At 42.3% G+C, this 72089-nt stretch overlaps 1 protein-coding gene across 1 annotated transcript; it reads left to right on the top strand.

The window, feature by feature from the left end:
- The first annotated feature begins 14628 nt into the window (after positions 1-14628).
- On the top strand, positions 14629-54265 carry LOC124619704. Its single transcript, XM_047146261.1, has 4 exons — positions 14629-14783; positions 29989-30174; positions 43028-43304; positions 54154-54265. Exons 1-3 carry the CDS (start codon positions 14709-14711, stop codon positions 43289-43291), a joined length of 525 nt encoding a protein of 174 aa, XP_047002217.1. The 5' UTR covers positions 14629-14708; the 3' UTR covers positions 43292-43304; positions 54154-54265.
- Positions 54266-72089: the final 17824 nt, after the last annotated feature.

Below are 72089 nucleotides of genomic sequence, written 5' to 3'. Positions count from 1 at the left end.
AGTAATACGATTTTACATATACACGAACAATGGAAAAATAGTTTAAGAAAGCCAAGAATTTACGTTACTTAGCAAGTACATTTCATTATCGTTTTACGTTTCTCTTACTCATGGATATTCGAATTCATGACATTTTTTAAAATTATATTTTCATTCTTGGTTCGTCTTACACTACAGTGTTAGATAATGTTTCACTTTTTGTCGTATTATTTAGTTTTTCATGAATTAATTTCTTTGTTTTTATTCAGGACGTAATAAGATTATCTTACTAATTAAATAAAGATTTGTATAAGAAACAATTTGGTACTGTGTTTAATTAAAATGTTCGCTGGCTAGTGAGTGGTATTTGTTATGTGCTGTTTCGTGTTTGGGTAAACTGGGGAAAATATTAATGTCAAATTTCGCTTGGCCGCAGTATTTAAAATAAAACTTTTTCCTCATTTTTTCGAACTTGCTTTGGGAGGCGTGCTCCGAGTAGATCTCACCGTTAGGCAGTATGCAGATTCTACATTATGCCAACTCGGAATTCTGAAGAGTATCCCCCTGATAGGACTCCCATACCCAATATGTGACTTTTAACCATTTGCCCCTGTTGAAGAATCACGCCAGGTGATGACGCACACTACTGCACATATAATCAGAATCAATTTTATAAAAACACAAAAATAATCCCCCAAAAGAATGACTGTGTTGTGGGAATTGGTGAGTAATTTTAACTGAAAGTCATAAATAGTGAGTAGAATGAAACAAAATTTTATTACTACTCTGTTTTTACATTAACATCTTGCAATGCATGATGAGGTGATGTCTCCTGATTAATTATGGCACAATTTGCATAATAACAACGACAACTAACTTAAAAGTACAACTTTTATCACTGTTCAAAACGGAATGCTACCTCTCGTACCACTGACAGAGCGCACAAGTTTCTAGTTGATTTACGTATCAGCATGAAGGTTATTGACATAAAGAAGAAAACTACACTTGAAACGTCCCCTTTGAAAAATTTATACATGACTGTGTTTAAACTGACACACAATGTTTTTAGCGCAACGCAATCTGACTTTCAATAATCCCTACAAAAGAATGGCCCTGATTAACATTAACCTATACCTTTCACAAATCACTTACCTCACAAAAATCTTCGTTACTCGAACTACTGCAATATAGCGAGCGTCACTACTGCCAGCTAAATAAAAGGTTCAAACTACTGAAGGCACTAACTACTGATAGGCATAGTTAGCAAATGAAAGATTTTGATAGAGAACAAATGATGTATTTACCTTAATAGTCATAATATACGAGGGGCGTTCAGAAAGTAAGCTCCGATCGGTCGCGAAATGGAAACGACTATGAAAATCCGATAAAGCTTTGCACAGATGTGTTGGGTAGTGTCTCTAGTATAACCCCAGTTAGCATCACGTCGCTCTTCTCATTTCTGAGTTCGCAGTGAGTGCGTAAAGATGTCTAGAAAATAGTGTCTGCCGCCAAGTACGAGGGCCTGGTGAGAAATTTCGCCTGAAGCTATGCAGCTAACAGTACATAACTGTCGTACTGTTTCTTCTTCAAGACAATTCTCAACCGCATTCTGCAGGGGCAATGAAGATGCTCCTGCATCGTTTTCAAATGGAAATGTGAGATTACCCACAATACAGTCCGCAGTTGTCTCCCCCTGAGTTTCATCTCTGGTCACATGAACCGCTGTCTTTGAAGACAACATTTTGACACAGACAACGAGGTGTAGGCCAGCGTGGAGAATTGGCGGAAAGCACTGGCGGCTGCCTTCTATGATGAGGCTATTGAAAAGTTGGTACAACGCTATGACAAAAGTCTAAGTCAGAACGGCGACTACGTAGAGAAGTAGCTGAAAGGTGTAGCTAATTGTTACAAGTAAAACATTTCTGATGTTCACTTTGGTTTCAATTTGGCAATCAATCGGAGCTTACTTTCTGAACAGGCCTCGTATATAGCAGTTCATGACATCCAGTCTTACAAATTTCAAAACTCCGCCATTTCTCTCCCCACATTCACCACTGCTGGCGGTTCACCTCCAACTGCGCAACGCTACGTGCTGTTCACATCCAGCTGCCCAACACTACAATGGCAGACAACAATGCAAACTAGCCACAGACTGCACACAGCACAGCCAGTGATTTTCATACAGAGCGCTACGTAACGTTGCCTATAAGAAAACATAAACAGCCTACCTACACACTTCGAGCACACATTGCATTGCATATATGGCCCACAACTAGCCCTTCTCTAGCTATCTCGGCAAAAGCGATTTGAATATGGCTGGAGCTGCGGATTTTACCCTGTGAAGTCCTCTGCAACATCGAAACCGAAACCACAGCAGGTCCCCTCCCCCCGTGGTGCCGAGATGAGAATCGTAAAATCGTAAATCAGCATCTTCTTGCAACTGTGACTGCCCCAAGCGACCTCATATGCAAAAGCTAACGTCCAGGCAGCCAGGCGCAAATATAAAATTCGCTATCACTCCATCGCACGGACCAAAGCAAAAGCGCCTGCTTCTCTTCGAAGCCAAAATGCGAGTATCTAATTTCTGTAGCTATCAAATGAACTTCCAATAGTAACAATTTTCTTATGAACTACGAAATCACCGTCACTCCCGCTCGTTGTCTGGACGCCCAGCAGCTGTACAATCAGCGTTGCTTTTGGGAGGCGCCCTTTGTCTGAGGTCACTGACCCGAACACCACACCGGCGCCGTTTTCAGAATTCGCTGAAGGTTCCTCTGCCGCCTGGCAAGGGCACCGCTATTGTCTGGTACTGGTACCCGGTCTAGGGTAAGATCGAAGGGACGCTTCCGCACAAGATTCCGACTTGAGCGGCCCTCTCCGTGAGTGTTATAAAATCTCCCCCCGACTGCTCAGCATCTAGCCTACTTGCATTGGTTTCTGGCACAGAACTGTATCACGGAAAAGTTCTTCATAACAAGTGATTTTTACTGCAATGCAACTTGTGCTCATTGTGCGCGTAACCAACCTTTGATAGTTATAATTGTGGCTTCAGTACCCTTAACATAATCTCCGCACTTTGCTGGTTGGCATGGAAACCTTCATTTCCGCAATAAAAATGCAAATTGGCGGATAATGTGGGCCTTGCACTTGCAGCGTGGCCCGGAAAGGACAACACCACCTTGCAATTTCACTTTTGTACTCGAGTGGGCGACATCTATTAGTGGATATAAATATGGGGAGGGTCCACCCTTCGCCTTTATGACTACTTGAACACTCGGGACACTTTCAGTGAGATGTCTTAACTTCTGAAGAGAAATGTCAGCCCATTTTTTCTTCAAGAGCCAAGAACAGAGAAAGTAATGATGTTGGGGACTCAAGTCTGGAGCGAAACCGACGTTCTAACTGACCCCAAAAGTGCTCCATTGGGGACTCCGGGAAGCCAGCAGGCTTCCCATATGCTATTCTCCACAAAACCTAACCACGCAGATGCTCCTTTATGAGAAGGTGCATTGCCATTGCGATACAAACAACCATCGTCTCTAAACTGTTCACAGTAGATAAAGCTGTAAACTGTGTTTCAGATCCTTCTCATTTAGTGTTTTCTTAAGAGCAATGAGAGGACCACATCCCAGCCACAAAAAACACTCCCAGACGGTAATAGCACTTCCTCCATATTTCGCCGTTGGTACTGCACGTTATGGCAAGTAACATTCTGCAGGCATTCGCCATACCTAAAACCTTTTATCCAAATGTCAGAGGCTATAGCGTGAGTCCGCACTCAAAAAATCACTCGTTCCCTGTCGTCCACTGTGCAGAGGCGTCGTTCTTTACACCACCTCAGGCATCGCTCAGCGTTGACTACAGAAATGTGTGGATGAGGAGCTGCTCGAACATTGCACCCCATTCTTTTTTAACTCCCTAGGGACAGACATTACGTTAGCTAGACTATTGGTAGGATTTTGTGATTTATGAATCATTCTTTCCGCCGGTTTCATTCGGTTTTTCAGAACCACCTTCGACAATGCTCGCGGTCTCTGTCAGTCAACACTTGAGGTCTACCTACTCTTGGTTTACCTGAGGTTCTCCCTTCGCGTTTCCACTTCACAGTGACTTCACAAACAGTGGCCTTGGGCAGCTTTAGAGAGGCTGGAATGTCGCTGATTGATCTGTTACTCAGATGACATCGAGCGACTGGTTGACGTTCAAAAAGACGTTGAGTTCTGCTGGCCGATCCGTTCTGTTGTTAGTGTTTCTTTACTGACAACACAATACTCCCCACCTCGTGATATGATGGTGGGTCCGCCTCCTAGTTCTCAATTCCACATTACGTAGGGGTGTTCAGATACTTTCGAGCAACTAGCGCGTTTACCTGCCCCAACATGGCTGTATTTGCGCTCCTAACAACTACATGTATATCTTTATACACTGAAGAGCCATATAAACTGGTACACCTGCCTAATATCGTGTAGGGAACTCGCGGGCACGCCGAAGTGCCGCAACACGACGTGGCATGGACTCGACTAATGTCTTCAGTAGTGCTGGAGGTAACTGACATCATGAATCCTGCACGGCTGTCCATAAATCGGTAAGAGTACGAGAGGTTGGAGATCTCTTCTGAACAGCATCTTGCAAAGCATCCCACATCAATAATGTTCATCTCTGAGGTGTTTGGTGGCCAGCGGGAGTGTTTAAACACAGAATAGTGTTCCTGGAGCCGCTCTGTAGCAATTCTGGACGTGTGGGATGTCGCATTTTCCTGTTGAAATTCCTCAAGTCCGTCGGAATGTACAATTGACATGAATGGATGCAGGTGATCAGACAGGATGCTTACATACGTGTCGCCTGTCAGAGTCATGTCTAGACGTATCATGTGTCACGTATCACTCCAACTGCACACGCTCCACAGCATTACAGAGCCTCCGTCAGCCTTAACAGTCCCCTGATGCCATGCAGGGTCCATAGATTCAGGAGGTACACGTCCTTCCGCTCAATACAATTTGAAACGAGACTCGTCCGGTCAGGCAACATGTCTCCAGTCATCAACAGTCCATTGTCGGTGTTGACGGATCGAGGTGAGGCGTAAAGCTTTGTGTCGTGCAGTCATCAACGGTACTCGAGTGGGCCTTCGGCTCCGAAAACCCATATCGATGATGTTCCGTTGATTGGTTCACACGCTGACAGTTGTTGATGGCCCAGCATTGAAATCTGCAGCAGTTTGAGGAAGGGTTGCACGTCTATCACGCTGAAAGATTCTCTTCAGTCGTCGTTGTTCCCGTTCTTGCAGCATCTTTTTCCGACCGCAGCGATGTCGGCGATTTTATGTTTTACGGATTCCTGATACTCAGGGTACACTCGTGAAATGGTCGTGCGGGAAAATCCGCACTTCACCATCGCTAACTCGCGGATGTTGTGTTCCATCGTTCGTGTGCCGACTATAATGCCATGTTCAGACTCACTTAAATATTGATAAACTGACAGTGTAAAAGCAGTGACTGATCTAACAACTGCTCCAGACATTTGTTGTCTTATACAGGCGTTGCCGACCGCAGCGCCGTATTTTGCCTGTTTACATATCTCTGTATTTGAATACGAATGCCTATACCAGTTTCTTTGGCCCTTCGGTGTACATAAAAGGAAATGTCCTGACTGACTGACTGACTAAATGACTGACTCATCAGCGCCCAGCAAAAACCGCTGAGGACAGAAACTTGAAATTTGTTGGTCTTATACTGCAGACATCGTTTAAGAATGGATGTTTCAAAATTAGGGTATGAATAGTGTTTTGAAAATGTGTCGCTATTAAAGTAATTTTGAAGCTAGAATTACAACAATCAGTACTTGGTTTCAGTGTCAGAAATAAAGAAAAATACATTTTCGCTATTTTTGGAAATTTAAGCTCGTAGAGGGTCAAAAACTGGTTTACAGTATTTTTAAAAGTAAATTATTATTAAAAAACAACTGAAGCATTTTTAAAGTTAAATATATGAAAATTGGTATTTGATCCACTTGAGGGGGTGAAATAGGGTCTGACCGATTCACCGACTCGTCTTGACCCAGCCCAAAACGCTAAGGATAGAAACTTGATATTTGGAGAAGGTGTTGATCTTATAATACTGTATGAAACAAGGAATGAAAGGCTATTTAGAAATATGTTGCTATTAAAGCAATTTTGAATGTAGAACCATGAAAATTGATATTTGATTTCTCAATCAGATAAAAAAATACGGTTTCGGTGTTCTTGGAAATTCAACCACTATAGGGGTTTATTTTTAAAATAAATCATTATGAAAGAACTACTAATGCATTTTTAAAGCTATATCTGTGAAAACTAGTATTTGACCTGTCAGTCAGAAACAAAAACACACGTGTTCCAGTGTTTCTGGAAATTCAAGTCCTAAGGGAGTGAAACAGGGGATGAAAATATTTAAGAAAATATTTCGATCTATTGAAAGATTATTAAAGCTAAATGTATGGAAATTGGTATTTCACATCTTGGTTCGAAATAAATAAATGTGTTTGAGGTTGAAATTTCGATATAAATATCAGCACAAGAACTCAGAAGCACATTCGGAAAAGACCGTACTTCTACGACCTCATTTATCAAGAGTAGTTTATAAGGCCTTGCAATTTGTGAACAACATAAAAATTCCATTAAAGAAAAACAAAAAATCTGTTTTGACCATACAATCTACGCGAGCGAAGCAGCAGCCGCTGAGCTGGTCTAGATATACTTTCGTACCCCGCAAACCACTATGAACTGAGTGGCAACAAGATAGCACAAGACGGCATGACGTCCGTATTGTTCTGAAGTAGCTCAATACAGAATATTTTCAACTGTTGCATTTTCTGCAGATATCTCACCCACTGACAACACATGGTCACTGGTTGCCGAAAGACTGAGACACCAGCACCGATCAGTCACCACTACTGGTGAACGCTGGCGTAGAGAGGAAGCAGCACTTTTCGAATGGTGGACCATGGAATGCTCAGCTGTCGTGACACAGCTCGTGCACTGCTTGAGGATCGAAAATTCGGTCCAGCATTCTGAAACGTGGCAACAGTAACTACTTTAACAATTTGAGCCGCAGTTGTCTGTTGGCCTCTCCCAGGAGCAAAAGCCAATTCGCCAGTTAATACGAATTTGAGGAAGTCCATCGCTCTCGTGGCCATGGGACAGCCATGGGACAGCGGCTGATGATAACAATAAAGAAAACGAACTACCACATGTGTTGGCACCACGTTGCGGACTATGCATTCCTGGAGTATGCAATCCACAACTAATATTACAGCGGTTGTACGATACATGGGGTAAGGAATGAAAGTACTTTTTTTGTTTTAGTGGAGCTGAAGATGGCGTGAGTGTTGGACCGAAACTAATAGTTTGAAATAAATCAGTTTGATGATACGTCTCTTGAACGGAGTCTACCGGGGCACACTGTATGTGGCACCCGAACACGATAATAATATTAATGTAAACTAAAATGAAACCAGTATACTATAAACGATGTATATCTCTGATACGCTTTATAAAGCGGATCGCTGACTGTGCACGACCGCAGAGCCAAAGATAATGCTTTTGGTCTGAGACAGTAGTGTTGGGGTCGGTAACTGCCTGTCAGAGAAAGACAATGGAGCAGGCAGTTTTTGGTGGTATGCTCTGTGAAGCCACCAAGACTTAGATTCATATGGGGTTTACGAGAACATGAAAGCAGAAGTCTTCATGCAAGCAAGGTACAGATGTTAAATAATTATGATTTTTATTCTGCTAGTTAGTATAGATGAGTTAGCTGATAATTTTTAATTGTTGAGTAACCCCAGAGTGTACGTGAACTGATTTCATAAAAGGGCTAGTTAGATATTTCACTTTTGTAATGTTTCTAAGATTTGTTAACAGAGCTATGTGTAATTTGATGATTTGCATCTATGCTGGTTTAGTGAGATTAGTTGATAATCGCTGCAAAAAATTGCGTTGTTTGTGGATCAATTAGCAAATACTATATATTATTCTAACCAATGTAACTTCAATTGTCAAATGTTTTTGAAAATACAAACTTTATTTGTAATATAATTTTACTAAAAAAAATCGGTGCTAGTAATTCAACACAATCAGTACCGCCTCCCTGTACAGGTCATAAGTTTTTCAGAGAACTTGGATTTTTCTTAAAGTTTTCACTTATCAGCCAAAACAATTTCATGTACATTCCAAAGTATTGCGGTCAGCACTGCACACCTCTGAGCCTGTAGCTAGTTAATATATATATATATATATATATATATCGCGTTCCACCGTTGCTGCTTAAGAGGTAAGACAATTTAATTTCTTGTTATGTGCACAGGGACCAAGGTTATCAATTTCCAACAGGGGCGGAGGATTCAGTGCCTAAGAGACTGAATGCATTTTGCAATGACTGTATTTCTTTATTGTTATTGGGAGTTGCATTGCCCAAACAGTTCGATAATTAGAGTTATGTATCCAGTCCTCAGTCAAGCATTCATTCAATAAATTACTTAAAGAAGTTTTTTAAAGAACGTTACACTATGGTGGTTCGTATTCTTAGTTAATTCGAACTTCCTAATCATGTTCCTCAACCCCGGTGCGGAAATAGGACCTCTCCGTAATCCTCTAATTTGTCAGACTGACTGGGACACTCGTTGTACTTTAAGGCGCGTTTACACCATATTCCCAAACACTGGGAACACGCTCAAACTGCGCGATATTGCCCCTACTCGATGTATGGGGCACCTACTATCTGGTCACGGACCATATCCCAAACATCTGCATCAAATGGGATGTAATACCACACCAATCTCTGAATGTAGAGAAGAAGTGATTTCAGGCGTTCCTCAAGGTAGTGTTATAGGCCCTTTGCTGTTCCTTATCTACACTCCTGGAAATTGAAATAAGAACACCGTGAATTCATTGTCCCAGGAAGGGGAAACTTTATTGACACATTCCTGGGGTCAGATACATCACATGATCACACTGACAGAACCACAGGCACATAGACACAGGCAACGGAGCATGCACAATGTCGGCACTAGTACAGTGTATATCCACCTTTCGCAGCAATGCAGGCTGCTATTCTCCCATGGAGACGATCGTAGAGATGCTGGATGTAGTCCTGTGGAACGGCTTGCCATGCCATTTCCACCTGGCGCCTCAGTTGGACCAGCGTTCGTGCTGGACGTGCAGACCGCGTGAGACGACGCTTCATCCAGTCCCAAACATGCTCAATGGGGGACAGATCCGGAGATCTTGCTGGCCAGGGTAGTTGACTTACACCTTCTAGAGCACGTTGGGTGGCACGGGATACATGCGGACGTGCATTGTCCTGTTGGAACAGCAAGTTCCCTTGCCGGTCTAGGAATGGTAGAACGATGGGTTCGATGACGGTTTGGATGTACCGTGCATTATTCAGTGTCCCCTCGACGATCACCAGTGGTGTACGGCCAGTGTAGGAGATCGCTCCCCACACCATGATGCCGGGTGTTGGCCCTGTGTGCCTCGGTCGTATGCAGTCCTGATTGTGGCGCTCACCTGCACGGCGCCAAACACGCATACAACCATCATTGGCACCAAGGCAGAAGCGACTCTCATCGCTGAAGACGACACGTCTCCATTCGTCCCTCCATTCACGCCTGTCGCGACACCACTGGAGGCGGGCTGCACGATGTTGGGGCGTGAGCGGAAGACGGCCCAACGGTGTGCGGGACCGTAGCCCAGCTTCATGGAGACGGTTGCGAATGGTCCTTGCCGATACCCCAGGAGCAACAGTGTCCCTAATTTGCTGGGAAGTGGCGGTGCGGTCCCCTACGGCACTGCGTAGGATCCTACGGTCTTGGCGTGCATCCGTGCGTCGCTGCGGTCCGGTCCCAGGTCGACGGGCACGTGCACCTTCCGCCGACCACTGGCGACAAGATCGATGTACTGTGGAGACCTCACGCCCCACGTGTTGAGCAATTCAGCGGTACGTCCACCCGGCCTCCCGCATGCCCACTATACGCCCTCGCTCAAAGTCCGTCAACTGCACATACGGTTCACGTCCACGCTGTCGCGGCATGCTACCAGTGTTAAAGACTGCGATGGAGCTCCGTATGCCACGGCAAACTGGCTGACACTGACGGCGGCGGTGCACGAATGCTGCGCAGCTAGCGCCATTCGACGGCCAACACCGCGGTTCCTGGTGTGTCCGCTGTGCCGTGCGTGTGATCATTGCTTGTACAGCCCTCTCGCAGTGTCCGGAGCAAGTATGGTGGGTCTGACACACCGGTGTCAATGTGTTCTTTTTTCCATTTCCAGGAGTGTATATAAATGATTTGGGAGACAATCTGATCAGCCGTCCTCGGTTGTTTGCAGATGACGCTGTCGTTCATCGGCTAATAAAGTCATCAGAAGATCAAAACAAGCTGTAAAACGATTTAGAATAAATATCTGAATGGTGCGAAAAGTGGCAGTTGATCCTAAATAACGAAAAGTGTGAGGTCTTCCACATGACTGCTTAAAGGTACTCGTTAAACTTCGGTTATGCGATAAATCAGTCTAATCTAAAAGCCGTAAATTCAACTGAATACCTAGGTATTACAATTACAAACAACTTAAATTGGAGAGAACACACAGAAAATTTTGTGGGGAAGGCTAACCAAAGGCTGCGTTTTATTGGCAGGACACTTAGAAAATGTAACAGATCTACTAAGGAGACTGCCTACACTACGCTTGTCCGTCCTCTTTTAGAATACTGCTGCGCGGTGTGGGATCCTTACCAGGTAGGAGTGACGGAGTACGTCGAAAAAGTTCAAAGAAAGTCAGCACGTTTTGTATTATCGCGAAATATGGGAGAGAGTGTCACAGAAATGATACAGGATTTGGGCTGGAAGTCATTAAAAGAAAGGCGTTTTTCGTTGCGACGGAATCTTCTTACGAAATTCCAATCACTAACTTTCTCATTCGAATGCGAAAATATTTTGTTGACACAGACCTACATAGGGCGGAAGGATCACCACGATAAAATAAGGGAAATCAGAACTCGTACGGAAAGATATAGGTGTTCGTTCTTTCCGCGCGCTATACGAGATTGGAATAATAGAGAATTGTGAAGGTGGTTCGATGAACCCTCTTCCAGGTACTTAAATGTGATTTGCAGAGTATCCATGTGGATGTAGAAGGTTCGGCTGACCCTGTAGTTCTCAGATGCGCCGTTTTTCAGGCAGAGACTGCAGACTTTTAGACTGCGATCTGCAAACAACTGTAAGTGACCAAATCTTGTGAACTACAGTCAAATTTGATAACACACCGGACATCTAAAATGCAACTGCCTCTCTCTATAAGATCAAGTGGATCTTTTAACATCAGAATAATGTCAACAGCTAACAAGAAGCGTTTCCTCAATTATAGATAGTGATAGGCACGTATAAATATAACTAAGAGAAATTCCTAGAAAAACTGAATAAAAAGAAAAGAAAGACTGCTATGGCCACCACACAGGTACGCGTTGACTCGAGGACTGCCGAGGCACGCACAACCAGTGTGGATAATGTAGAATAGTGTAGCAACAATAGGTTTATAAGTAGGTATGGTTGTAGTTAGTCGGTAAACCTCGAATTCTTCCGAGGCTGCCAGCACCGTGTCTAGTAATGTAACATGGAAGTTATTTACTTGCAACTTCGTCTAATTTGATTCTTATTTTTCAAATGTTCTGCTTTATTTCTACATTAATATTACCAGTGGTTGCTGTTCTACATCTATCTACATCTACGTGATTACTCTGCTATTCACAATAAAGTGCCTGGCAGAGGATTCAATGAACCACCTTCAAGCTGTCTCTCTACCGTTCCACTCTCGAACGGCACGGGGGGAAAACGGGCACTTAAATTTTTCTGTGCGAGCCCTGATTTCTCTTATTTTATCCTGACGATAATTTCTCGCTACGTCGGTGGGTGCCAATAGAATGTTTTGCAATGGGAGGAGAAAACTGAAATTTCATGAGAAGATCCCGTCGCAGCGAGAAACGCCTTTGTTTTAATGATTGCCACTCCAATTCACGTATCATCACTATCTCCCCTATTTCGCGATAATACAAAACGAGCTGCCCTTCTTTGTGCTTTTTCGATGTCATCCGTCAGTCCCACCTGATGCGGATCCCACACCGCACAGCAATACTCCAGAATAGGGCGGACAAGCGTGGTGTAAGAAGTCTTTTTAGTAGACCTGTTGCACGTTCTAAGTGTTCCGCCAATGAATCGCAGTCTTTTGTTTGTTCTACCCACAATATTATATATGTGATCGTTCCAATTTAGGTTATTTGCAATTGTAATCCGTAAGTATTTTGTTGAATTTAGTTGTTAACACGATTTACTACTACATGTAAAATATAAAACATTGTATATCACCATGATTAACGAATGTATACAACCTGCGTAGAGTTTACAGATAACAGGTCTAAAATTCGTAGTAATAAATTTAATTTAATTTAAAATACTGTAATTCGTCAATCTCGCGAAGAGCAGCAGCACAAATTGCCGGTTCATCTTCTCCAGAACCGTGTTGACCGTTTGCATTGTAATCCACACTGATGTTTGTGTTTCACCCCTATGTCGCCGTACCAATACTGTGCCTTACAGCAAGTCATGACACTAACAATACTAAGAATGAAAGTCTTCCAGAGCATTATCTGAACATGATTCCTATAATACTGGGTAACGTACTGTCAATAGCTTTGCCTCTACAATGACTCAACTAGCGAAAGTTTAATTGTAGCTACCCTGTCGCTCAACCTTTTAGAAACTTAGTTTCCACTCATGTCCACCAGCAACGCATTTTCGAATACGCACGTTTCCTATAACGTTCTTTGTATTTTGATTGTTTGCGATGTCATACGAGCTGACAAGTACGCTACTGGCCATTAAAATTGCTACTCTGCGAATATGACTGGGCGCGCGTCCGCGCCGAGCTCTCCGGGCTGGTGGCCAGCGAGCGAGCCTCGGGCCTCTCCCTGGGCTGCCTGGCGCTGCTGTCTGCGCTGCTCTACCTCATCGACGCCTTCTTCGGCTACCGCATGGGGCTCTCCGCCTCCTCCGTCTGACAACAGGATAAAGGTGAGGCGTCCCGTCTCTAACTACGTCTCTTTTCCATTACTGGACGTAGAAATACACTACTGGCCATTAAAATTGCTGCACCACGAAGATGACGTGCTACAGACGCGAAATTTAACCGACAGGAAGAAGATGCTGTGACATGCAAATGATTAGCATTTCAGAGCATCCACACAAGGTTGGCGCCTGTGGCGACTACTACAACGTGCTGACATGAGGAAAGTTTCCAACCGATTTCTCATACACAAACAGCAGTTGATCGACATTGCGTGGTGAAACGTTGTTGCGATGCCTCGTGTAAAGAGGACAAATGCATACCATCACGTTTCCGACTTTGATAAAGGTCGGATTGTAGCCTATCGCGATTGCGGTTTATCGTATCGCGACATTGCTGCTCGCGTTGGTCGAGATCAAATGACTCTTAGCAGAATATGGAATCGGTGGGTTCAGAAGGGTAATACGGAACGCCGTGCTGGATCCCAACGGCCTCGTATCACTAGCAGTCGAGATGACAGGCATCTTATCCGCATGGCTGTAACGGATCGTGCAGCCACGTCTCGATCCCTGACTCAACAGATGGGGACGTTTGCAAGACAACAACCATTTGCACGAACAGTTCGACGACGTTTGCAGCAGCATGGACTATCAGCTCGGACACCACGGCTGCGGTTACCCTTGACGCTGCATCATAGACAGGAGTGCCTGCGATGGTGTATTCAACGACGGACCTGGGTGCACGAATGGCAAAACATCATTTTTTCTGATGAATCCAGTTTCTGTTTAGAGCATCATGATAGTCGGATCCGTGTTTGGCGACATCGCGGTGAACGCACATTGGAAGCGTGTATTCGTCATCGCCATACTGGCGTATCACCCGGCGTTATGGTATGGGGTGCCATTGGTTACACGTCTCGGTCACCTCTTGTTCGCATTGACGGCACTTTGAACAGTGGACGTTACATTTCAGAAGTGTTACGACCCGTGGCTCTACCCTTCATTCGATCCCTTCGAAAGCCTACGTTTCAGCGGGATAATGCACGACCGCATGTTGCAGGTCCTGTACGCGCCTTTCTGGTCAATGGTGGCCGAGCAACTGGCTCGTCACATTGCGCCAGTGAGTACTCTTGGTGAACTGTGGTATCGTGTTGAAGCTGCATGGGCAGCTGTACCAGTACACGCCATCCAAGCTCTGTTTGACTCAGTGCCCAGGCGTATCAAGGCCGTCATTACGGCCAGAGGTGGTTGTTCTGGGTACTGATTTCTCAGGATCTATGCACCCAAATTGCGTGAAAATGTAATCACATGTCAGTTGTAGTATAATATATTTGTTCAATGAATACCCGTTTATCATCTGCATTTCTTCTTGGTGTAGCAATTTTAATGACCAGTAGTGTAATAAAAGACAGCAGCAGAAGCAAAAGAAAGAGGTCGCATTCCGGGGTCGGCCGCCGCCGCAGTGGGAAGTCGTCCATTAGCTGTTTGCTACGGCAACGTGCCGGGCGGCGTGGGCAGTGTGCTCACTCACACACACACACACACACACACACGCACACACACACACAGCGCAGCATCGCTTGGCCGGCGGAGCTTCTGCATCCACCAGACCGCAGTCCACCGCCTCGCCTCCGTGTGCTCCAGACATGCAGGCCAAGATGTTCGCCGTCAAGGTGAAGGACCTCAAGCAGCCCGGTTTTATTCTCAAGATCCTCGAGATTGTGAGTACCCGCCAACCACATAGCAGGAGCAGGTTCCACCATCTCTTGTTATCACTCGCCTTCCTACTCCATTCTTTTCCTGTTCTTTCAGTATATCTCTGCTTAGGGTAATAAGTGCTTACGCAAAACGTATTAGGGCTTACGATAGGAGCAAACACCCACTAACGGTCTGAACCCATCACGTTAGTCTTGTCAGTAATTATAAGAAATGAACGAAGGAAGATTGGGCTTTAACGTCCCATCGACGTCGAGGTCATTAGAGATAGAACAGTAGCTTCATAGGTAGCACACCACGCTTAGTACATGTCCACTGCGGCGCTCGGGGGCCACAGCACAAAGTTAGGATACCTGAAGATAGGCTTATAACAGCCCGAAACCGGTCGTGTGATAATAAAAGAACTTTACAACTGAAGCGGTATTTTCAACTTTTGGTAATAAAATAACACCTGATCCGAACCGTCGTCCTCCAGAATGCGAGTCCTGAGTGTAACCACGCGGTATCTCGGTGAGTTTCGACGGTCAAAAATCTAATTTCTGATGTGCGTCGTCGAACTACAACGGGACCGTTGCTGTTTATATTACAGCATGTACCTGCGTTAACATTCGTAAGCGCCATGTATGTGGTGTTACGGCAAATATTTACAATTTTCTTTCTTGAATGTGCAGATAGAGTCAGCAGAAATTTTGTATAAGAGGTGGCCAAATTGTAAAATTACCATTTTTTAGGTAGATAAGTAATCCCACGAGTTTGAAAACGTGTCGTGCCCCAAGAAATTAATCTGATAGGAAGTATACAAAACTCAGTACTAAACTGTAGCCGGCCGCTGTGGCCGAGTGGTTCTAGGCACTTCAGTGCGGAACCTCGCTGTTGGTGCGGTCGCAGGTTCGAATCCTTCCTCGGGCATGGATGTGTGTTATGTCCTTAGGTTAGTTTAATTAGTTCTACGTCTAGGGGACTGATAACCTCAGATGTTAAGTCCCATAGGGCTTAGAGCCATTTGAACCATTTGAACTAAACTATAGGCTCAACCACCTTTCAAGTGCAGAGCACTACATCTGACGGCTTTCAAAGGAGCAAGTCTTCATCATCAGAACTATTCTATAAAAATGTACTGAAACTATTAAACACGTTATAGCAAGACACGATTAGAAACGATGTGAAAACAAATTATTAATACTTTTATCTCTATTTTTATCTTTAGCACTTTTGTAAGATTCTTGTAGAATAATTCTGAAGAGGAAGGTTTGCTGCTTCGAAACGCGTCATTTTGGTACTTTTCTGCTGTAGAAGGTGGTTGTAACTACATTTTAACATTGAGTTTAACAATTACTGCCCCGTAAACATCATCGAAACAATCAAAATATACAAAACTCATTGCATCTCAATCAGTTGATGGATATCTAGTTAGTAGATTAAACGTAGATTACTTTCATACCTAAACGGCAAGGTTATGCAAAAACTATATTCAAAATAGGTATTCCGAATGGGGCCTCCCGGCCAACAATGCCATACGATCATTTCATTTTTTTTATATTATTAATATGAACGTGGATGCCTACTTTTCTTGATTCATCGACCTGAAATCATACTATTAAATCGAGAGTCTCCAACTACTTACGAAACACGCACTGATGAGCCGAAACAAGACGCCTTTTAGCAAAGTGATTGTCTCCATTTGCAACAGAATACAATAACGATAGTATTTGAATGATATTTCGTGAAGACATGGTGTAGTACTTCGTGCAGTATGGGTGGAACAGCCATCATTTTGGTAGCACAGATTCCCCATAGTCTGCAGAGGAACGTCCTCTAGCATCCGTGGCGGATGGCCTTTTAGTTGGCCGCGATACTTGAGCGCGTTGAATGTTCCATCTATGAAAAACGGGCCTATGAGCTGATGGTTCACTATCCCACACCATACTTTTACGCTCCATGGACTCTGACGTCCCACCTAACGAAGCCAACGTGGACTGTCAACAGACCAGTGGGGCTGTTTCGGCGGCTTACCTAGCCTTGATTGGTAAATGTGACTTCTTCACTAAAAAAATACATGATACACCTGAAAAAGAATGGCTCTCTGGACAGACATCAAAAAGCACATGTGGAACGAATTTTTCTGCGACGCGGTTCATCTTCAGATCTTCGGTCAAAATTCGTTTACAGCCAATAGACCCTGATGTTAGTATGTAGGTATTTAATGCCTGTCGTTGAAAAACCGCCGAACAAGTAAAACAACGCTTACAAAAACTTTCACACTGGCCAAATAATGTTTCCATGCCTATGCCGCTAGGGCAGCTGATACAAAATGGTGTCTAGTGAAGGTACCTAGCGGCAGAATTCGGAGCGAGTGTTCTGCCAAGTACACCTTGTACCTTGTATACATGACGGAAAAAAATAGCTGTGGTGTCACCGCCAGACACCACACTTGCTAGGTGGTAGCCTTTAAATCGACCGCGGTCCGCTAGTATACGTCGGACCCGCGTGTCGCCACTATCAGTGATTGCAGACCGAGCGCCGCCACACGGCAGGTCTAGAGAGACTTCCTAGCACCCGGCCCAGTTGTACAGCCGACTTTGCTAGCGATGGTTCACTGACAAATTACGCTCTCATTTGCCGAGACGATAGTTAGCAAAGCCTTCAGCTACGTCATTTGCTACGACCTAGCAAGGCGCCATTATCAATTGCTATTTATCTTGTGATGCATGTACCGTCAGACCGATGTTCACTAATTGTGGATTAAAGTTAAGTATTCCAGAAGCTACGTACCTTTTTTGCTAGTCTCAAGACATTGTCCTGTTCCAGACCTCACGCCAGCCTGCGTGAGCTTAACGCGTGCCTTTCGGCTTCCTCTCATTGTGGGTTGGCGCTCTGGCCAATCCACAACAATAGCAACACCAAGAAGGAGTCGAGCGACATAAACGAAAGTTAGTTGACTTGTTTCTACATCTGAAAGATGACGCCTAAGCAAACTTCGCGGCAATCGCATAAGAATGGCGCTAATGGAGTCACTATGAGGATGCAAATCAGGTTTGCTCTGAATACACGCTGTAACGGTCGTGAGTGTTAGTTACCTTTGCATTGATGTTAGTAGGGAATGCCTTTAAAACAACAAAGATGCCATTATCAACACTTCACTTAGTTTGAACTGTACATGAATTCTGGCTGAAATGCTGTCGAGAACGGACGGTCGGAGCATCGTGTCCGGCGTGTGGGTCTGACGCATCGTACTGCATCTGCAGCAGAAATCTGAGCAGCGGTTGGCACCACAGTGACACAACCAGCTGTTAAAAATCGGTTACTTCAAGCCAATCGCCCTGTAACGTGCATTCAAAGATACAGTATCGACAGCAATCGATAGATTCATACCGCATAAGTTAATAGGAGACGGGGCTGATCAACCATGGTACACAAAACACGTCAGAACACTGTTGCAAAAGCAACGAAAAAAGCCTGCCAAATTCAGAAGAACGCAAAATTCCCAAGACTGGCTAAGTTTCACGGAAGCTCCAAATTTAGTGCGGACGTCAATGACAGATGCTTTTAATAGTTTCCACAATGAAACATTGTCTCAAAATGTGGTAGGAAACCCAAAGAGATTCTGGTCATATGTAAAGTACACCAGTGGCAAAAAACAGTCAATGTTACCGATGATGGTGCCACTAAAGTAGAGTTACTGAATACAGTTTTCCGTAATTCCTTCACGAAAGAAGACAAAGTAAATATTCCAGAATTCTAAACCAAAACAGCTGTTAGCATAAGCGACATAAAAGTAGATATCTTAGGTGTTGCAAAACAACTCAAATCACTTAAGAAATGCAAGTCTTCTGGTCCAGATCGTATACCAATCAGTTTCCTTTCAGAGTATGCAGACGAAATAGCGCCTTTCTTAGCAATCATATACAACCGCTCACTAGACGAAAGGTCTGTTCCTAAGGACTGGAAAGTACCACAGGTCACACCAATATTCGAGAAAGGAAATAGGAGTAACCCATTTAATTACAGACCCATATCACTGACCTCGATTTGCAGTACTATTCTGGAGCATATGCTGTACTCCACCAATATTCAAGAAAGGAAATAGGAGTAACCCATTTAATTACAGACCCGTATCACTGACCTCGATTTGCAGTACTATTCTGGAGCACATACTGTACTCGAACATTATGAATCACCTTGAAGAAAATGACTTATTGATGCATAACCAACAAGGATTCAGAAAATATCGTTCTTGTGCAACATAGCCATCTCTTTATTCTCATGAAGTAATGAGTGCTGTCGACAAGGGATCTCAGATCAATTCCATAATCCTAGATTTCCAGAAGTCTTTTGATACCGTTCCTCACAAGCGACTATTAATCAGATTGCCTGCATATGGTGTATCGTCTCAGTTGTGTGACTGGATTCGTGATTTCCTCTCAGAGAGGTCACAGTTCGTAGTGACAGACGGTAAATCATCAAGTAGAACGGAAGTGATATCTGGCATTCCGCAAGGTAGTGTCATAGGCCCTCTGCTGTTCCTGATTTATATAAATGATCTAGGTGATAATCTGAACAGCCCCCTTAGATTGTTTGCAGATGACGCTGTAATTTACCGTCTAGTAAAATCATCAGACGATCAATTCCAATTACAATATGGTCTACAGAGAATTTCTGTATGGTGCGAAAAGTGGGAATTAGCATTAAACAAAGAAAAGTGCGAGGTCATCCACATGAGTACTAAAAGAAATCAGATAAATTTTGGGTATACGATAAATCCCACAAATCCAAGAGCTGTCAGTTCGACCAAATACATAGAAATTACAATTACGAGCAACTTAAATTGGAAAGACCACATAGATAATTTCGTGGGGAAGGCGAAACAAAGACTGCGCTTTGTTGGCAGAACACTTAGAAGATGCGACAAACCCACTAAAGAGACAGCACACATTACACTTGTCCGTCCTCTGCTGGAATATTTCTGCGCGATGTGGGATCCTTACCAGGTAGGATTGACGGAGGACATCAAAAAAGTGCAAAGGAGGGCAGCTCGTTTCGTGCTATCGCGCAATAGGGGTGAGAGTGTCACTGATATGATACGCGAGTTAGAGTGGCAGTCACTGAAACAAAGGCAGTTTTCTTTGCGGCGAGATCCATTTACGAAATTTTAATCGCCAGCTTTCTCTTCAGAATGCGAAAATATTTTGTTGACACCCACCTACGTAGGGAGATATGATCATCATAATAAAATAAGAGAAATCAGAGCTTGAACCGGTCATCATGATTTAGGTTTTCCGTGATTACCCTAAATCGCTCCAGGCAAATGCCGGGATGGTTCCTTCGAAAGGGCACGGCCGATTTCCTTCCCCGTCCTTCCGTAATCCGATGAGAGCGATGACGTCGCTGTTTGGTCTCCTCCCCCAAAACAACCCAACCGAGGAGCTCGAACGGAAAGATTTAGGCGCTCCTTTTTCCCACGTGCCATTCGAGAGTGGAATGGCAGAGAAGTAGTATGAAAATGGGTCAATGAACCCTCTGCCAGGCATTTAAGTGTGAATTGCAGAGTAACCATGTAGATGAAGATGGAGATGTAGATTCCACTGCCCCCAAACCACCGCCATTTGCGGCTTCAGTGGTGTGAAGCGAGAGCTCATTGGAAGGCAACGTGGAAGAGTGTTGTGTTTTCTGATGAAAACTGGTTTTGCATCGGTGCCAGTGATGGCTGTGCGTTGATTAAATGGAGGCCAGTTGAGAGCTTGCAACCGACCTACTTCTGTGCCAGACACACTGGACCTACACCTGGAGTTATGATCTGGGCAGCGTTTTAGTATGACAGCAGGAGAACTCACGTGGTTATTCCTCGCAACCTGACTGCACATTTTTACATCAATCTGGTAATTCGATCTGTTGTGCTGCCATTGATGAACAGAATTCCAGGGAATGTTTTCCAAGAGGATAACGCTCGCCCATATACCGCTGTTGTAAGCCAACAGGCTGTACAGATAGTCGACATATCACCTTGGCATGCTGGATCACCAGATCTGTCTCCAATCAAGCACTTGTGGGACATCATCGGCCGGACATCTCCAGCATCATCCACAGTTTTAACCGTCCCTCTAATGACCGAGCAAGTGCAATAGGCGTGGAACTCCATCCCACAAACTGACAGCCGGCACATGTACAACACAATGCATGTACGTTTGCGTGCGTGCATTCAACAGTCTCGCTGTTAACCTGTTATTAGTATGACAGCATTTCACGTTTGCAATGGCTTATCTCTAGCTTGCATTAACAAGTCATCTTGCAGTGTTAATCATTTAAATATGTTACGTAGACAAATGTAGTCCTGAAATTTCATTACACTGCCTTAATTTTTTTGTATTGTGATTCTTTTCTGAAGAGAGAGAGAGAAAGCGAGAGAGAGAGAGAGAGAGAGCTTGTAACGCCGGAAATGCATATCCTCCTATTTCCATCTATTGTACTATAAATTTTTTTCCTTATTTTGATACCTGAAGATATGACGTTTCTGTCTCTTTGTGTATTGTAATTGTTTTACTATTTGTAGATGCATGCATTTGTGTCGATGTATAATCGGTTTGTTGTGTAAAGATTATTTGTATTTTTACGCTGGGTCTGGCCTAGGGGAAACTATGCTATCGAACGATTACATCGATAGGTCGTGTGGAGAACCAAAGTGTTTATGATCTTTGGTAGTGTTAACTCTGCCGCGTGGAGTGCGGGCAGAGCAGAGTCTGGCTGGAGTAGGTGTGTTGTGTGACGCTCCCGCGAGTTGCCGCGCTTTCGGGGATTGGCAGCATGTAATTGGGCTCGAATTGCTATGATAGTTTCTGACACGGTGTCGCGGACGGGAAGCGTTAGCTGGCACACATCAAGAGTCCGTTTCGGCTGGAGACCGTGTCGAGAAGAAGGTGCGCCAACATCCAGCTTCTGCAACAGACACGGCCGACAATGAGTGACTGTCGCCACCTCCTCGATCGCCGACTTCAAACCTTCAATCAACCAAGGAAGACTGGTAGCACGTAAAGTTTTAGAACTATATGGCAGACCTCAGCTTTTCAAACTGTTAAATTTTTCTCACCAAATTACAGCAACGTAGCATGAACCTTTGTTGCTCATTGTCCCAATTGCATTACCAAGCAGGGTCCCTTCCTTTTCCGGAATGAACCCGAGTGTCGTTGAAATTCAAACGCCAGCATTAAAGTAATATCATTCGATTTCACTGCTTTAATTTCAAAGTTCAGTTAAGGTATTCATAGCTGGCTACAATATTTAGATTACACAAGCACAAATTAAGACTGCGAGTTTTGTTACCGTATTTTAGCTTTCCTGTGACTGCAGCTCAGATTGGTACGTACTAAATTTTACTATTGTTAATTATTCGGAATCATTTAATTCAAGTTCAAAGTTAAATCTCTTGTTTCTAAATTGCGTAGTTTCAAGTAGCTTTTGAAATGATTGTTGAGGTAGCCCAAGACTAACCGAATTTTACTGAATTTCGATGTGCTTCAGAAACAAAGCTCACTGTTAATTTCAGTCACTAAATCAACTTTCGATTTTCCGGTTTTATTAATTCTTTTGCTAAATTGAGTCAGCGTGTAGCGAAATTTATTACTTCTGACAAACTTTCAGTTTTCACACTACACGTGTCAACCTTCAGGTGTCACGCTTCAAGTGCTAATTATATGTGTAATAACCTTTCTTTTTCAGTTACTATAGTAATTGTCCTTAGGACTGGCGACCGTAATTTCCCCCAAATCTCCAATATCTAATTACCGCTAGTTAATTGTTAACGTAACGGCCGCACATTTACTTTCTTTATTAACTTTATCTCTTTTAAAAATTAATTTCCACCAGTTTCATTTGCATTTTTCCTTTCATTTAGATGTAACCCTTTCCTCCCTCTTTACCGACAGATTAACTTCGGTGACGATTGCTTTTCCCAAATCTCCATTAGGTGCACGTGGTTTAATTTTTCACTGTCATTAAGGTCGATAAGAGAGGGGGAGGTTACAAGCTCTTCGTAGAAAATTTGTGTAATCAAATTTTGTACTGAGATAAGTTTTCGCCAGAGGCCATAGTTCCCGAGATTGAAGAAAAACGTACAAAAGTGACTTTCAAACGAGCTTTTCTTGAATAACTCATAAACTGTGGCCTCCAGCAAAAGCTTATACCAGAGTGAAATTTAACTGCAGTAAGTTTCCTCCAAAAAGGTCCTACTAATTTTTCTGTAGCGCTAATAATTTGCACATAGTGAGCGAGAGGTTATGAATCTCTCGTGCATGGTTTTTGAATGCATTGTATGTTGCATAAACCTCATCGCCAAGGGCAGCTGAATCACCTGTATATTGTTCAGACAGCCCGTTATGTGCTTTCGCTGGACTTTAGGGAGAACTACACCGAACTGTCTCGAGCAGCTGAATGTTGGAAAACCTCGATATTAACTTCTGATTTTTTTTCCTTTTCTTTATTGAACTGATGGTCTGTAATATCTTTGTTTCTAATTGTTAATTTACTTGTGATTCTCTAGCAGCATAAAACGCTAAATAAAATAAACAGATTGGATGTGTTAACTTAGCTTTAACACCGAATTGTCAGACTATTTTGTACAGAATTTACCTATCAACAAAGCCGAACACCTCCCTGAAATCTTTGAATGCTACCACTATGTCTTTAATGCTCTGCAGTCTGTGACGTATTGTTGATTTTGGGGTCTTCAGTCCGAAGACTGCTTTTATGTAGTTCTCCACAGTAGTCTGTCCCGTGCAAAAATTTCCATCTTTGTATAACTACTGAAATCTTCAAGCATTTAAAACCACTAAATGTATTCAAGCTTTGGCCTCCCTCTAGAATTGTCCCCCCCCCCGCCCCAATTCCCCCACAACACACACACACACACACACACACACACACACACACGCGCGCACACACAGTTTCCTTCATAAGGAACATGACAACCCTTTCTCCTCAGGGCTGATTTAAGGCCCAAGCGACACAAATCGCTGCTTTGTTCGTCAAGCAGACAGCGTTGCCAAAGGTGCCACAACTGTAAGAAGTTCTATACAGGATGTATCACAATTAGTAGTGACCACTTGGGTCGCCAGGCTGAAAGGGATGCCCAAGAGCAAATATTTGTATACAGTGTGTATCACATTCAATATCGGAAACTTGCACAGTGAAAGTGTATGAAGGAAAAAGGAAAAGGGGCGGGTTGTGAGGAGGGGGGGGGGGGGGGTGGCAGATAGTAGTCGCTTCTATGCAAAAATGTTCTCGACTCAGGCCTTGTTTGTGCCTCGTGACGCGTATTTCACTCGGCTCAGTCGGGGGTGATTTCGATCCTGGGAACTTGGTTCACAAATACAAATGAAAAACGAAGAAGGTGCTTCAGTTCACTTGAAATTTCTATTGAATCTTCTGGAAAATTCACAACATCCCATCATAGCACTGTCTCCTAAACAAAATGGAAACAATTGAGACATTCTGAGAGATACTGAGAAAACACTGACTTGTAACTATATGCTATTGTGGGTCCACCTTGATACAAAACACTTTTGTTATTTATTTATTTATTTATTCCCAAACTAGTTTCAGCTAAAATATCGCCTTCATCAGTGGGTCCTTTATTCTACAATAAGCAGAAAAGCATACTTATAAGCATTATGAAACATTTTTATATGTGTACAGTTTGGTTCCAAATACTGTTTTCTGTGAACAGTTACATAATACCTTATTTACTTTACGTCACATCATGGTTATTATGATTGTTGCCGCTATTCCTGTCATATTTCCTGTTCTTTTTTCTTTTTTTGCCGTTTTTATCGGCATAGATCGTATCATTTCGGCTCTGTGAGTAACTATTACTAAATAAATACTGAAACATGAACTTACGTATATCACATTGTCAATGTTATACAACTGGGATTGCGGTAGTGTTGCGGATGCAATTTTGATGTCTACTTGGTTGTTACGTCATTTGCCTTGTACTCACGTCCACTGGATTGGTTGCAGCTGCTTGCAGGCGTAGAATAACACCACTTTCGCCCCTTGTTCGTAACCCATTACGCCCTCTTGCTGTTCGTGTGAGCCGCGAGAAATGTATCGCATAATGCGAGAAGCTTATGAAAATTGTAGAGGCAGCTCTGACCACAGAAAGTTGTATTTATGCGAACACTGACCAATGGAGGAGTTTCATGATAAAATTATTGTAACACTGACTTGTTTTTCATCTTTCATTATCATTCCTCAAAGGAGAGAGTGGGCTGTTAAGAGATCTTTCCAGCCATATGTTTGCTTTTTTCTGGTGTATACTTATTTATTGGTAGACAGGGACGAAGAAGAGATTTGATTGTTTTTGTTTTTTTTCCTTTCGGTTTGACATATAAATTAGTAGCTCGGCATTCGCCTTACTGGTGAGTGAATCCCTCGGAAACATCAACTAGGATTATCTTGTCAGAGTAAATATGCCTCTCATTTTCATATTTTGACTTTTTTGACTTTCGTATAAGAAATGATTGACATTACTGGCCAGTCCTCTTTGCTGATCTGTTTCGTTGTATTTTTCGTCTTTTTTCTGTATGCATCGGGTTATTGTATGATGTGGCAGATAATTGTGCTGAAATCTTGGAATACTGAAAAATAACGATTTTATCCTCAAGTAGTTCTGTCATCTCTTCAGTCAGATTTTACAAGCAACTTCTGTTAGTCGGTATTTTAAAAGTTTTATATTAGCAGTTATATGGCGTTATTTGGAGTATGTGTATACTAGATGATGAAGCTATTCTTCGGATTCTTCTTTCCGTACTGAAAATTCTTTTTGTTTGTGTTTGGTTAGCCATCCAGAAAGGCACTGCATACTCGAATAAAGGTTTAATGAAGGTCTTGCAAGTACGAGCTATGTTCCATTAGAAAAGCATTTTGTATGTCATTTAAACATTTTTATAAGCCCTAATCATCGTTTTGCTTTTGCTATGGTGTTTCTTCCCTGCTAATGTACCCAACAGTCAGTCTGAGGAAACTAGCTTTCATTTTTGGTGTTATTTCTTGTCCCAATAATTTTAATTTGACGCCTTCTGTTGTTTGCGTTTTACTTCTTATAAAGTTTTTGTATCTGAAGGTAAAAAGCTGACTTTCTTGAACATGAGGTATTATAAGCCCCGAAGTAGAGTCATTTTTCTAGCTCGTTGACGTATTGTGTATTCATTTGTTGTTGGTCATCTGTTGTCTTTTCTCGGCACCAATATACAGTGTCATCTCTGCATAACGCTATATCTTCGTTCCAGTGCATCTGGCGAGGTACATCGGCAGTGTATTGTTATACAGTAATGCGGGAGACAGAATGGAGCCCTGTGGTACTCCAGCTTCCGAGATTAAAATGGCAAAACGTTTATCGCCTACTGTGACGGTTGTATGCCTGTCATCCCAGTCGCAATCAAGATCACATTCATAACCTTGAGCAATTAATACGTTTCTACTTGAAAATGTTATTACAGTCAGCTTTATAACAGACTTCTTGCAACAAATTCTTTCATAATTGCATCCAAATTGATTAAAATAAAATGATTTTAGAAATTTGACCTCTCTGGTACAAATATGCAATCTTTTTCATTTGATTTGTACTTTATCTTTCTTTCATAAAATTCTTACTTATTGTGAAATTTGTTTAATGTTTACCTGTTTTCAGTGATTTAATTGAAACGACTTTTACCTTTTGTATTAGTCACGATTTTAATGCTAAATTGAAAATCTGCATGATGATAAATCCGTATTTTTTAGCAGTTTCAGAAAATACGATAATTAAATACTAAAAATATTCCAATTACCCAAGAATTTTTATTGACTACTGAAAGTTATATTCTACTGGAAAAACCCTGAAATGACAGGTTAAGGGACAAAAAATTTAAAACATGATGAGTCGGATTCTTCATTAAACGTAGGAACTACTATAATTAAATACAAAATAAAATAAAATATGTCAATAATTCACCAAGCAAGTTTATTGTTTACTCAGCATTATACGGTGTAAGATAATGAAAAAAAGAGAAAAACAACGACGCACCACGAAGCGAAGGAATTACCCAAGTGGAACCGAAATCGGTAGATGTGATGTACAAGTACAAAAAAAAAAAAAAAACCAATGAGAATAGTTTCCGAAAAACTGGATGGTTTATTCGGGAGAAAGAGCTACGCAATTTGAGCAAGTCAATAACACCCTTATGCAAGCAGTTTTTCTGCTTAGCATTGACTCATAGACTTGATGGACGTCCCCTTGAGAGATATCATGGCAGATTCTGTCCAATCGGCGCGTTAGATCGTCGAAATCCCGAGGTACTTGGAGGGTCCTGACCATAATGCAGCAAACGTTTTCAGTTGGGAAGAGATCTGGCGGTCTTGCAGGCCAAGGTAAGGTTTGGAAAACACGAAGACAAGCAGTAGAAACTCACTCCTGGTGTGCGAGGCCATTAGCTTGCTGAAGTGTAAGCCCAGAATGGCTTGCCATAAAGGGCAACAAAACAGAGCGTAGAATATCGTCGACGTATCGCTGTGCTGTAAGAGTGCCATGGATGACAACCAAAGGGGTTCTGCTTTGAAAAAAAATGGCACCCCAGACCATCACCTCGGTTGTCAGGCCGCATGGTGAGCCACAGTCAGGCTGGTATCCTACGTTGTCTGGGACCTTACCAGACACTTCTTCGCTTCTCATCGAAGCTCACTTCGGAACAGGACTCATCACTGAAGACAATTATACTTCAGTCAGTGAGATTCCAGGCTGAAAAAGGGTCTACAGACGCCCTGGACAGTGGTGGGTACGACTCGACAACCAAGGGTGATGGTCTGTTGTGCCATGTCGTTTCATAGCTGGACACTTTTGGTTGTCATGTGAGGCATCCTTACAGCACTCCGATATGTCGACGAGACTCCATGCCCCGTTTCTTCATGGCAAGCCATCCTGAGCTAACATTGCAGCAAGATAATGCCCGCCCGCACACAGCAAGAGTTTATGCTGCTCGTCTTCGTGCTTGTCAAACCCTACCTCGGCCAGCAAGAAAGCTGGATCTCTCCGTAGTTGAGAACGTCTGGAACATTATGGGCTGGACCCTCGAAAAATCTCGGCATTTCAACGATCTAACGCGCCTATTGGACAGTACTTGGCACGATATCCCTCAGAAGGACATATAAAAACGCAATCGATCAATGCGAAGCCGTGTAACTGCTTGCATAAGGGTCAGACATGGACGAGCCCGTTATTGACTTGCTCAATTTGTGAATCTCTTTCTCTTGAATATATCATACAATTTCTCTGAATCGTAATTATTTGTTTGTCTGTACATGTACATCGCATCCACCGATTTCCTTCCCATACTGATAATTTCATCGTGGTGCGTCGCTTTTTTTTTTTTTTAAGAGCGTATTTTCTCGTCAAAACTCGGAAACAAGTAACAGGATCAAATACACTACTAGCCATTAAGATTGCTACACCACGAAGATCACGCGATACAGACGCGAAATTTAACCGACAGGAAGAAGATGCTGTTATATGCAAATGATTAGCTTTTCAGAGCATTCACACAAGGTTGGCGCCGGTGGCGACACCTACAACGTGCCGACATGAGGAAAGTTTCCAACCGATTTCTCATACACAAACAGAAGTTGACCGGTGTTGCCTGGTGAAACGTTCTTGTGATGCCTCGTGTAAGGAGGAGAAATACCTACCATCACGTTTCCGACTTTGGTAAAGGTCGGATTGTAGCCTATCGCGATTGCGGTTTATCGTATCGCGACATTGCAGCACGCGTTGGTCGAGATCCAATGACTGTTAGCAGAATATGGAATCGGTATGTTCAGGAGGGTAATTCGGAACGCCGTGCTGGATTCCAACGGCCTCGTATCACTAGCAGTCGAAATGACAGGCATCTTATCTGCATGGCTGTAACGGATCGTGCAGCCACGTCTCGATCCCTGAGTCAACAGACGGAGACGTTTGCAAGACAACATCCATCTGCAAGAACAGTTCGACGACGTTTGCAGCAGCATTGACTATCAGCTGGGAGACCATGGCTGCGGTTACCCTTGACTCTGCATCACAGACAGGAGCGCCTGCGATGGTGTACTCAACAACGAACCTGGGTGCACGAATGGCAAAACGTAATTTTTTCAGATGAATCGAGGTTCTGTTTACAGCATCATGATGGTCGCATTTGTGTTTGGCGACATCGCGGTGAACGCACGTTGGAAGCGTGTATTCGTCATCGCCATACTTGCGTATCACGCGGCGTGATGGTATGGGGTGCCATTGGTTACACATCTCGGTCACCCCTTGTTCGCATTGACGGCACTTTGAACAGTGGACGTTACATTTCAGATATGTTACGACCCGTTGCTCTACCCTTCAAAAATGGTTCAAATGGCTCTGAGCACTATGGGACTTAACATCTGTGGTCATCAGTCCCCTAGAACTTAGAACTAATTAAACCTAACTAACGTAAGGACGTCACACACAACCATGCCCGAGGCAAGATTCGAACCTGCGACCGTAGCGGTCACGCGGTTCAAAACTGAAGCGCCTAGAACCACAAGGCCTACCTCATCATCACGCCGGTGCTGCTGCTCGGCTACCTCACCAGCGAGATCGGACCGGCCGGCGCTCTACCCTTCATTCGATCCCTGCGAAACCCTACATTTCAGCAGGATAATGCACGACCGCATGTTGCAGGTCCTGTACGGGCCTTTCTGGATACAGAAAATGTTCGACTGCTGCCCTGGCCAGCACATTCTCCAGATCTCTCACCAATGGAAAACGTCCGGTCAATGGTGACCGATCAACTGGCTCGTCACAATGCGCCAGTCACTACTCTTGATGAACTGTGGCATCGTGTTGAAGCTGCATGGGCAGCTGTACCTGTACACAGCATCCAAGCTCTGTTTGATTCAATGCCCAGGCGTATCAAGGCCGTTATTACGACCAGAGGTGGTTGTTCTGGGTACTGATTTCTCAGGATCTATGCACCCAAATTGCGTGAAAATGTAATCACATGTCAGTTCTAGTATAGTATATTTGTCCAATGAATACCAGTTTATCACCTGCATTTCTTCTTGGTGTAGCAGTTTTAATGGCCAATAGTGTAAATCGCTGTGGTATCGGCTTGTTCATTAAACATTTAGATCGAGTAGCACGTTAGTAGCTGTATGAGGTGACGGCTGGCCGTGTTGCAGGCGATGCTGCTCACGACGACCCTGGTGGCGCGGCTGGGGCGCGGCGGCGGGCCCGTCAGCTTCCACCGGCTGTCTCCGGACGCCGACACGCTGGGCCAGGGCGTGTGCCTGGCCTACCTCATCATCACGCCGGTGCTGCTGCTCGGCTACCTCACCGGCGAGATCGGACACCAGCGCAGGAAGATGGTCAGTCTCCCGCCGCCTCACTCGGCTCCTGCGGCGTAGCGAGTGGTAGGCCAGAGCGCTCCGGTTCTTCATTCAGAGTACTGCTCGTCAAGCCGCGCAATCAAATGCTAGTGCTGCCCGTGTCTTCAGCCGTATTTCATGGCAATACGCGTCTAACAACTATAGGTTGCGCAAGATGGCAGTGACCAGTTTTCGTCCAAGCTGAGCGAGTTCATTCGTTTGTTCAGAAGTGGAATCCGAGCAGTGTTTGCCATCTTTCGACCGGCGATGATAGAATCGACGCGCAAGCCCTGCAGTCTTTCTCAAACGGTTTTACAGAAACCATTCGGTTAAAAAAATCATTTTTGCTTCACTTGTAGCTTTACATGTCAGGTTCATTATGATTTGCCCATCATTCCGTTAATGGTCATGTTGTTGTTGTTGTCTTCAGTCCAGAGACTGGTCTGATGCAGCTCTCCATGCTACTCTATCCTCTGCAAGCTTCTTCATCTCTGAGTAATTACTGCAACCTACATCCCTCTGAATCTGTTTAGTGTATTCATCTCTTGGTCTCCCTCTACGATTTTTACCCTCCACGCTTCCCTCCATCACTAAACTGGTGATCCCTTGATGCCGCAGAACATTTCGCACTGCTCATAAGCCACACATCACGCCGGTAAATGCCAAACGACGCCTCGCTTAGTGTAAAGAGCGTAAACATTGGACGATTGAACAGTGGAAAAACGTTGTGTGGAGCGACGAATCACGGTATACAGTGTGGCTATCCGATGGCAGAGTGTGGGTATGGCGAATACCTGGTGAACGTAATCTGCCAGCGTGTGTAGTGCCAATAGTAAAATTCGGAGGCTGTAGTGTTATGGTGTGGTCGTGCTTTTCATAGGGGGGAGAGGGAGGGCTTGAACCCCTTGTTGTTTGTATATATTGTTGTTGTTGTTGTGGTCTTCAGTCCAGAGACTGGTTTGATGCAGCTCTCCATGCTACTCTATACTGTGCAAGCTTCTTCATCTCCCAGTACCTACTGCAACCTACATCCTTATAAATCTGTTTAGTGTATTCATCTCTTGGTCTCCCTCCACGATTTTTACCCTCCACGCTGCCTTCCAATACTAAATTGGTGATCCCTTCATGCCTCAGAATATACGCTACCAACCGATCCCTTCTTCTAGTCAAGTTGTGCCACAAACTCCTCTTCTCCCTGATTCTATTCAATACCTCCTCATTAGTCACGTGATCTACCCATCTAATATTCAGTATTCTTCTGTAGTACCACATTTCGAAAGCTTCTATTCTCTTCTTGTATAAACTATTTATCGCCCATGTTTCAAAATGTTCAAATGTGCGTGAAATCTTATGGGACTTAACTGCTAAGGTCATCAGTCCCTAATCTTACACACTACTTAACCTAAATTATCCTAAGAACAAACGCACACACACACCCATGCCCGAGCGAGGATTCGAACCTCCACCCATGTTTCACATCCATACATGGCTACACTCCATACAAATACTTTTAGAAAAGACTTCCTTACACTTGAACCTATACTCGATGTTAGCAAATTTCCCTTCTTCAGAAACGCTTTCCTTGGCATTGCCAGTCTACATTTTGTATCCACTCTACTTCGACCATCATCAGTTATTTTGCTCCCCAAATAGCAAAACTCCTGTACTACTTTACGTGTCTCATTTCCCAATGTAATTCCCTCAGCATCACCCGACTTAATTCGACTACATTCCATTATCCTCGTTTTGCTTTTGTTGACGTTCATCTTACATACTCCTTTCAAGACACTGTCCATTCTGTTCACCTGTTTTTCCAGGTCCTTTCCTGTCTCTGACAGAATTACAATGTCATCGGCAATCCTCAAAGTTTTTATTTCTTCTCCTTCGATTTTAATTCCTACTCCAAAGTTTTCTTTTGTTTCCTTTACTGCTTGCTCAATATACAATGAATAACATCGGGGATAGGCTACAGCCCTGTCTCACTCCCTTCCCAACCGCCGTTGTTTCCCTATCATGCCCCTCGATTCTTATAACTGCCATCTGGTTCTTTTACAAATTGTATACTGTATAGCCTTTCGCTTCCTGTGTTAGACCCCCCGCCACCTTCAGAATTTAAAAGAGAGTATTCCACTCAATCTTGTCAAAAGCTTTCTCTAAATCTACAAATGCTAGAAACGTCATACTTACTGTGATATTTACGTGGAAGAAAGACACTGCGCGAAATTCGAAAAAGTTTGAAATGAAAAATAGGGGTCGCTATGATTTTACGTTTGGTGCGAATTGCATAATATGTTGCTGCATATGAAATTTAGCTAACATATTCAATTTTTCTTAAGACTTTGGTGGAAGTCTCTGTCTGTCACCAGTCTTGCGATCAAACTGCGCCGGCGATAAAGCCAGAGTGAAATATCCACATCATACATCATACTTCATGAACTGTTTGAAATGTCGAAATGAGATTTTGACGAATGATAGCATACAAAGGGGAAAGTATTTTGCCATATGGTTATTATGCAAAGCTTCATTATCTACCGTCTTATTCTACTATCTACAGACTTTTCCTATGAAAGAATTTAATTTTTGAGGGCCTTTGATAGCTGGTGACATGAGAAATGCTACGAGTTTTGGAACGACATAAGTGAGGTCTTTACATGTTTATTTTGTACTGCGGATGTGCTTTTCCATAAGATATTGACCATACTTTTCCTCAGTTCCTCTCTTAATAAACTTAATAACCCACTGTTTCAGAATTGTCTCGCATTTGCGTCTGCACAACATGTAAGTGAGGTGAGATTATGTAAACACCGCTGAGTTTTGGCAAAAGAAGCAAATTTTAACATGGAAACAAGAGGAACGTGTAGGTTTTGCTCAAAATTGGCCGCTCATGACACTTCTCTGAAAGATACAAATTGTTATCAAACAAGGTGAAAATAAATTGCTGCATTTTCGGCGGATTTCTTTTAGAGACGCAAATCTTTTTGAATGGTCATCATGCAGTTGTGGGCGTGGAGGGGTCCCGCTTAATAATTGCCAAAAATGTGATTGTAGGCTTCGATTTAGAATGGAACTCCCGCTCCAGCACGCTACAGCTCCCGACTGCAGCCCCCAGCACTATCACTCTCCCCACGCGTGCCCTGGCCACGGTATTCTGCGTGCCGAATTCAAAACCGTCAACCAACGTTAAGAGCTTCATAACAGTGTAGCTTTCCCTACACTGTGACAATTAAAAATATTTACAGAGACATAAATATTTTAAGATGTTCTCAGTTTTCATTGAGATGGTGAATTTGGCTGTGAGCTAGAGTTCTCGCAGAGTAACATGTCTCGTAGATGCGCAGTCGGTAGGGCACGCGTGGGGGAATGCTTGTGGTGTGGGTTGCGGTCAGGCGTTGTAGGGGAAGTGCAGAGCGCTAGAGGGGAGGTGGAGTTCTAAACTGAAGTCAATGCTCAATTTTTTTGTAAATGGAGACCCTCCACGCACACACTTGCAGGGTGATCATTCAGAAAGAATGCTTTGTTGGTATCCAGAGAGAATTCCGCTGAAAATCGAACAAACGCAGCTATTTATTTTCGCCTGGCTTGTTAACCATTCGTAACTTTCATAGGAGGGTCATGAATGCCAAATTTTAAGTAAAGTCTACATGTCTCTAATCGTCATGTTTAAATTTGCTTCTTTTGCCAAAACACAAAGAAGTTTACACCTCACTAACATGTTGCGCAGACACAGCTGCGAGAGAATTCTGAAGTTGTGGTTTGTTAACATTATTAAGTAGTGAACCGAGGAAAAGCAGTTCAATACCTTATGAAAAACAACATCCTCAGTACAAAAATAATCGTGTAAAGTCTTCGCTTTCATTGTTGCAAAGCCCGTAGTATTTTTCATTTAACTAGCTAACCATGGCACTTAAAAATTACATTCTTTCATAGAAAAGTTTGTATTTAGTGGAATAACACGACAGATACTGAAGTTTTGCGCAATAAACATATGGTAACATACTTGCCTCTGCGTGCTATCATTTACCGAAATTTTATTTCGATATCTTAGACCATTTATGAAATATGACGAACGCTGTGCATATTTCATTCAGGCCTTATCGCTGGCGAGCGATATCGCAAATGAATTTGGTACATAAGATCAATTTTTGCGTGATTGGTGAAGAATAGAGACATCCGTCCAAGTCTAGAGAAAAATTGAATATGTTACCTACATTCCATACGCAGCGACATACTCTGCAGGTCATCATGAAGCTGGCATATTAAGTTACAAGCAACGCATAAATGAATTTTGTTAACGAATAGTTTCTGTAAAATCGTTTGAGAAAGATTGCACAGAGCGCCCCGATTCTGTCAACGCAGCGTTTAGCCGACTGGCCGAAAGCGGGCAATGTCGGCCTACCCTTCCGAACAAGCCAATGAACTCGACCAGCGCTTTGCACGAAAACTGGACACTGCCCATCGGCCATTGTATCCCGCGCGGAGGATGGACCAACCCGACATGTCGAAACCCACCCCGAAATTTTTTTATGCATGAAGAATACAATGAAAGAAATGCAGTGCCAAACCTTTAGGTGCTAATACGCACTGCAAGTATTTATTTTTTAACTGTTGAAGTTACTCGTTTTTGTCGCACGAAGAACCGCTTGCAACAGCGGTTCGTACTGCTCTTCCTGCCTAGCGCGCTTTCAGCCGTGACAAGACAACGTAGCGCCGCGCAGTGCAAGTATATGGAGTGGCAAAGCGAATTTGAAGACCTAAACCATACAAGAATTGTCACGTATCGTTAATGTTCGGAATAAGAGTCAGTTCGTATTGACGGCCAAACTGTTGTATATGTAATTCTTACAAAGGTGACTAGCAGAGAAAAATAATTATCAAGGCAATGTTTCATGTCACACTACAGATGATTTCCATTAATAGTGACTTTAAAATACCGAAATGAAATATTTCTTACATATACATCTCCATAGGCATCACAATAAAGCGAAGTGTCATTTCAATGACGAAAACAAACATTTTCCTTACACCAAGGTACATGAGACGAAAGAAACATTAATGTTTTCAAGGGTTTCTTCGATACGTCGGTTGGACCCTTCCCACGTAAGTCAAGTTGGCCGGGAACTTCGACGGGCAAAGAGGTAAGTGGTCCGGCTACTGCGCTGTTAGAGGCTGGAAGAGGGGCAATATTTTACTGTTTTGCCTTCGTGACACATCGGTTGGACTCTAGAGGGCTGGAAAACCATGGTCTAGTCAGATGAATCCCAATTTCAGATGATAATTGCTGATGTTAAAATTCAAGTATGGAGTAGACCCCACGAAGCCATGGACCTAGGTTGCCAACAAGGCACTGTGCAAGCTGGTGATGGCTCCATAATGGTGTGGGCTGTGTTTACTCAGAATGGTCTGGTCAAAAAATAGCTCTAAGCACTATGGGACTTAACGTCTGAGATCATCAGTCCCCTAGACTTAGAACTACTTAAACCTAACTAACCTAAGGACATCACACACATCCATACCCAAGGCAGGATTCGAACCTGCGACCGTAGCAGCAGCGCGGTTTTGGACTGAGTCACCTAGAACCGCTCTTCCATATCGGCGGGCTGGACTGGGTCCTTTGCTTCAATCGTTGACTGGAAATGGCTATGTTCGGCTACTTGGAGACCATTTGCAACCATTCATGGGCTTTATTTCCCAACAACGACGGAATTTTTATGGACGAAAGTGCACCATGTTAGCACACCACAGTTGTTCGTGATTGGGGTTGAAGAACATTCTGGACAATTCGAGCGATTGATTTGGCCACACATTGAACATTTATGAGACATAATCGAGAGCTGAGTTTGTGCACAAAATCCTGCACTGGCAATTAAGGGCGGCAACAGAAGCAGCGAGGCTCGGTATCTCTGCAAGGAACTTCCAAAGATTTGTTGAGCCCATGCAACATCCAGTTGCTGGACAACGCCAGACAAAAGGATGTCTGATACGATATTAGGAAGTATTTCATAACCTTGTCACTTCATTGCAAGGTTAAATGTATTAGTGAAACATGTAATTCATTTTGCCATAAGCCCAAATCTGGATTCACAACTACCTTGCAACGTACGTATTTACGTAGCATTACTCAACCACGACGAATCCTCACCTTCCCTCGAATTTGTCACATCCATAATAGTGTCCTCATCCCTCTTCTCTTCTGATGTGAGAATTTTGTCGAATTGCAGGGAAACAGGCTACGCTAAGGGTTTTATGCCATTTAAATAATGATGTACGAAGTTCCTTTCTACGCCAGCTATTTTTTTATTGCAAACACATTGCTTCGGGGAAAACAGCAAATTGCGGCCTATGATCTCGTGTGATCATACGAAAAATCATTAATCAGTCTTGTTAGTCAATATTTATTCCATTATCATTTTCTCATTAAAGAAAACAACGGTCTCAAGATCTATATACCACCTCTGAGCTGGAACAACAACATCATATAAAGATGCTAGAAGGGTAGCACTTCTAGAACTTCAGTGTTTTGTCGGGAGGTGACAAGTTACAAATAAGTGCCGTAAACGTACTGCTACTCCACTTCAAATGGAGACTAGTACAGTACGTGGTACGTGTAACAACACAAAGAAGGGAATCGCACACTGCTTGTGCATTCAAATGCAGTGAAATACATGAACATTTACTCACATGCAGGGGAAATGTGCTATTTCGATTTCGACATACACGGCATCGCTGGTGGGAAGAGGTGTACTACAATCTATGACAAAAAAAGGGAGAAAAATAAACGAATCACCACGAAGGAATTACCCAAGTGGGACGAAAATTGGTGGATGTAATGTACAGGAACAGCCAAACAAATAATTACGATTTTAGAAAAATTGGATGATTTGTTCATGAGAAAAAGCTTCACAGATTGCCCAAGTCAGTAACGCATCGTCCAACTGTGGCTCTCATGGGAGCTGCTATTCGGGTTACCAACGGTTGACAGAGTTGTTGGATGTCCTCCTGAGGGATAACGTGACAAATTCTGTCCAATTGGAGCTTTAGATTGTCAAAATCCCGATGTACTTGGGGGGCCCAGCTCACACTGCTCCAAATGTTCTCAACTGGTGAGATATCCGGTGACCTTGCTGGCCAAGGTTGTGTTTGGCAAGCACAAAGACAAGCAGTAGAATCTCTGGCCGTGCACGGGTGGGCATTACCTTGGTGAAATGTAAGCTCAGGATGGCGTGCCATGAAGGGCAACAAAACGGGGCGTAGAATATCGTTGCCGTACTTCTATGCTGTAAGGATGCCATGGATGACAACCAAAGGGTTTCTGCAGTGAAATCACCCTAGGCAATCACTCCTCGTTGTTGGGCCACATGGTGGGCTTCAGGTCGTCTCCAGACACGTCTTCAGCCTGGAACCTCATTGACGAGTACAATTTTCTTGAGTCCCGCTTCCAACTGAGCCCCAAGGACCAGCCAAGACGTGCCTGGAGACGCCCCAGACAGCAGTGGAATACCAACGTGACTGTCACCAGTCATACGGTCCCAAAAGTAGGAATGATGGTCTGGGGTGCTGTTTCTTTTCATAGAAGGACCCCTGTGGTTGTCGTCTGTGGCACCCTTACAGCACAACGCTACGTCAACGATATTCTACGCCTCGTTATGTTACTCTTCATCCCACGCCATCCTGGGCTTACATTCCAGCAAGGGAATCCCCACCCACCCATACACGGCAAGGGTTTCTACTGCTTGTCTTTGTGCTTCCCAAACCCTATCTTGTCCAGCAAGGTCGCCGGATCCCTGCCCAATTAAGAACGTTTGGAGCATAGTGGGCAAAACTCTCTAACCATCTCGGGATTTTGACGATCTAAAGTGCCAATCGGACGGAATTTGTCACGTTATCACTCAGGAGGACATCCAAAAACTCTCTCAATCGATGCCAAGCCCAATAACTGGTTGCATGAGGACCAGAGGTGGACCAACGCGCTATTGACTTGTTCAATCTGTGAGGCTCTTATTCTTGAATACCTCATAGAATTTTTCTGATTTTTTTTTCAGTATGGGGCATCGGCAGCAGTCCATGCCCTGTTGATGAAGGACTCTACTGTAGCTAAGAAACTGTGTACTGCATCTCTCATTCCCATCTCAACAAGTCTCGATAGAGATAATTAGTTGGTCAGTCTACTCTGTAACTGGTTGCCATACGTGGGTGAGAGGTAAGTGTATGATTCGTGTTCCTAACTGTGGGGCTAGATATACATCTACATCGACACTCTGCAGTCCACCCTATGGCACGCGGCGGAGGGTACCACGTATCACTTCTAGTCATTTCCATCCCTTTCCCACTCGCAAACAGAATGAGGGATAACGACTGTCTATAAGCCTCCGTATGAGCCCTTTCATGTGCCTTATCTTCGTGGCGCTTTTGCCTAATGTACGTTGGAGACAACAGAATCGTTCTGTAGTCCGCTTCAAAACCCGGTTCTCCAGATTTTCTGAACAGTGTTCCTCGAAAATAACGTCGCCTTTCCTGCAGGGATTCCCATTTGAGTTCACAAAGCATCTCTATAACACTTGCATGTTGTTCAGATCTACCAGTAACAAATCTAGCAGCCTGCCTCTGCATTGCTTCCATGTCTTCCTTTAATCCAACTTGGTACAGATCCCAAGCACTTGAGCAGGTCGCACTAATGTCCTATATGCGGTCTCCTTTATAGATAAACAATACTTTCCTAGAATTCTCCTAATAAACCAAAGTCGACCATCCATCTACCCTGCCACAATTCGCACATGTTCGTTCCATTTCATATCGCTTTTCATCGTCACGCCCAGGTATTTAAACAACGTGACTGTATCAAGCAGGACACTACTAATACTGTATCGGAACATTACTGGTTTGGTTTGCTCATCCGTATTAACTTACAGTTTTCTACATTTAGAGCTAGCTGTCATTCGTCACACCATCTACAAGTTTTGTCTAAGTCACCTTGTAGCCTTCTACAGTCACTCAATTTCGCCACCTCTCCATACACCTCAGCATAATGATCAAACAACCGCGGATTGCTACCCAGCCTGTCCGCCAAATAATTTATATATATAGAGCTGTGGTTCCCAGCCTGGAGGTAATTACCCCCTGAGGGGTGAAGTTTCCTGAGGGGTAAAACTAAATGATTCGATTCTGTTGCAGTCACGAAACTGAATTATTTTCAATAGATCATTACTATTACCACAGTTTTCTAAGACTTTAATATTAATTACATAGGTTATCAGTAATTACGTTTTCTGATTTACTAACATTAATATGATAGAGGTTACATATGCCTGACATAGTCCACCCTCTACACACATATGTTATGCTATGTCCCAAAGATCACTGATGACAAAAGTGAGACATACACTATGTTATCAAAAGTATCCGGACACCCCCAAAAACATACGTTTTTCATATTAGGTGCATTGTACTGCCACCTACTGCCAGGTACTCCATATCAGCGACCTCAGTAGTCATTAGACATCGTGAGAGAGCAGAATGGGGCGCCCTGTGGAACTCACGGAATTCGAACGTAGTCAGGTCATTGGGTGTCACTTGTGTCATACGTTTGTAAGTGAGATTTCCACACTTCTAAACATCCCTAGGTCCATTGTTTCTGATGCTATAGCGAAGTGGAAACACGAAGGGACACGTACAGCACAAAAGCGTACAGGCCTACCTCGTCTGTTGACTGACAGAGGCCACCGACAGTTGAAGAGGGTCGTAATGTGTAATAGGCAGACATCTGTCCAGACCATCACACAGGAATTCCAAACTGTATCAGGACCCACTGCAAGTACGATGACAGTTAGGCAGAAGGTGAGAAAAACCTGGATTTCATTGTCGAGTGGCTAATCACGCCGGTAAATACCAAACAACGTCTCGCTTGGTGTAAGGAGCGTAAGCATTGGACGACTGAACAGTGGAAAAACGTCGTGTGGAGTGACGAATCACGGTACACAATGTTGCGATTCGATCGCAGGATGTAGTGCCAACAGCAAAATTCGGAGGCGGTGATGTTATGGTGTGGTCGTGTTTCTCATGGAGGGGGCTGCACCCCTTGTTGTTTTGCGTGTAACTATCACAGCACAGTCATACATTGATGTCTTAAGCACCGTCTTGCTTCCCACTGTTGAAGAGCAATTCGGGTATGGCGACTGCATCTTTCAACACGATCGAGCACCTGTTCATAATGCACGTCCTGTGGCGGAGTGGTTACACGGCAATAACATCCCTGTAATGGACTGGTCTGCACAAAGTCCTGACCTGAATCCTATAGAACACTTTTGGGTTGTTTTGGAACACCGATTTCGTGCCAGGCATCACCGACCGACATCGATACCTCTCCTCAGTGCAGCACCCCGTGAAGAATGGGCTGCCATTCCCCAAGAAACCTTCCAGCACATGATTGAACGTGTGCCTGCGAGAATGTAAGCTGTCATCAAGGCTAAGGGTGGGCCAACATCATACTGAATTCCAGCATTACCGATGGAGGGCGCCACAAAATTGTAAGTTATTTTCAGCCAGGTGTCTGGATAATTTTGATCACATAGGGTATACGTAGCAAATGCTAAATGTCTCAAGAAAAAATCTTCTCCAAGTTGTAGATACTGCCTGCAGTAGTGCATAAACTGCTTCACTACTTGTGTCGAAAAAGTTAAATGAATTAATTGGTAGCACAACGCAACAGTAATTACATAAGGGCTACAATAGTGCTGTACGTATTATTATTATTATTATTATTATTATAAGTAGTAGTAGTATTGGTATTAGTGATTGAGATGAGACACAAAGCATTAACAGCCCGAAGTCTTCCAGTTTCTGCCAGTTCAGAAATAATGAGTGCAGCATTAGTTGATTTTAAATGATCTTGCAGTGTACAGGTCAATCAAATGCCGAAATAGAGAGTAGTAATGCAGAGAAAATATGTTTTGTAACAAGTGTCTATCTCCCTGTGGATAGTTAGCTTTTTTATCTGAGAAAGAGTTGTGAGTAGCACTTGCGATACACCTTGAAAATTCCTTCGTCATTCATTCCAAAACACTCACACCCACACACACACACACACACACACACACACACACATACATACATGCACACGAAGTGCACCGAAGAAACTGGTATAGGCATGCGTATTCAAATACAGAGATACGTAAACTGGCAGAATACGGCGCTGCGGTCGACAACGCCTACATGAGACAACAAGTGTCTGTCGCAGTTGTTATATCGGTTACTGCTGCTACAATGGCAAGTTATCAAGATTTAAGGGGTGTTATAGTCGGCGCACGAGCGATGGGACACAGTATCTCCGAGGTAGCAATGAAGTGGGGATTTGCCTGTTCGATCATTTCACGAGTGTACCGTGAGTATCAGGAGTCCGGTAAAACATTAAATCTTCTACGTCGCTGTGGCTGCAAAAAGATCCTGCAAGAAAGGGACCAACGACGACAAAAGAGAATCGTTCAGCATGACAGAAGTGCAACCCTTCCATACATTGTTGCAGAGTTCAATGCCGAGCCCTCAACAAGTGTGAGCGTGCGAACCATTCGACGAAACATCATTGATATGGGCTTTCAGAGCAGAAGCCCCACTCCTGTACCCTTGATGGCTGCACGACACAAAACTTTAAGCGTCGCCTGAGCCATCAACATCGACATGGGACTGTTAATGACTGGAAACATGTTAACTGGTCTGAAGAGTCTCGTTTCAAACTGTACGGGTATGAAGACAACCTCATGAATCCATGGTCACTGCATGTCACCAGGGGACTGTTCAAGCTGGTGGAGGCTCTGTAATGGTGTGAGGTGCATGCAGTTGGAGTGATATGGGACCCTGATAGGTCTAGATACGACTCTGACAGGTGACACGTACGTAAGCATCCTATCTGATCATCTGCATCCATCCATGTCCATTGTGCATACCGACGGACTTGGGCAATTACAGCAGGACAATGTGACACCCCACACGCCCAGAATTGCTACAAAGTGGCTCCATAAACACACTTCTGTTTAAAGACTTCCACTGGCCAGCGAACTCTCCTGACATGAACACTGTTGAGCACATCTGGGATGCCTGGCAACGTGCAGTTGAAAAGAGACCTCCACCCCCTCATACTCTCACGGATTTATGGACAGCCCTGCAGGATTCATGGTGTCAGTTCCCTCCAGCTCTGCCTCAGACATTAATCGAGTCCATGCCACGTCGTGTTGCGTGCTCGTGAGCGCCGTGCATGATATTAGACAGGTGGATCAATTTCTTTGGCTCTTCAGTGTAAATGTCATTCATGTTTATAATTTTAAAATTAAATATCTTTCATTCTACAGTTTAGTTAGGTGCTAAAGTTAGGGGTACTAGCTAATGTCTAGTTACACTCGGGAATAATGGTCTAAGAAAGATGGGTTCAAGCGCTATGGGTCTTAACATCTGAGGTCATCAGTCCCCTAGAAGTTAGAACTACTTAAACCTAACTGGCCTAAGGACATACACAGACGCATGCCCGAGGCAGGATTTGAACCTGCAACCGTAGCGGTCGCGCGGTTCCTGACTGAAGCGCCTAGAACCGCTCGGCCACAAAGGCCGGCGGTTTAAGAAAGGTTGGGAACCATTGATATAGAGAATAATAGCGGTCCTGTCACACTTTACTGGGGAGATTGTCTGGTTTGCTTTGTTTGGTGTCTTTGTGTGTGTGTGTGTGTGTGTGTGTGTGTGTGTGTGTGCATAGTACTTTGTGTTCAGCCTATGTTGCATATTGCTACTGCTGGTAACAGGCTCGTACCCCTGCCAGCGGACTGAAAGTACTGAACCACACTCAGCGTTTGCGTGTGTGTGTGCGTGTGTGCAGGAGTTCATGTTCAGCGTGTGCGGCGCGCTGCTGCTGCTCGTGGCGGGCGCCGTGGCGGTCGACTTCTGGCGCAGCGTCGGCATGATCCCCATGACGGCTGGCCCCGAGCACTGGGCGCGCGTCCGCGCCGAGCTCTCCGGGCTGGTGGCCAGCGAGCGAGCCTCGGGCCTCTCCCTGGGCTGCCTGGCGCTGCTGTCTGCGCTGCTCTACCTCATCGACGCCTTCTTCGGCTACCGCATGGGGCTCTCCGCCTCCTCCGTCTGACAACACAATAAAGGTGAGGCGTCCCGTATCTAACTACGTCTCTTTTCCATTACTGGACGTAGAAATACACTACTGGCCATCAAAATTGCTGCACCACGAAGATGTGCTACAGACGCGAAATTTAACCGACAGGAAGAAGATGCTGTGATATGCAAATGATTAGCTTTTCAGAGCATTCACACAAGGTTGGCGCCAGTGGCGACACCTACAACGTGCTGACACGAGGAAAGTTTCCAACCGATTTCTCATACACAAACAGCAGTTGACCTGCGTTGCCTGGTGAAACGTTCTTGTGATGCCTCGTGGAAGGAAGAGAAATGCGTACCATCACGTTTCCGACTTTGATAAAGGTCGGATTGTAGCCTATCGCGATTGCGGTTTATCGAATCGCGACATTGCTGCTCGCGTTGGTCGAGATCCAATGACTGTTAGCGGAACATGGAATCGGTGGGTTCAGGAGGGTAATACAGAATACCGTGCTGGATCCCAACGGGCTCGTATCACTAGCAGTCGAGATGACAGGCATCTTATCCGCATGGCTGTAAAGGATCTTGCAGCCAAGACTCGATCCCTGAGTCAACAGATGGGGACGTTTGCAAGACAACAACCGTCTGCACGAACAGTTCGACGACGTTTGCAGCAGCGAGGACTATCAGCTCGGAGACCATGGCTGCAGTTACCCTTGACTCTGCATCACAGACAGGAGCGCCTGCGATGGTGTACTCGACGACGAACCTGGCTGCACGAATGGCAAAACGTCGTTTTTTGGATGAATCCAGGTTCTGTTTACAGCATCATGATGGTCGCATCCATGTTTGGCGACATTGCGGTAAACGCACATTGGAAGCGTGTATTCGTCATCGCCATACTGGCGTATCACCCCGCGTGATGGTATGGGGTGCCATTGGTTACACGTCTCGGTCATCTCTTGTTCGCACTGTCGGCACTTTAACCAGTGGACGTTACATTTCAGATGTGTTACGACCCGTGGCTCTACCCTTCATTCGATCCCTGCGAAACCCTACATTTCAGCAGGGTAATGCACGACCGCATGTTGCAGTACGGGCCTTTCTGCATACAGAAAATGTTTGACTGCTGCCCTGGCCAGCACATTCTCCAGATCTCTCACCAATTGAAAACGTCTGCTCAATGGTGGCCAAGCAACTGGCTCGTCACAATACGCCTGTCACTACTCTTGATGAACTGTGGTGTCGTGTTACAGCTGCATGAGTAGCTGTACCTGTACACGCCATCCAATCTCTGTTTGACTCAACGCCCAGGCGTATCAGGGCCGTTATTACGGCCAGAGGTGGTTGTTCTGGGTACTGATTTCTCAGGATCTCTACACCCAAATTGCGTGAAAATGTAATCACATGTCAGTTCTAGTATAATATATTCGTCCAATGAAAACCCGTTTATCATCTGCATTTCTTCTTGGTGTAGCAATTTTAATGGCCAGTAGTGTATAAATACTCCCATGCTACAGGCACGCGACCATTCGGATTTGGTATAGCTCTGAAATATAGAAACGTTTTGATCGCATAATTCTTTATTAAGAGTTACGCGTTTCAAACTTTCATCGTCAGACTGACGCTGTGGTATGAACTGTACAAGAAATTAATCGCAGAAAATATACGTAAGTGTAAATCTAAGTATTCCAGTATACAGAAATTCCAAATAGTATCGCACCTACATAAAATTCAAACTGTAGTACAAAGCTCACGAAAGTGACCACATAAACCGAATACAACACAAATCTCGTCTCATGCTTGCATATTTGACAGTGCCGTCATATGTCGAATAGAAGCAGGGCCAATCTGAGTGTGACGATTGAACTATCAAACACGTAAACGATGGCCAGTAGGTGGCGCTATCGCTGACCATTGAAAGCAAATCAAAGACTAACTTTACAAACTTCTATACACTGTGATTAAGTACATGTCAGCATTACATGTCAGCAGCGCGTTAAAAAATTTGACAAAAGCATTTTTGCTACTTTTATGGAAGAGAAACTCATATTAATAGCATGAAAAGTGCGTTGTTAGGTAACAACGTAAAAAAAACGTTACAGAGGTAGTCTTCAGTCAATAATCAAAGCAGAACACAATTGTAACCAATAACTGGTGTGGTACAATATAAACATGAAACCAATATGAGTAATAAGTAAAATGTAAGTGTGAAGGAAAAAGTTCGCAACCATTGCAAGATAATGTATATAAGTATCACAAAATGTAATCAAATTACAGTAGACGAACATGTAATAATTTTATCATGGTTGTAAACTGATAACAGCTGGACAGTTACACAAGCTAACGCTAAGTTAAAGAGTATTTTTAAAAAATAGCCCTTTTATCGTATAATATTTCTTTCATTTCAAGTTGTTGCCACCAGTCTTAGCTCACCTAAACGATTCTGTTATGTCATTTATTACATGTTCGTCTATCGTAATTTGACTACATTTTGTGATACTTATGTACATTTATTTTGTGATGGTTGTGAACTTTCTCCTTCACACTTATACAGTATTTTACTTATTACTCAAACTGACTTTATGTGTATATTGTACCACACGAGTTATTGGTTACAATTGTCTTCTGTTTTGAATATTGACTAAAGACTATATCTGCAACGTTTTTTACGGTGTTAGCTAACGACGCACTTTTCATGCTGTTAATGAGTTTTTCTTCCGTAAAAGTACCAAAAATGTGTTTGTGTAAAATTTGTTCACAGGGTATTGACATGTACTTAATCGCAGTGTATAGAAGTTTCTAGAGCGACTCTTTGACTTGCTTTCTAAGATCAAGGCTTGAGCCACCTGCTGGCCATCGTTTACCTATTTGATAGTTCAGTCGCCGCACCCAGTTTGGCACGGGCTCTATTCGATAGACGACGGCACTGTCAAACGTGCCTACAGGAGATGAGATTTGTATTCAGTTTATGTGGTCACTTTCGTGAGCTTTGGGCTAAAGTTTGATTTTTATGTTAGTACGATACTATTTGAAATTTATGTATATTCGAATACTTAGATGCACACTTCCGTACATTTTCTGTAATTAATTTCTTGAACACTTCATGCCACAGCTTCACTCTGACGATGAAATATTGAAACGCGTAACGCTTAATAAAGAATTGTCCGATCAAGACCTTTCTATTTTTCGAAGTTCTACACCTCTTTTGTCGTCAACCAACAGAGTATACAGTTTAGACTTTTACAGTTCGTACACCATACACCGTCTGATCAACAGCACCCTGACAGCTGTTAGTGGATATTAGTGTGGGTGTGTCCACCCTTTGTGGCTTCATGTATGGATAAATTGGGGATGTTCTAAATTCTGAGAGACACAGGGAAAAATGGGTGATAGGCCTATACAATATGTACAAGAGCCAAGAGGGAACATTAACAGTGGAGACCAAGAACGAAGTGCTCGTATTAAAAAGGGTGTGAGGCAGGAGTGTAGTCATTCGCCCCTACTGTCCAATCTGTTCACCAAAGAAGTAATGACGGAAATAAAACGTAGGTTCAAGAATCGAATTAGAATTCAGTATGACAGGATATCACTGATAAAATTCGCTAATGACATTGCTGTCCTCAGTGAAAGTGAAGAAAAATTACATTATCTGCTGAATGGAACTAACAGTGTAATGAGTACAGAATATGGATTAGAGTAAGTAGCAGAAAGACGAAAACAGTGTGAAGTAGCAGAAATGAGTGCACCGAGAAACTTAACCTTAGGATCGGAGATAGCGAAATAGATGCAGTTAAGGAATTCTGCTATCTAGACAGCAAAATAATCAATGACGGATAGAGCAAGGACATAAAAAGCAGATTGTCACTGGCAGAAAGGACATTCCTGGCCAAGAGAAGTCTACTAGTATCAAACAAAGGCCTTACTTTGAGGAAGAAATTTCTGAAAATGTACGTTTGGGCCGCAGTATTGCAGTATTGTATGCTAGTGAAACACAGACTGTGGGAAAATTTGAAAAAGAAAAGAATCGAGGCATCGGAGATGTGGTGCTACATAAGAATGTTAAAAATTAGGTGGACTGGTAAGGTGAGAAATGAGGAGGTTCTCCGGAGAATCGGCGAGGAAAGGAATTTATGGAAAACACTGATAAAAAGAAGGGGCGGTGTGATAGGACATCTGTTAAGAGATCAGGGAAAAACTTTCATGATTGGAGAGGAGTAGCTTATGGAGCTCAACAGCAAGATTGTCAGCGCACTTTCGTGGTACTAGAGGCGGCTGTAGAGGGCAAAAACTATAGAGGAAGTCGGAGATTGAAATTTATCCAGGAGATAATTGAGGGGAAAAAAGGCTGAGGAAAAATTCGCTTATATTTCGCTTGATCAAAGTATTTAAAGTAAAACTGAGCGCTTTTCTTAAGTGTGAAGATGGCAGCTGCGGTAATAGTGCAATGTTCTTCGTGTGTATGTGTGGGGGTGGAGGTGAAAGGTCGGGAAGAGAAAACTGGCTGGCTATGAGAGACGATGTGTGGGCGACATTTTATTGAGTTAGAAATGGGATACAATGGGGGTAGGCATTTAGGAGGGACAGGGTAACCCACTATACATATCTCATCAAAAGAATCCAGACGCCTTGCAGCAGACATTAATATGGGTGTGGCCACCCTTCATCTTTATGATGCCCGAAGGGGTCCAGGAGCGAAGTAGATGCTGTAACTCATCCCAAAGGTGTTCCGTTCGGTTCATAGTAGGACTCTGGGCAGGCCAGTTCATTGCAGGAATGTTACTTTCCTCAAACCATTGCGTCACAGACGCAACTTGATGACAGGGTGCGTTGTCATGCTGATACAAACAATTATTGTCTTCAAACTTCCTTTTTTTGCCGTCAGTCTTCCTACTGATTTGTGGTGCCCACCACAAATTCCGCCCCAGTGCCACCCTTTTCATTCTCTTAGAGCAGCACTTGCAACTTACGTCCTCAGTTTCTTGCTGGATGTATTCCAGTCACTGTCTCCCTCTACAGTTTCTTCCCTCTACAGCTCCCTCTAGTACCAATGGATGTTATTCTCTGATGTCTTAAAAGATGTCCTATCATTCTGTCCCTTCTTCTTGTTAGTGTTTTCCACGTATTCCTTTCCTCACCGCTTCTGCGCAGAACCTTTTCATTTCTTACTTCATGAGAGCAACTAACTTTCGAAAATCGTCTATAGCATCACAACTCAAATGCTTCGAATCTCTTCTGTTCCATTTTTCCCACAGTCCATGTTTCACTACCATACAGTGCTGTAGTCCAAACGTACATTCTCAGAAATTTCTTCCTCCAATTAAGATGTATGTTCAATATTGCTACACTCCATTTGGCCAGGAATTCCCTTTTTGCCAGGGTTAGTCTGCTTTTTATGTCCCTCTTGCTCTGTCCGTCATGGGTTATTTAGCTGCCTAAGCAGCAGAATTCCTTACATCGTGATCAGGTCTGATGTTAAATTTATCGGTATTCTCATTTCTGCTACTTCTCATTACTTTCGTCTTTCTTCGATTTACTCTCAGTCCATATTCTGCACTCATTAGATTGTTCATTCCATTCAACAAATCCTGTAATATTATTCATCTCCACTTACTCATAAGATACCAATGTCGTCAGCATATCTTATCTTTGACGTTGTCTCCATGAATTTTAATGAGCCAGCCGCTGTGGCCGAGCGGTTCTATGCGCTTCAGTCCGGAACTACGCGGCTGCTCTAGTCGCAGGTTCGAATCCTGCCTCGGGCATGGACGAGTGCGATGTCCTTAGGTTATTTAGGCTTCAGTAGTTCTAAGTGTAAGGGACTGATGACCTCAAATGTTAAGTCCCATAGTGCTTAGAGCCATTTGAACCATTTTTTGAATTTTAATCCTACTCTTGAACCTTTGCTTTGTTTCTGGCATAGCTTCTTTGATTTATAAATCGAACAGTAGAGGCAAAAGACTACATCCCTGTCTCACACTCTTTTTAATCCGAGCACTTCGTTCGTGGCCTCCTGCTCTTGATGTTCCCTCTTGGTTCTTGTACACATTGTATATTTCCCGTCTTTTCCTACACATTCCTACACATTCCTACATATTCCCACACATTTTCCTACACATTACCCCATTACCTACACATTACCCCAATAACCCCAATAGCTCAGCAATGGCTCAGAATTTCGAACATCTTGCATCATTTTACTTTGCCAAACCTTTTTATCCAGGTCGACGAAATCTATGAACCTGTCTTTATTTTTCTTCACATTCTGTAAATCCAAACCTATCCATCGGATTGTCGCAGGCTGTATCGTGATTCACCGCCCAAAATCACTCACTTCCAGTCACCTATTGTCTAGTAGCGTCACTCTTTAGATCACCTCAAACGTCGCTTATCATCTAAAACAGAAACGTGTGGCTCGTGAGAAACTGCTCGACCATTCTACCCCATTCCTTTTAGTTTCTTACGCACAGTCACTGCGCTAACTGCACTGCTGGAAGCATTTTGGAACTCACCAGTAATTTTTTATACTGATTTCATGCAGTTTATTACGACCTCCTTCGGCAGTCGTTGACAGTCCCTGACGGTACTATGTGAGGTCTTCTGGTCTTCGTTTAAGTATGATTGTTCTTTCATGTTTCCACTTCACAATGACACCACCAACAGTCGACTTGGCCTCCTTTGGAAGGGTTGAAATGACCCTGATGGAATTGTTAGCAAGATGACGTCCAATGACTGGTCATTACGTGCTCTTCACCGACCCATTGTGCGGTTTCTGTGCATCTACTGGTAACACAATACTCACTGCCTCCTTTGATACACAAATACGAATCCCTGAAGAGAAGACGACGTTTTTCTTGTGAAACGCTACTGAGAATATTAAGAGAACAGGTGTTTGAGGCTGACTGCAGAGCAAGTGCACTATCGCCCATACATTACATGTAAGGATGGAAGCACAAGATAAAAGAAATGAGGCTCTTACCGAGGCATACAGACAGTCGTTTTTCCCTCGCCCTGTTTGTGAGTGCAAAAGGAAAGGAAACGACTGGCAGTTGTACATGGTACCCTTCCTATAGACTATACCGTGGTTTGTAGTGTGTGTATGTAGGTGTAGATGTGTATCACCCTTATTTCTGTGTGTAATGATAGATAATGAAAACCCTGGTGAAGGATATGGTTCAGTTGTATTAGTCCAGGTTGATAGTGGGTGAGACGGGGGTGCTCCTTTATAGATGACTGTTGGGGATGGTGTGAAGATTAGAAGTGTTGGAGAATATGGAACAGGAAATCTATTCGCAAGCTAGGTTTGGGGTCTTGTCTGTGAAGGCTCTGATCAGACATTCAACTTTTTAGGCAAGGGCTTTCTCGTTAACAGTAGATATGCCACCAACGAGAAGGTGGCATGATGGATTAAGGAGGGCAATGAAAGGGAGAGAAGAAGTTGAGGTTATCAAGAAATGAAGACAGGGTGTCTTGAATGTGGTCCACCCCCAAGAATCATACACAAAGGAGGCCCTACCCCCCAAATCCCCTCAGCATTCAATATAACCCTGGGCTGGACTAACTGAACAATATCTCTCCCCAAGGCTTTGATTTTCTACCATCATGTCTATAAAAGACACATCCTACCCAAGATCTTTCCTAACCCTCCTAAAGTGCTGCTCCATCGCCCACCCAACCTACATATCATTGTGGAGGGCCTGGTGCAAGACTTGCCCAATCCATCCTTCTACTTCAGTCCTGTCAGAGGCTTAGCCTATCTCATCATAGGCAGAGTCACCTGTGAAAGCAGTGGTATCATGTATCAAATCCACTGCAATGACTACACAGTTTTTTGTATCACTACGAAACTAACCAGCTGTCCACCAGGATGAATGGCCACTGCCAAATTGTGGCCAGGAACATAGTCCATCATCCAGTGGCACAACATGGATCTGAGCACAACATGCTTGAGGTCAATACCTGCTTCACATCTTGGTCCATGCAGATCCTACCCTCCACCACCAGCTTTTCTGAACTATGCAGATGGAAGTTATACTTGCAACACAACCTTCACAACAATAACTCCTCTGGCCTCAATCTCTGTTAATCCTCTCTACCCAGCAGTTTCCCTTCCCTCTGCTCAGTCACCCCCTCCCAGTCCATTTCTCAATATCACCTTCATCATGCACCGTATCCCACCAGCATACGAGTCACTCACCCATTCGGTGCACCTGCCACCCATCTCTCCTGTATCCTAGGTGGCAAACTAGCTACCTCCCTCTGAGCCACTAGCTACCCACCAACAACACCTGTTCCTGCCTACCACTCCTCTCTCCCTCCAACCACTCTGCCTGGCACAAACCCCACCTCACACTAGTCTACCTCCGGAGACGCAATCCCAGCACTGTGTGTCCAGCCGGCGCAATGTAGGGACACAGGTGTATTGTGTGTCTGAGTGAGTGAGAGTGTGGTGTGTGTGTGTGTGTGTGTGTGTGTGTGTGTGTGTGTGTGTTTGCATCCATAAATATGTGTTTTTTGTGTGTCTTTGTACTCTAGCTTTTCAAAGGATTAATTCCAAAAGATATCAGGTTTTTTTTTTGTTATTCTCTCTCTTTTGTGTGTGCCTGTCAATGACAAAATGCTTTTGCTATGTAGTGAGTAGTTCCACTTACCCCAAATATTACATGGTGAGTGGTCCTGTTTCCCTAAATTGTATACTTGCATAAAGTACATCACTGGCCATTAAAATTGCTACACCAAGAAGAAATGCAGATGAGAAACGGGTATTCATTGGACAAATATACTATACTAGAAGTGACATGTGATAACATTTTCACGCAATTTGGGTGCATAGATCCTGAAAAATCAGTAACCAGAACAACCACATCTGGCCGTAATAATGGCCTTGATATGCCTGGGCATTCAGTCAAACATAGCTTGGATGGCGTGTACAGGTACAGCTGCCCATGCAGCTTTAACACAATACCATAGTTCGTCAAGAGTAGTCACTGGCATATTGTGACGAGCCAGTTGCTCGGCCACCATTGACCGGACATTTTCAATTGGTGACAGATATGGTGAATGTGCTGGCCACGGCAGCAGTCGAACATTTTCTGTATCCAGAAAGGCCCGTACAGGACCTGCAACATGCGGTCCTGCATTATCCTGCTGAAATGTAGGGTTTCACAGGGATCGAATCAAGGGTAGAGCCACGGGTCGTAACACATCTGAAATGTAACGTCCACTGTTCAAAGCGCTGTCAATGCAAATAAGAGGTGACCGAGACGTGTAACCAATGGCATCCTATACCATCACACCAGGTGATACGCCAGTATGGCGATGACAAATACATGCTTCCAATGTGCATTCACCATGATGTCGCCAAACAGAACCTGGATTCATCTGAAAAAATGACATTTTGCCATTTGTGCACCCAGGTTCGTCGCTGAGTACACCATCGCAGGCGCTCCTGTCTGTGATGCAGCGTCAAGGGTAACCACAGCCATGGTCTCCGAACTGATAGTCCATGCTGCTGCAAACTTCATCGAACTGTTTGTGCAGACGGTTGTTGTCTTGCAAACGCGGCCATCTATTGACTCACGGATCGAGATGTGGCTGCGCGATCCATTACAGCCATGTGGATAAGATGCTCGTCATCTCGACTGCTAGTGATAAGAGGCTGTTGGGATCCAGCACAGCATTCCGTATCACCCTCCTGAACCCACCAATTCCATATTCTGCTAACAGTCATTAGATCTCGACCAATGCGAGCAGCAATGTCGCGATACGATAAACCGCAGTCATGGTAGGCTACAATCCAACCTTTCTCTAAGTCGGAAATGTGATGGTACATATTTCTCCTCCTTACACGGGGCATCACAACAACGTTTCACCAGGCAATGCTGGTCAACTGCTGTTTGTGTATGAGAAATCAGTTGGAAACCTTCCTCATGTCAGCATGTTGTAGGTGTCGCCACCAGCACCAACCTTGTGTGAATGCTCTGAAATGCTAATCATTGGCATATCACAGCATCTTCTTCCTGTCGGTTAAATTTTGCATCTGTAGCACATCATCTTCATGGTGTAGCAATTTTAATGGCCAGTAGTGTAATATAGAAGCAAATACTACATTTGTTAGTGTTAGTGTTAACGTTAATCACAACTTGTTGTTAGTATACTTTACACAAGAACCAGTTGGTGGCTGATTCTGTCAGTTAATGTGTAAATTAATGTATTCCAAATCCCTCAAAGCTTTCCTTCATGGTGGTATTTATAAAACGTCATGTGTGAATGAGTGAATGACTAATGGAAGTTTGTTGAAGACCTTTGAACTATAACACTGATCCTTGCTCTGAATGTTAAACATTTAGACAAAGTTTACATGCATATTATTTCTGCACCTTGTCATTGTGTAAATCACAATTCAAATAAAGTGATTTTTGTTATTAGTGAAAAATGTCATATTGAAGTGAATGTGATGGGATGAAGTTCATTGCAGTCTTCCAGGATAGCAACAACCCCGTGAACAGTTTCCCTGTGTTCCCAGCATATTTCAGATTTTACTTTCAGGATTACTCTCAAAGTAAAAAATACTATTGGTGTTTTCTCTGTGTAGCTGAATGGTTAAATTTGAGCTGTTCCTTTTGCATTGATGCATAGTGCTATGTTCATTTGAAAGCAAATTTCTTCACAACAGGTACAGCTATTTAATCAAAAGACACCAAAACGTACAGGAACAGTAGAAAAAAGAAATTCTGTAAATTCTCTTACACAGCATGCATCACTCAATATAAATTAACTTCAGAGAAACTAGATATTAGTGTTGCGGCTGATTTGTGTTTTAATATATCAATTTGCAACATATTTTAAAAGGAGAAACAAATAAAAATGTTTGACTAATCTAATTTAATCTTCCAGTTTTTCAGTTACTGTCAGCAACAGCTGTAGAAGATGCCACTCATCAATATAGCTTGTTTGTGAGAATATTACAACTTATCTATATCAATTATTCACAAGCAGAATTATAGTGTAAAAATATACAATTTGAAACATTTTTTCACCTTTTAAAAACTGTAGCTTCTACATTTTTACAAACAATTTACACAGGTGTCATATTAACAACCATGATAAAAATGATATGGAAGTAATCATTATAATGTTAAAAATCATTATAGTCTTGAAAGTCAATCACTAATTAGTATTAAGTTATTTCTTACTTTACACAGCTTTGTATGAAATATATTTATTTCAAAGACAATACAAAAGTGTGGTTGCAACATCCACATTTTTTACATAAACATTGTCAATATAAACATTATATTTTTTAATGATTGCAATTATGGTGTAATTATCAATACATTAAATGAAAATATTTTCTTATTAAATTTTATATTGCAATATGTCCTTAAATATGTGCAGTTCATAGTGTATCTTGAACATAATACTTTATAATTCTGCTCTTACATGTTCTGCCATTTCCATTCAAGAGCTGTATATATGCAGTTCCACTCATATTGCTATAAAAATTGTAAATGGTAGACTAACATATCCAAGTGATAGTGGAACACCAATAGTAATTCTGTTTTAATTGGAAAGACACTATTAACAGAGGATTCTCCATATAATCTCATTCATTTGCAATGTTTTCGTTGTCTCATTTTAGGGTGCCAGTAAGTGATTTCTATAGAAAGAGCTGTGAATAACTATAGAGACATTTGAACTAAAACTATGAATATTACATCATGCCTTGAACAAAACCAGGTTAATAAACGAACATTCCTTCTGCATACTTCATCAAAATATAAAGCCTCTTAGCCAAAAAGGAACATATTCTACTACTAGCATAAAGAAAAATTAATTATATATCTGCAGACATCTTATGTTCAGCAACATTTACCTGGAAGTCATTATAACTGAATGTATAGAACATACACTGAGGATCACAATCTTGTATCTTGTTAATGTAATAGTAAAAGGAAAGAGAGTGTATCAACATACACAAAATGCAGATGCAACTCCTTCATCCAAATTCATAATGAGTAATATGAGAAACTTCTATTTGAACTTTGTACCAGACTGTTTGATTTGGTAGCATACAGACTAATAATGCTGGCTGTTTCCCATAATTCTGCTGATAAACTGTTTTTCTAAAACCTTTCCTTTGACTGAACAATGAAACGATTGAACGCAACAACTCACTATATGCAAGGGTCATTCAATAATTAAAGTGACAAATTGGTCTGGGGAAAAAACTGTTCATAGGGCAAGTTTGGTACTTTTATGGCTTTAAGTTGGCATCACTGGGATGAGCCCTGATCAGCTGAAGTATCAACATTGCTTTGTTTATAACCTGAAAAATAGATTTCAAGATGGCGAGTCCACTTGAAACGTCCACATTAGTTGACCAACATTCTGTTATTCATTTTTTACTTGCTGTAGGTGAGAAACCAGTGAATATATCTAGTAAAATATCTAAAGTTTATGGTGAAGGTTGTATGAATCATGCAAATTTTTACTAGTGGCTAGAGCAGTTCAAAAATACATAAAGATAAAAAGTTCTCTGCAGCTGGAATAAAAAAGCTTGTAACCCATTGGAACAAGTGTATAAATGTTCAAGGGGATTATGTTGAAAAGTAGAAAAAATACTGTTTTGTAAAAATAAAATATTTTTTCTCCAGACCAATTTGTCTCTTTAATTATTGAATGACTCTCATAATTAAGGCACTGTGTGGTCAATGTGCACAAAAAAAGGTTCAAAAAGTTGTTAAGCTTTCAGATGATGTCCTTCTTCAAGACTAACTAGAGTTTGGAATATGAACAAAGAAGGGTCAAGGTCAGATACACAGCAACAAGTTGAAGTGAAGCACATGACTTGTAGCGAGCTGCATGCCAGTGATTTTCTTGTTTTTATTCTATGTGAACCATGCTATTTACTTAATACATACTGTTCATTTCAGTCATAATGTTCAATGCTGAGTGGTTATTTAGCTCTTGTCATATTCATTACTAGTGACAGGAAGCAACCATGCCAAGTGCTATACAGATGAGAAAGAGGAGTAATGTTCCATCTGTGCCAGTACTTTCAAAGACAATCTTCCGCTGAACTTGAGCTGGATCAGTGTATGTCACACTATTGCCAAATATCATGAGTGAACTGCAGAAGTTTGTGCAGTTGGGTTTAGTGAAGCTATTGTGTCTATCTGAGCCTGTTGCCAAGGTGTTTTCAAATCACTATGCAATCACAAAATTGAAGAGGATGACCCCACAAAAAAGTTTCCTGGTTCATAACATACAGTATACATGCTACAGTTGAATATGTGACAGTAGAAAAATTAGTTCTGCATATGGAAGAAGTTGAAAATTTTAATAGAAACAAATAGACCTTGTTGTGAATACTGAAAGATGTGTATTTCAGGTATCAGAAAACAAAACATGGGAGGAAATTACTTATGGTACATAGTAATATTGTACATGCAAGGAATCTGTTTTTGATAAGAATGTTATAAATCAAACAAGCTCACAGAGATCAAATTTATTACATAGATGAAACTAACTTCAAGCTTTCTATCTTAAGCACACACACGCACATGTATACACACAATATATTATTACACATTCATAAATTCTTCTATAGAGCAGCAGAAGTTCTCAAGCAGATATTATTTCAATTTTTATCTGGAGTTAATTTCGCTATCTATTAAATTCCTTACATCACTGAGTTGATAGTCAAAAAAGGCAGCTAAGTAGTGAAAGATCTGTCTGACCAATGAAAGAATGCCACAGAAATTGAATATAGATGCCAGCGACCCCACAGAAGCCTACTTACTATTCTGTCTGTGTGTCAAAGGGTTCGAGAGGTAATAACTGAAATGTACAAGTAACAATAACAACTGTTTATTAACAAAGAAACAGAACTCAGCGGAGTGTCCACACTACTTGATTTCAGACTGAAACATCCATCCCTGATGATGCCTAGAAGATGCTCATAATGACAAGTAAGTTGGAAATGTGGGTCTCATGAGGAGTGTGCCCAAGATAAGTCCCTGCAGTTGCACTATCCTATGTATTCTCAATGGCTCAGTTGAATGGAGTGTCTGCCATGTAAGCAGGAGATCCCAAAGTTTGAGTCCCGACCAATGCACACATTTTCAACTGTCCCCGTTGATATTTATCAACGCCTGTAAGCAGCTAATGGTCTAGATTTCATTGTAATTTCATTCTGGGTTCAAGTCCCAGCTTTGCATACAGTTTTAATCTTCCAGGAGGTTTCAGAGCAGTGCACACGCCACTACAGATTGAAAATACAGCCTTGTAAATAAGGAATCAATCAATCTGATCATTTGATGAAACTGGTTATAAATGAGAACTGTTCAAAAACAGTTGCTTAACATAATTTAAATGTAAACACTCAAATGCAAATTCAGATGCTTTATTCACCTTTGAGAATTTTATATGCAATCATTGCTACCAAACAAAACAGTTAAGTAATACTGTAGTCAGTATATATAATTATACAAGACAGCTACACTGCACAGTTAGATAAATTATAATAACAATATTCAGTTATGTAATAGATCACCTACGAGAAAATGCACTACATTATTAGGTGCATGATACAGACAATAAATAATTAAACAGTTATGTAAATGAAAATAAGTACAAGGGAGTAACAAAATAAATACACAAGATGATGCAAGATTATACAATACTGTCTTGTCTATACCATAATAAAATTTCCATAAAGAGAATATGAAAACTATTCTCATAAGAAAATTAAAATTTTATATGATATATAACATTTATATAGTCTGTTAATGCACTTTATTTTATCTAAGTTATATGAGAGATGAAAAAACTTTAGGTGTATAGTACATAGCCACTATACAAGCGAGACAAACCACATTTTTATTTCATGACAAATTATAGTGTGATTTTATAACAACGTCAAATGAAAATCCTAAACCAGGGTTATTAATGAATTACAACAATTACGAATGAAAGCACATTTATTACAAACACCAATCCAAAGTAGAACAGAACTGAACTCCTGCATGGAGAGTGCAGCTATTTATAGAAACACTGAATATTCCAGAATGCTGGTATTTATACAAAAAATGAATATTCCACAGCATAAGGATATTAAAAATATAAGATATTTATTTATTTATTTATTTATTCATGTTCTGTAGTTCTGACATACAAAAGAATTGCATGGATATGGAACGAGTCACAATATAAATTAACACAGTAACCTACTTGTATACGTATATGGTACTTCAAGAATCTCCCAGAAATGATATGTAATAAATGACAGATAATTTCTGGTGGTCAGGTTTGAGCTAGCAACTTGCATCATACCAGCCAATGATGCTAACCACTATGCTACACTGCTTGCACTACAGCTTGCAACATTGTTGCCTCACCAGGAGAAACAGTGACCTGCTATTTCAAAAGTTTTCATTGGAGCCAACTACAGCACCCCAGATCTATATTTTGTCAATGGTCCTCCATTTGGTGGCACTGGCAGATACTAACATTCTGGTGCTGTTATGATGAGCCTTGAATGTAGCACCTCCATTGAATCTTCACAAATGCCGAGTGGGTCTTCAACTCCCTAGAAACTCTCACGATCAGTCTGCACCTTGGACTGTAGTAGAGCTTCATACAGAGCATGTGGACAATGTATCTGCATTTTTGTCTTCTTGATGAAGGATCATAATCCTTGCCCTTCATATGTGATGTCCAACAAATGACAAAGGATATGATACAGTCCAAAGCAGAGCTTTAGGAACTTTTCTGATAGGCCCATTTTTCACACACGCTAAAAATCCATACCAAGTCTCCTGGGCTGTATCTCGCTGGCTGGTGCCTGACATTATAGTGCTCTCTGTCTTTCTGCTGGGTGTCTAGGGTCTGCATGCAAGCCAGTTGCCTTGCTTTTTTCATTCTGATGATGAGGTGTTTCACACAGTCCTCTTGAGTATTGCGCAGTTGTAATGATATCAGTGTCCAATTTTTGTTGTATCCTCATGACCATGGAGCAGGAAGAATGGTATGAAGTCTGTAGAGTCTTGCTTGTGTTGTATATGAATGTCACAATGAGTAGTAAGGGATCCCAATCTCTCTGTTTGCCATCATAACACATTGAGAACATATAGGTCAACATCTTACAAAACACACTGTGAGGCCACTCGTCCATCAGTGGTAGGCAGTTTTCATCCTATGGGTCATGTCACAACATGAAATTACCTTTGACATTAGTCTCAAATGGAAAAGTTTTCCACCATAAAGATCATAACATATTATGTTCCATGATTGAAATTTATATATTCTACAAGGAATTTTGCAATTTCGAGGGCTTCAGTACTTGGCACAACTTTGGTGATGACATAGCAGGTGAGATAGTCAGTCAGAATGTTAGCCACTGATTCTCATTTTATGACTTCAGGAACCTCCACAAGAGGTCAGTTGCAATTCAGTAGAGTGGCACTGCTGCAGGTGAGATTGGTGTCATATGATCTGGAGGTAACTGCAGCTCATGCTCCCATCATCATCATCAGTGGCCCACATAGTGTTTAATGGCTCAGAAGATATCTGGCCAGTTATACCTGAGTCTGATTCTGTCTACAGCCTTCACAAATCCCAAATGACCAGATGTTGAAGCATCATGGAAGTATTTCAGGATAACTGGCCACAGATGAGCTGGGATAATGAGCCAGTTAGTTACGTTTTTCATAGATCACCTGAATGATTCTTTTATCAAAATGATGTGCAATGAGTCAGTTTATAGTACATGTATATGTGATTACTGTTAACAGTCTTCTTCTTCTTCTTCTTCTTCGTCTTCTTCTTCTTCAGTTCACATATTAGGCCAATTGCCTGTTATGGTACCCATTTCTTGCATGGTCTTCCTACATTTCTTCTTCCAGAACATTTATAATTTAGACCCTTTACTGGGAATCTTTCTCCATCCATCCATTCTACATGTCCCTTTCATTTTCTCCTATTTTCTTTTACTTTCTCATTTATGTTACATGTTACTAAATGTTTCCTTACATCTTAATTACTTTTCCAATCTTCCCTTGTCCACCTTCCCATTCTTCTTAGAAATGAAATTTCTTGAGGCTATATTCTACTTTATTGGTATCTTGTTGTTGCCCATGCTTTACTTCCATAAGTAAGGGTTGGTATTGCTATTGTTTTATAAAAATTCAGCTGGGTTTCTTTCCTGGCTTTAGTCTGCAAACATTTTATTATAATTCCACATAGGGAGGTACATTTATTTAATGTTTGGTTCACATCATGATTACATTGATAAGTGGTGATGCATCCTAGATATTTAAAATGCTTTACTTGCTCCAAGATTTTATAATTCAAGGCTATTTTGGATCTTATTGGCTGTCTACCATGAACTTCCATCATTTTTGTTTTATCTGCTGAAATGTTAGACTGTAATTTGAGGCTCTCTGCTGCAACTTATAAACTGTCATTTGAAGGTCATCTTCATTCTCTGTAATCAGAATTAGGTCATCTGCATATAAAATTAAATTTAGTCTAGCATCATGATCTAAAAGAATTCCCTTTATGTTCAACATTTTCCATTTGCTGCTAACTTAATTTATATATATATATATATATATATATATATATATATATATATATATATATAATGGAAGGAAACATTCCACGTGGGAAAAATTATATATAAAAAACAAAGATGAGGTGACTTACCGAACAAAAGCGCTGGCAGGTCGATAGACACACAAACAAACACAAACATACACACAAAATTCAAGCTTTCGCAACAAACTGTTGCCTCATCAGGAAAGAGGGAAGGAGAGGGGAAGACGAAAGGAAGTGGGTTTTAAGGGAGAGGGTAAGGAGTCATTCCAATCCCGGGAGCGGAAAGACTTACCTTAGGGGGAAAATATGTCTACTTGTGTCTGTATGTGTGGATGGATATGTGCGTGTGTGCGAGTGCATACCTGTCCTTTTTTCCCCCTAAGGTAAGTCTTTCCGCTCCCGGGATTGGAATGACTCCTTACCCTCTCCCTTAAAACCCACTTCCTTTCGTCTTCCCCTCTCCTTCCCTCTTTCCTGATGAGGCAACAGTTTGTTGCGAAAGCTTGAATTTTGTGTGTATGTTTGTGTTTGTTTGTGTGTCTATCGACCTGCCAGCGTATATATATATATATATATATATATATATATATATATATATATATATATATATATATTTTTTTTTTTTTTTTTTTTTGAAGAGTGTCATATTCCTTTGTTTGTTTGTGTTCATCGGCTTTGATGTTATATTTCCCATATCTATAACAATTTCTGTGTTCATGTATATACTTAATAGTATTTATGGGGTGAGATGGATAACCTCATTTAACCATGGTATTCCATAGCATTTTTCTATTCATATTATCAAAAGCTTTCTCAAAATACACAAAAGCAAGATAGGTTTCCCTACTGAACTCTCACCTCTTTTTTGCAGCATAAAAATATGGTCAATAGTAGATTGTCCTTTTCTAAAACCTCACTGTTTGTCAGATATTAACATTTTCATGACTTTTTTAGTCTTGTATTCAGGATGTTGGCATATAATTCGTAGGCTGGATCCTGGAGGTTAGTGGAGTTTCTATTGACATTGATAAGCTTCCAGATAGAAATAACCAACAGTTATGATCGAACACTCTTTATTCATGTACAATAACCAGAAAATAAAATAGATTGAGCAAAAACAAACACAGTCCAAAACAAGATCCAAAGCATACCAAATCCCAAGACAGAACACACTCCAGAGTCTCTGGCAATTGATGGTCACCACAGAGGCATCCTCCCCCCACCCCCCTCTCCCCCAGGAGTGTGGAACACTGGAGAAAGGAAGTGGGTATTGGTGTTGTCAATTACCAACATGTTGTGGGCCAATCAATGGGTGTTGGCTGATCGTGCAAGATAGCATGACCACCCATACCATGATTGGTCCAAGTGAAGGCACAAGTGGACTGTTTTTCAAAGAGCCAGGGAGGTCCCAGCAGGGTGGACTAGAGAAGGATAGTCCACCACCCAGTAAGGAGAACAGACTGGTCATCCTGCACGTGTGAACTGGACTGGCATGGGAGGTCACGGTTGGAGGACCAGCGAAGAGGAGGACGCGTATCTGGAGTATCTCATTGGTACCGAGTGTCATTGTTATCCAGCTGCATCCACCCCACCTGGGATGAGGATTGTGCACAGGATTGTTATATGTGAAGTGAGTGTGGCCTCAGAAGAAACACAAAGGAAAAAGAGTGATCCATCTTTGAGCTATAAGGAAAGCTCATTGCACTGGCACCCAGAAGTGTCAATGGAAAAGCAAATCTGATCAATGATAGTCAGAAGGGTGCTGTAGGAGGGGGGGGGGGGGGGCAACAATGTTGCAAGCTTTGGTGCAAGCAGTGTAGCTTAGTGGTTAGCATCACTGACTGGTATGATGCAAGTTGTTAGCTCAAACCTGACCACCAGAAATTATTTGACATTTATTACATATCATTTCTGGGAAATTCTTGAAGTACGTTATATTTGTAATATCCTTATACTATGGAATATTCAATTTTTGTATAAATACCAGCATTCTGGAATATTCAGTGTGTGTGTGTGGGGGGGGGGGGGGGGGGGATATTGTTGCTTGAGAGAAGCTCTAGAACACCCTAGGGGAGGAACAGCAGGTGACAGCACTTGCAATGATGGAATGTCACACACACTGTGTTTTTGAACCTGAGGTGTCAGATCATTACATGCACAGTCTGAGTGAGGAAAGGGAGGAGGATCATTACATGCAACCACTGAGTGACTGTTGGCATAGGCTCAACAAATGCAAGATCTGATTGATGCACAGGCAGAGGGGTAGTGTGTACTGGCTCAGGGTCATCGCATGATGGTGGGGAACTCGACTCAAGAGGTTGTGGTGGGACAGATTCCTTGATCGTCCAAGCTGGTTTAACTAACTGAAGTGAAACTGCATGACTTCAACCATTGGTGAGGATGTCCACAGTATTAGCCATGTGTGCCAGTACCCAATGCAGATCAGAGTAAGGCACCTGTAGTACCGGTTTGACAGTGTCATCTCGTAGCATAATAAACTCACATGAGTCCAAGCGTGAGTACAAGAATTCTGGGTATGTGATCTTGGGAGAGGCACACAGGTGGCAACTGTGTGTGACTGGACACACTCAACAAGAGTGGGGAGATCCGATAGGTCAACAGTTGCAGCAACATTAATGAACTCACTGGGAGAACTAATGTCTAGCCACACAGGACCTCAACAAGTGACGCCTGGAGGTTTGCCTTACAAGCCATGCAGATTCCTAACATGACCTAGGGGATGACATTTAACCATCCACTGCCACGGCACATTAGAACTGCTTTCACAGCCCTGTGACAATGCTTGATGAGCCCATTACTCTGAGGATGGTATGCTGTAGTGCAAAATTTATCCACACCACAGAGCATGCAGAGTTTGTTAAATAACAGTGATTCAAACTGCCCACCCTCATTAGTGGTGATGGATGTAGGGCACCTGAATCTATCTATCCAGGAAGATACAAATGTTCATGCTACAGAATCCATTGTAATGTCCACAAGAGGGACCATCTCCATCCATCATGTAATACAACTGATGATTGACAAGATATATCTGAAACAGACATGGGTAACAGCCCTATGAGGTTTAGGTGCATATGTCTGAACTGGCATCTAGGGGCATCAAATTTGCCTAGAGGAGGCTACTGCCTGCCGACTTTGATGTGATGACATGGGATGCAGGCGTAAGACCACAAATGGCAGTCTTTCTTCACACCTGGCCACACAAGCATTCCATGATGAGCCATGTAATAGCCAGGGTGTGAAAGATTATGCAAAGCTGCAAAAATCTGGAGGTGTAAAACATCCAGGATAATAGGCTGAGCAATGCCTATAGAAATATCACACCATAACAGCCTGGACGAGCCTGATAGGTTGCAAGAAAGTATCTGTAGCAAAGTGGAAGAGTTCTGATGTAGGTTCCTCAGTTTGATATCATTGTCCTGTAAGTGGGCCAGCTCTTCAAAATTTATAGTAGATGAAATAGAATTGACACGTGACAGATAATCAGCAACCACATTTTCTGAGCCAGGGATATGTCAGATGTCCATTGTGTATTGAGAGATGAGATCCACCTGCCAAAATCAGCATCAGGGAGGGTCAATGGCAGCATTGTGAATAGTGTCCATGAGTGGGGATGATCCGTGAAAATTGTTATGTTCCTTTTTTCAACGTCTGCGTGGAAATATTTGACAGACTTACAGATTGCAAGAAGTTCCCTGTCAAAAGCTAACCACTTACAGTTTTTTGGTAAAAAAAGAGGAGTGACTGAGTTGCGTCACCAATGTGTTGCTGAAGAACTGCACCTACTCCAAAATTACTTGTATCCATAATAATAGAGATTCAAGCATCTGGAAAGCAGTGGGCAAGAGTGACAGCACATTCTAGAGCTGTTTTGTGTCCTCAAAAGCTTTCATCATATTGTAAGACCACTGAACCAGGTAATTATCAGAAGTTTTATTTCCACAGCTAATGAGCCCATATGGGGAACCTGGATAGCTGCCATCATCAGCAAGTTGCACAATTCACAAAATAGTCCAATCATCTTGTGAACTAAGTGTGTGAGGGAAGACCAGTTACTATTCAATGGTTGAACAATGCCTGCCTGCAGAATTTCATCCATTGCAGCTTTATCAAGACACATTTTGTGTGGAGGAAGGTGGTGTGTTTTATGCCGGACTATGAATGCAGTATATCTGATCTTTTGGGGGGCATATACCCCCTCAGCAGACAGTGTACCCAAGAAAGGTAATAAAGGTGCATCGAAGTTGTGATTTATCATGATTAATCTTAACTCTGTTACTTGCCATGGCCAGGTGTGGCTCATGTTCCTCATAAGAGGAGCAGAAAATGAGAATGTCATCTAGGGCAGAATAGCAGTAAGAGCAGTTAAAGAGATGTGAATCAATGAAATACTGCCAGGTCTGAGCTGCATTTTTGAGGTCTTGGTATGTAACAAAATTTGTAAAGGCCAAAGGGGGTGATCAAGCCTATTTTGGGTATATCACTCAGTTCCATAAATATCCATAAATATGCCTTGTGACCATCCAAAACACTGAAAATATGTTCTAAGTTCTGAATATGTGGAATAGGATATTTGTCTGTTACAGTACACACACTAAGGTGACAACACTCGCTGCAGAGGCGCGCTGTCCCAACCATCTTGTAGACTAAGTGTGTGAGGGAAGACCAGTTACTGTCTGATGGTCGAACAATGCCTGCCCACAGAATTTCATCCATTGCAGCTTTATCAAGACACATTTTGTGTGGAGGGAGGTGGTGTGCTTTATGACACACAGGAGGACCATATGCTGTATCAATCTTATGTGTTGTCTCATTTGTAATAGCATTCATTTGACTTGATAAACATGACAAGGGGATGTCTTGAGCAGGAGTTGGTAGCACAAAAGGGTCACTAACCTGAGACACTGTCAGTGTGGACTAAGGCAGGAGTGCTGTAGTTATACGGGGCATGTATGTTGTTTCTACTGGGATATAGTGGGATAGACCATTGGTGTATGAGGTGTCGCAAATCCGTAAGGGCCTCTTAGCCATCAAGATAATGCAATTCAGTTCTTCATTGTGAGCAAGAAGATCATGGACCACAGAGTTTTCGGATTGGAGCTGAGCAACAGAAGTGGCATGGCAGTTTGCCAGAAAAGAGCACTCAATGAGAGCTGTGTAAGTACTGTTGGAGGGCTGAGGTGGAGGGGGACTGAGGGAGGAGCTGAGCAAGCAGTATGTGTACCTGAAGCACGGTATACTAAAGCAGATGACAGGAGGTCAGGCGACAGCCCAAAGTGACTCAGGAAACCAGTTCCAAGTACCAGGTCTTCAATATCAACCCTTTGAAAGGACCACATGAATGGTTCACCAGGGATGAGTTTCATAGGTAACATGAGCATGCCATCAACACAAAGTGCTGATTTATTAGCTGCTCTAAGGGAAAGTTTGGTCAGTGTTCCATCCACTACAGTGAATGAGAATGGAACAATATTAATGTCAGCTCCCATGTTGACAAGGAAATGACAATTCCAGCATAAATCCGAGGTGCACAGATGGCCTCTTGGAGTAGAGGATCATACTGAATGCAATGACTGTATCTTTGCAAATCATGATTCCTACTGTGACCACCATGAAGTGTTTGGGAACATGCTGAGTGGTCAGCAGTTGCAGGAAGCATCGCCAAAAGTTTTGTGGAACCAGCAAAGTGGATATACTTAGTGTGGGACTGTGCATGAATCAGCTGGGATCACTACTTCTCCCACAGCAGTGGGCGAGGGAAGCGGAGGGAAGGGTCCGTGCTGGCTCAGCTACAGTCGGTGAACTCCGGCGAGAATCAGCTGATGGTTCACATTGCTGGCCACTAGGCGCCTATAGTTCATTATGATGTTCAAGGTGAGCCTGTGCCTGATCTCTACCACCCAACAGAGGATGTATAGGTGCTGGTATACCAACCTCAACAGCAGATGCTGCAATGTGGGATGGAAGTAGGCAGCGGTATCAAATAATAGTGTATGCCTGGTCAGCCAATGGTAGTTTATTCTCATGTGCTGATGAGGTACGAGAGAGCAGTTGTAGTTGTAATTCCTGCAGCAGTTTAACTAACCATAATGCCCAGATTGCTAAGTCCAGCATGACCTCCACTGTGACCTGAACTCGGAGGCGTCGTTATAGCTGGCAAGGGGTTCTGTCACCTAAAATTTTGTCATAAATGATGCTGTAGACTGCATCCACTGGCATACGTGAAAGACATTCAATGAGGAGCATATGAGCAGAAGCATATTTATTATGCTCAGATGGGTAACTAATAAATAGGGTTGTTCATGAAAATGGTTCATCAAACAAACAAAACAATTGTAGTCATCTACAATTCTGTGGATGTCCAACAAGTTGTCCACCAAGGTAAACCACGTCATGGGGTTGTCCATTTGTAATGGTGGCAGCTTCAGAAAATGGTATGGAGGCAGAGCTTGCTGCAAAGTCAGTAGAGTGTGGACTATATGAGGGTTTGGAGAAATAGCATCCACTGGCATCAACAGTGCAATGGTGACAGGAGCAATGTTTTGATGAAAGTCTGGTAGTTTTGGTGGTGCAATACGACATACAGCACTCATAGATTGTGTGAAGAAGGAGCCTATATGGCCACATGACAAACACATCGTGGGTAGCGCAGTAGCATTATGAAGCAAGACAGATGAAACAAAAGCAGTGGTGCTGAAGTGTGTTGCCATTGATCCATCATCCATGATCTGTGTGCAAGGGGACAGCACATGAGTCCAAGCAAAACCTGACATGGAGGCATCAATGACTGCATGACTGATGCAGATGAATTCCTGAAGGAAGGCACAAAATCGCAATTGAGTGCCAAGTGGTGGGGCAGAACCATGACTGGTGCATTGTCCAGAGTCTGCACAGAGTGATAGGTCATGTAGATGCACTGGTATCCCAGTGCAGTTGACTCAAGTGTCTCATTTGTGGGTGCAGAAGTGGGCATATTAAATGCCATAGCAAGATTGGTGTGAAAGTTGGCATCAAATGTGTGGAACACTTGTAATGTTGGCTACACTGGGGAGGGGTAGCAGTGCATGTGGGCCCCAAAACTGTACAGTTGTGTGGTATGTATGGAGTGAGGTAGAAATGTTTTCATCAGTATGTACACCCAAAATTTTCAAGCATTCTATGCTGTTTACTGAGACCTGCCATGTGCTACCTCAATTGTTAGTAAGACACTATTTGTTGTACAGAACTGAATGTAACATGTTTCTTCAGAATTTAAGGAGAGTCTGTTTTCAGAGACCCACTTAATAATCCTTTGGAAAATATCATTTACTAACTCTTCTGTTAATTTCTCTCTAATGGGCTTTATTATAACACTGATACTACTGGCAACAAGTACCAATTTTGCTTGTTTAAAGTTAACTAGAAGATGGTTCACATGCATAAGGAAGAGAAATGAACCCAAAATTGAATCCCCTTGGACTCCCTTTGTGATTTTACCCCAGTCACTAAAATTTTCAACCTCTCTGACATTGTCTGAGTTATTCAGTACAACTTTTTGCAACCTGTTTGTACAGTATGACTCAAACAGGTTGTGAGTGAAGCCGTCAGTTCCACAAAACTTGAGTTTTTCTAAGAGAATGTTATGATCTACACAATCAAAGCCCTTGGTGAGATAAAAAAAAATACCAACAGGTGATATATTATTGCTTAAGGCTTGTACTATTTGATGAGTGAATGTATAAATAGCATTTTCAGTTGACTAAAGGTGGCAGGGTTAAAATACAGGGAGCGAAAGGCTATTTACAATTTGTACAGAAACCAGATGGCAGTTATAAGAGTCGAGGGACATGAAAGGGAAGCAGTGGTTGGGAAGGGAGTGAGACAAGGTTGTAGCCTCTCCCTGATGTTATTCAATCTGTATATTGAGCAAGCAGTAAAGGAAACAAAAGAAAAATTCAGAGTAGGTATTAAAATCCAGGGAGAAGAAATAAAAACTTTGAGGTTCACCAATGACATTGTAATTCTGTCAGAGACAGCAAAGGACTTGGAAGACCGGTTGAACGGAATAGACAGTGTCTTGAAAGGAGGATATAAGATGAACATCAACAAAAGCAAAACGAGGATAATGGAATGTAGTCGAATTAAGTTGGGTGATGCTGAGGGAATTAGATTAGGAAATGAGACACTTAAAGTAGTAAAGGAGTTTTGCTATTTGGGGAGCAAAATAACTGATGATGGTCGAAGTAGAGAGGATATAAAATGTAGACTGGCAATGGCAAGGAAAGTGTTTCTGAAGAAGAGAAATTTGTTAACATTGAGAATAGATTTAAGTGTCAGGAAGTCATTTCTGAAAGTATTTGTATGGAAGTGAAAAATGGACGACACATAGTTTGGACAAGAAGAGAATAGAAGTTTTCGAAATGTGGTGCTACAGAAGAATGCTGAAGATTAGATGGGTAGATCACATAGGACAGCATGGAGGGTAAAAATTGTAGAGGGAGCAGATTCAGGAGGATGTAGGTTGCAGTAAGTACTGGGAGATGAAGAAGCTTGTACAGGACAGAGTAGCATGGAGAGCTGCATCAAACCAGTCTCAGGACTGAAGACCACAACAACAACAACTTTTCTGGAATCCAAACTAATTGTTACCACTTAAGTGTGCGACTACTCTTGAGTGCATTACTTTTTTTTAATATTTTGGGATGTCAGTAAGGAAACAGGATGATAATTTTTTAAGTTGTCTTGACACTTTTCTTATGAAGTGGTTTAATAATTGCATATATGAGGTCTGTTCAAAATATTCCATACAAGATGCATTGTGCATGATGCATTCTAAGATTCTGCATCTGTATTTCAAGACATGAGCAAACTGAAATGTTACATTTCTCTGCAACCTCTCCGATAGTTGGTCTTCAATTGGCATGCACAGTTTTGTTGATGTTCCTGACATGAGCATTGTCGGTAGATGTCAAAGGGCATCCTGAATGAGAGTCACCTGTAACTTCCATCCAGTCATTTTTAAACCATGTGAACCATTTGAAACAAAACAGCAGTGTCGTCCATGCAGCAAGGACATGTCATCCATTCAAGGTATCAAAGAAGGTGTCAAGCTGCACCTCCCAGGTAGCTGGAGCATTACACAGTCCATGTGAAATGTGAAATGTGTTTTATTCATCTCATAACATACAGAATTTCAGAACATATGTCTGAGGTACAGGAGACATGTCAAGGTTACAAGTCACTTATTTGAAACTTTGTCACACTTACAATAATACTTTGTGAAGAATTTACTTATTTAAAATTTGTCAAACTTACAATATTTACATCCACTATAACTATAATAAATTTTTTATTCTGTTTTAGGGATCCAACTCAAAGTACCCCTTTGACCTTAATGAAATCTCCCACAGAGTACTCACATCTTTCAATTAGAAAATCATGTAACTTGATTTTTAAAATACTTATCGTCATATTCATTATGTCATGCCTTTTATAGTGTTGTGAATTTTCATGGCTATATACTGAGGAGTCAGAGCACACAATTTTAAGTGATGTGAGGTGAGCATAAAGTTTTCTTTATGTCTCATGTTGTATGAGTGTTCAATTTTTTTTTTTTTTTTTTTTTTTTTTTTTTTTTTTTTTTTTTTTTTTTTTTTTTTTAAATAAATCAGCTCTGCTGTGTAGGAAAAGAATCACATCAGAGATATATAAAGAGGGGGCAGTTAATATCTTTAAGTCTTTAAATGATGCTTGACATGATGTACTCAGCTGTGCAGTGCACATGTTATGAATGATTCTTTTTTGCAACTTTAAAATTCGTGTAATTTTTCCTAAGTTTCCCCAAAAAATTAGGCCATATCTAATAACAGTTTCAAAGTAGCTGTAGTATGCTATTTTCCTGTTGTCCATATGAGTTATACAGGCTAAAATTTCCATTGCAAGTGCAAGGCTGTTTAATTTATCTGCTAGACATTCTATATGAGAATTCCAGCTCAAAATTCTGTTTAAATTAATTCCTAGGAGTCTGACTGAGTCAAATTCTTCCAGTTTTTGATTATTGTGAGTAATACAGATTTCTTCAGTTTTTGACTGTTTGTTTTTAAAACTCATCATGTGTATTATTGAAATGTTTAGCCCTAAGCCATTTACATTGAACCATGTTTCCAAGTTACTTAACGTATTTATGACACTCTGCAGAATATTGTCAGAATTTTCATTTTAGATTAGGGCAGAAGTATCATCTGCAAACAAGGTTAAATGAATATTTACATTGAGAGGCAAGTCATTTACATAGAACAGGAATAAAATTGGTCCAAGGATTGAGCATTCAGGAACACCTTGTGGCATAGTTTTCTCCTGTGAGAGTAATCTGCTCCATTTGATGTAATTAGTACCCTTTGTTTCCTCTCCATGCGATATGATTCAAACCATTTCAAAGCAATGTCTCTTATTCCATACCTGTTGAGTATGAAAAGCAGTAGGGCATGGTTTACAGAGCCAAATACTTTTGTAAGATCACAGAATACTCCTGCAACTTTAGCTTTCCTATCTAATGATGGAGTAAATTTTTCAGTAAACTGACTTATCACATGTACTGTGTTTTTGCCTTGTTAGAAGCCAAACTGGTTATTTGAAATGATATCATACTGTGTGATGAAGCTTTGTATCTGTAAAGCAGGAACTTTTTCAAATGTTTTTGATATGACAGGGAGTATAGAAATGGGGCAATAATTTCCCGTATCATCTGTTGAACCTTTCTCAAACAATGGTTTTACTTTCATGGTTATCCCATCCCAACCCACAGAGTCTTTGTCTTTTAAGGGGAGTATGACATTTTCAACAAATTTTGTCAAGACTGTGTTGAATTTTTTTAGAGATTCACTGTATTGCCTTTCAACCCAAAACCAATTGGCGCATGATCTCCTTTTCTCCAGTCCAGATATGAAAGCATCCAAAAATTAACACAGAACGGCTATCACTTACTGACATTATTGTTCAATCATTCCAGATTCTATTGATATTTCTTACATTTTATATGCAGATTCAGAATGTGACACATGGCCAAAACACTCTGTATATAGAGCTGTGTCATTTCCCCATGATGATGGACCATGTTCTCCAATTGTTCTGTCAAAAATCAGACTTCTGCTGATTGTTGCCAAATGTTTTCTTCAGTTCCACCTGGAATTTGTCACAATTATTGATCCTCTCTTCATTGTTCTTCAACCACT

Source organism: Schistocerca americana, chromosome 6 (genome assembly GCF_021461395.2).
Source record: "Schistocerca americana isolate TAMUIC-IGC-003095 chromosome 6, iqSchAmer2.1, whole genome shotgun sequence".
NCBI classification, from domain to species: domain Eukaryota; kingdom Metazoa; phylum Arthropoda; class Insecta; order Orthoptera; family Acrididae; genus Schistocerca; species Schistocerca americana.
The sequence above is the reverse complement of the archived record's forward strand: the minus strand, read 5'-3'. Positions and strand labels throughout refer to the sequence as shown.

What these genes read in the sequence shown, in the direction of transcription:
- LOC124619704 (XM_047146261.1), top strand. Translation starts at nt 14,709, where the DNA reads ATGCAGGCCAAGATGTTCGCCGTCAAGGTGAAGGACCTCAAGCAGCCC. An exon ending in TTCTCAAGATCCTCGAGATT is followed by an intron (nt 14,784 to 29,988) that starts GTGAGTACCCGC and finishes GCCGTGTTGCAG; the next exon opens with GCGATGCTGCTCACGACGAC. An exon ending in GACACCAGCGCAGGAAGATG is followed by an intron (nt 30,175 to 43,027) that starts GTCAGTCTCCCG and finishes GCGTGTGTGCAG; the next exon opens with GAGTTCATGTTCAGCGTGTG.